The 72,089-nt window shown below is 37.5% G+C and overlaps 2 protein-coding genes across 5 annotated transcripts; one reads left to right on the top strand and one right to left on the bottom strand.

Annotated features, from left to right (window-relative positions):
- Positions 1-37,146: 37,146 nt before the first annotated feature.
- On the top strand, positions 37,147-40,743 carry LOC113297148 (protein-ribulosamine 3-kinase, chloroplastic-like). The gene is made up of 9 exons (XM_026545565.1): positions 37,147-37,393; positions 37,554-37,707; positions 37,938-38,028; positions 38,140-38,214; positions 38,297-38,385; positions 38,968-39,086; positions 39,175-39,315; positions 39,712-39,788; positions 40,422-40,743. Exons 1-9 carry the CDS (start codon positions 37,273-37,275, stop codon positions 40,566-40,568), a joined length of 1,014 nt encoding a protein of 337 aa, XP_026401350.1. The 5' UTR covers positions 37,147-37,272; the 3' UTR covers positions 40,569-40,743.
- Positions 40,744-41,314: 571 nt separating this feature from the next.
- On the bottom strand, positions 41,315-45,712 carry LOC113297147 (COP9 signalosome complex subunit 7-like). 4 transcript variants are annotated; one of them, XM_026545564.1, is made up of 9 exons: positions 45,398-45,712; positions 44,619-44,694; positions 44,405-44,493; positions 43,679-43,768; positions 43,031-43,075; positions 42,838-42,908; positions 42,570-42,708; positions 41,984-42,092; positions 41,315-41,607 (listed from the first exon to the last, which is right to left on the bottom strand). In XM_026545564.1, exons 1-8 carry the CDS (start codon positions 45,554-45,556, stop codon positions 42,018-42,020), a joined length of 744 nt encoding a protein of 247 aa, XP_026401349.1. In that variant the 5' UTR covers positions 45,557-45,712; the 3' UTR covers positions 41,315-41,607; positions 41,984-42,017. The 4 variants fall into 4 exon arrangements, with proteins under 4 accessions (XP_026401349.1, XP_026401346.1, XP_026401348.1 ...); XM_026545561.1 differs by having other exon boundaries at positions 41,984-42,078; XM_026545563.1 differs by having other exon boundaries at positions 41,984-42,095; positions 45,398-45,711.
- Positions 45,713-72,089: the final 26,377 nt, after the last annotated feature.

The raw sequence follows: 72,089 nt of genomic DNA, 5'->3' as shown, positions 1-72,089 counted from the left end.
GAATCAAGAGTTTGTTACTAACCTTTAATGAAGTTCCCAAGATATCTTTGTGTAGTTTCCAATCTCCATTCTTCAAGGATATCTTTGATTCTATACTCTACTAGTCTAGCCCGAAACTGACGTTAGTGACTAAATCAAGAATGTGTTTTGTTATCTAAATTTGACAACTATCTTGACATACCAACGGTAGAAGATTCAACCGAGCAATGCTCTAACAATATCCTTGTCAATTTTAGTGACAAAACCATTTTACACATGTTCTTATTCCACTATGCTTCTTGATTTCTTGAATCTTCAACGTCTACGATTCTGCATGTGTTCATTATGTACCTTGTTGAAGATCTGTTGCATATTAACAACTTATGAAAATACTCAAGAACGAGTACTTAGAGTGAATAATCAATCTTCTCAAGTTGTTATGCCAAAGCATAGTATTTTTACGTTTCTCAAAGTTCAATTGCACCACAATTTTGAAGCAATACTACGGTGATATGTTCTTCCCCTTAGTCAATACTTACATCTTTTGAAAAATAGGTAAAATCTATAGAACATAATCCACACCTCTTAAATAATGCTTGGAAAAGCCATATCTTGTAGTAAGATACTAATTCCCCCCTTTTTGTCAAAAAAATTGGTAAAGGCGTAAAACAAGGATCACAATGAATTAAAAAAAAATAGTGTCAGCCTAAAGAACACATACCAACTTTTAGTTTAGAAAAATTCACCAAGAAACTCGGCGTCTTCATCAAGGAGATTTATAGGTACAAGCATCTCCTACAATTTCACATCCGCTCTCCCCACAAAGATATGACGTTTAAGCACAAATTGAAAAAAGATCTCCCCTATTTGATGTCATTCCTGAAAGAACAACAAAAGCGACCTTTCTCTAAAAGATAAAGATTTTAATATTAGATTTTAGCAATTCCACAAGGCGATAAGAGATAAGAATCAATCATTAAAAGTTTCTCATGAGATCGTGTTACTAAAAAATTTGGAACTAACTCATGGTAATCAAATAATACACAATATGTAATCATGAAGATTTAGTATTATGATCATCTTTGCTAAGATAAAAATTTGTGTGAACAAGATTTGATTTACTCTTAAAAGGAAGAATCAATCTTTTCCGCAAGGATTTACACCAAGAATGGCTACCAAAAGTGTATGAAAAGATATCCTTGAAAAAGAAGAAGATGCACATGTATATATAAATATATAAGTCATTAAGAACCGTGCATCATATGTTCGAAAATGAACCAAGAAAGTTGAAAACATTCAAGCAATAGTGGTGTTCAATGAGACTCAAGACAAAACAAAAATACACAAACACAAAGTGATTTAGTGATCAAAGTTGTCTTAAAAGTGTTTATGAGAGTTGTAGCAATGCCAATCAGTACTGAGAGAGTTGGTGAACTGGGTTCAAGAACTGTCATGTTTCCCAAAATTCATATGTCAACGGTTCGTGAATTGTCCCAATTTGTATTTTACGGCTGGCGAACTGGTTGGCCAACCTTCTTGTATTTACTTCATATATTTATGGTTTGCGAGATGGTTCACCAACCTACCCTGAGCCGAAATTACAACAATTCTGAAAACTCTCTTTAAACAATTTGAAACTTTCCCAGTGGTTATCATTGCTTGGGCAATTTTCAAATGATCAACTTGAAACAAAAATAATTCATGAAAAATAAGTTATTCTTAACCAAGATTTTTAAGGATCTATGAACTCGAAATTTTTTCTTTGCGGTAACAACCAAAAACCAAAAGTCGTCGACTTTATTTGTTCCTTATAACCTATATATTTAAGAACTTCAACACAAACCAAGTTAGGTAAACAAGAATCATTATCATAAGTACCTCATCTTTAATCCATTATCTCTTAACGAATGGTGAATTATGTACACGTTCGGCAATCTGTATGGACTAAACTCCAATATAATTCCGAGAGCACCAACTTAAAAGAGAGCTCAATCAAGAGATATATCAAAGAGCTTTATCTTTATTTCTCAATGCAATCATCAAATAGAATAGATAGAAATCTGTGAGCCTGATTGATATGAGAAATAACTTGAACGGTACCAGAGACCAATGTCCAAGTGTTAATCAATTTATATCCGACAAACAAGGTCGGATTTATCAACTGATTGAACTATGCACAACCTGTGATATTTCAAATATATAAACAAATATAATATGGAAAATAAATAACACAGACACCAGAAATTTTGTTAACGAGGAAACCTCAAATGCAGAAAACCCCGGGACGTAGTCCAGATTTGAACACCACACTATATTAAGCCGCTACAGACACTAGCCTACTACAAGTTAACTTCAGACTGGAATGTAGTTGATCCCTAACCAAGTCTCACGCCGATTAAGGTACAGTCGCGTTCCTTACGGCTCTAGAACCACGCCGGATTCTGCGCACTTGATTCCCTAGATGGTCCCACTCACAACTAAGAGTTTCTACGACCCAAAGTCAAAGACTTATAAACAAATCTGTGTCTCACACAACAGTCGGTCAATAGTGTTGGGCGTCAAATTTTCCACCAGTAGTTTCCCATCAACTTTTAGAAACAGCGCAGCATCATGAACATCAATCTTCCCATCCTTCCAGGTTACATCTTTTGCAAGGAGAAAGTTTGAGAGCTCATTTACAGAAGGTCTCAAATACTCAGGTCGTGGTACTTGAAAGTCACCGACCCGGAAAAAATTTAAAAGCTCAGTAATTACTTGAAGATTCACAACAAGAACTTCATTACGAACAATGGTCTTGAACGTGCAGTTGACAGTGTCCGCTTCATGCAAGTTAGCATAAAATTGGGCAGACATTTATATATGTGTTGTTCCCATGGGATGAAGAATTATACCCCATTTATGGTTTTTGAAGAAAGCAGGAAGACCATCTACACTAAGTTCTGAATGATCATAAATCCTCTCCATAATAGGGCCTCTTTGTACTATATTTTACAAAATAATCACGAGCCTCTACGTCCACGAACCTAGTTTGTAAGCTTGGATCATAATAGTATCACGATTTTGAATACCCGAACCTTCACCATGACTAAGTCTCTTCCTAGAAGCCATTGAAATCAAAGAGAAGCTAAGAACCAGTGAAACACTTACCGAGTACACGAAATATTGATAATGGTGAAGCTCCGGAACTGGAAAGGAAGAAAAATCAAAGACAACCCGTGAAGTAGAATTTTGTTGCGAACCCAACGGTACCAAGAACACTCAAGAAGATTGAAAGAAGAGTTTTTGTGATTATGAGTTCGCAAACCCTTGGGGTTTCCTCTTTCGTTCGTGAACTGTCGAGAAGAGAAGGTGAAAAGAACAAAAATAATTCTTTCTCTCGTTTTATGTGCAAGCGGATTAGAACCCGAACCAGCACGTTTACGAACAAGTTTTTGTCACGAACTGGATTCGAATTAAATGTACGTGAATTGTACGTGTGCAATCAAGGGCTTGTTTGTTTTAAGCTTCATCGAATTTTGATAAGCAACAAACATTTTCTTGAGAAATTCTTTGTATGGACTAGACAAGATAATACAAAGAGAGTTTGCACACCATGACACCAAGAGAGAGTTTCTTTCCAACTACTCTTACATCTCATAGTATTGACAGAAACCCAAAGGTCTGTTTTTTACAAGTTTTTCAAAGAACTTAAAAAGAACACATGAGAATTTGTATTCCTAATTTCTTCATTTACAACTTATAAAAAACATATTATGCAGATAACATTTAGTACTGCATATGGGAACTCTTTTCAAAAAAAAGAGACATCCTGACTTTTTTACAAAAGAATGCAATACCATTATCTTGAGCAAGTGTATCAGGATTTGACAGATGAATTGAATCATGCTTTGAGATGATACAGTCTGAAGATTGAGATTTAAACTCCTCTTGTAATTTGTTACAACCAATTGGATTAACCAGAGGAGAAGCATTGCTCTCACTCATTAGAAAATCAAGATAAAGATCAACCTCAACGTGAACATTATTCATCATAACTTGATTTAGCTTATCATGAGATTCTTGTTCTTTCTGGAGATATAACTCAACATCAAGAGATAATCTTTCAAGTTTCTTTTCAAGCCCTGAAAACACTTCAAGGGATTTTAAACCTGGTGGAGGCTTAAATAGAATTTCTTCTACATATTTTATTAAATCAGTCATTGAAGAGAATTATGGAATCCCTGGATCTGGTGGTGCATTTATTGAGATAACACTTATGTCCATAGAGTCAGATTGCTACAAACACATACTTATGAGGTCTTAAACGTGTTTGCCTGCTTTGATACTAATTGAAAAAGCGGGGGTCTAACAACCACACCCAATATTTTGTTTCGGCAATATGTATGGACTAACTCCAATATACTTCCAAGAGAATCAACTAGACAGTCAAACTCAATCAAGGAAAATACATCCAAAAGTTATATCTTTGTTTCTCAATGTAATCAGCAAATCAAACAAATAGGAATCAGCGAGCCTGATTATTATGAGAAATAACTTGAACGATACCAAAGACCAATGTTCAAGTGTCAATCAATTTCAATCAACAACCAATGGTTGGATTTACCAATTGATTGAACTACGCACAACTTGTGATATTTCAATTATATAGAAAATATAATGCGGAAAGAAATAACACAGACACCAAAAATTTTGTTAACGAGGATACCGCAAATACAGAAAAAGCCCGGGACCTAGTCCAGGTTTGAACACCGCATTGTATTAAGCCGCTACAGACTCTAGCCTACTACAAGTTAACTTCGAACTGGAATGTAGTTGAGCCATAACTAATCTCACACTGATTAAGGTACAGTCGCGTTCCTTACGCCTCTGAATCCCAGCAGGACTCTACGCACTTGATTCCCTTAGCTGATCTCACCCACAACTAAGAGTTGTTGTGACCCAAAGTCAAAGACTTGATAAACAAATCTGTCTCACACAAAAATTTTTATTGAATAGATAAATCTGTCTACCACAGAAATACCTACGAGTTTTGTTTCGGCTTTTGATAAATCAAGGTGAACAGGAACCAATTGATACACCGGATTTATATTCCCGAAGAACAGCCTAGTAATATCAATCACCTCACAATAATCTTAACCATATGGTAGCGAAATAAGATATTGTGGAATCACAAATAATGAGACGAAGAGCTTTGTGATTGCTTTTTATCTTACCTATCGAAGATTAAATCTCGAGCAAATCTTAGAGAAGATAGTACTCAATAAGATAGAACAAAGTAAGATCAGAACGCACAACTACAGAGAAAATAGTTGGGTATGGATTCAGAATCCCAATGAAGTCTTTAAATCGTTAACCTATAATGGTTTTAAAAAAAACCTAGGTTAAAGGAGAATCGACTCTAGTCGCAACTACTATCACACAAGAGGTGTGGGGATTAGGTTTCCCAGTTGCTAGAGTTCCCCCTCATATAGTCTTTAAATCAGGGTATGCAATCAATGTTACCTTGGTAACAAAGCATTCAATATTCACCGTTAGATGAAAACCTGATTAGATTCAAGCTCTTTCAACCGTTAGATTGTCTTAGCTTTTTACACACAAATGAAATGTACCTTCATTTAGATATGGGTAACCGTACCTAAGCGTGTACACTTAGTTGGCTCAACAATAGTTAACCGAAGTTAGCCATATGAACACTTTCATATCAACTTTGTTCATCCCAATTACAACTAGTTCAAATGAATCAAATGAAACTAGTTATAGAGTTGTTCAATTGTTTATATTCTCATATATGTATACAAGACACAATTGAAGCAAAATCGGTTTTGATTCAGTCGAATCAATTCATGAACATTATAGCCTTGGTTTGCAAAGATTGCATTCCTTATTATATAAATGTATTTTTTCATGAGTATGTGAACATACTTAACCGATTTTAGAACTTAACCCACTCAAGTATGCAAACGGGTACGCATACTTAAGTTCCTGGACTTGGTCTTGTTCGCCAGTATCCAAACTGGTACTCATATTGTCGTTCATGACCGAACTCAGTTGAAATCAGTACGCATACGGGTATGCATACTATAGTTCCCGGACTTCAACTGTTGAATCAGTACGCATACGGGTATGCATACTAAATAACCAGACTTGGAATACACATGCAACAGTTAGCATACAAGTAAGCATACTGTGCCATATCCAATCAATGGTTAATTGTTCTAACCTCCCATTTTAATCATTGAAACATTCTTAGAAGACGAGAATAGCTGTCTCACACAAACTATTAGCTTCAAAGCAATTTTCAAGTGATCAAATAATCAATGCAAAACACTCTGAGTCTACATCAAATTACCGTCTCACACAAATCATGTAAGATGTTACCAGGCGATTTTCACAGGATCATCTTTTGACTTTCGTCAAGAATAAAAAGTGAACTTGGTTAAAGCGAAAGCTTACCAACACATATTTCGAGAAATATATAAGCGAGTTAACTCAGCTCGAAATATCAAATTTATATAAAGTAAAGTCTATACAGCTATATGACTTTTTTCTCAATAGGAGTGTTGATGGTGGATTTTTGTTCAAGGCTAAAATTGTAAAAGACGAACTTAATACCCTGACATCCTGCAGAGGATAAAGCTATCTGAGTGATGAATACTTCTTCACTTTACTAATTCACCTAGAATGGAGCATGTGGCAACAATCCCAGTATTCTGTGAATTAAATACACCCAGAACGGAGCATGTAGCAACAATCCCGATATTCTGTGGATTTATAGTATTATTAATTAATGCATGATCAGCCTTGTATTTCCTGTGATGTTCCCGCAGAACTCTCATTATTGGTGCGGCATGACGACTAAGTGTTGCTCTTAGCAGAGTAACACGAATCTCCAAGTGTCAATAGTGAGGCATGCACGAAATACCCGTACATGCTACATATCTCGGTGTGTTATACTATCCCGATTGAGCATCTCTCGGTGTGTTATACTAGCCCAATTGAGCATATTTCCTAAGGGAACTCTGGATTGCCCATGTCAGTCTCAGAAACGATCACGATCACGACCACGCAGGTTGGCCGCATGATTTAACCAGCCTAGACGATCCTCAGCAGGAGCAGGCTATCACCGCAATGACCACCAGCGGTCCCGTTTATGCCCTGGACGGTCGAACACATGTTATGCCCTCAAATAGCCACCAAACGCCAGCCCTGAAGAAGGATGGTCGAGCTGGTATGGAGTGGCTAGTATGCGCAAGACTGTCAAAAACAGTCTCAAAGAAGTCGCGACCGTCCAACTTCGCAAGCCAAGTTGGACGGCTTGGATCGTCTCGTGATTGATCGGAGAAGCGTTCGCATGCACATTGGCGGGCCCACTTTTCACCTACCTGATCGGTTCTCTCACGACCAAGCCGTGGAACAATAAACGATTGCTCAAAACATGGCTAATGTGATGCTTTAAAAGTCGTGGAAGTCCACTAGTGTCTTAAATTGATCACGACCATCCAACTTCGCAAGCATGGTTGGATGGCTTAGATCACACCTAGGACCATGAGGCAGGTACGAACACGTTCACCGTCGGCCCATTGTGGACCCCGCATGATCGGCCTCCCCAAGGGAGGAGCATATCTTTCCAAACCGTTTGGTTGAAGTTGCATGCGCACGACCGATCCAAAACCCTAATTAGGGCTTGCGGCATGTTACATGTGTCGTTAATCGATCACGAGCGTCCATCTTCGCAAGCTTGGATGGAAGGTGTAGATATAGACTTAAAGGTCCCAAGCATGTCAACATGATCACTGTGGGCCCATATACACGCATGACCAATCGGCCTAGGACAACCATCGCCGAACGCCTCGAAATGAGCGCCCAAAGTAGGCATGTCGCGCGGTTTTCAATTCCTTTGCGGCAACGGATTTCTGTCGAAACTGATCTCAACCACTCACCTTTGTCGGTCAAATTGAGTGGCCTAGATCGCACCTTCATGAGATAGTGAGGTACGGACATGTACACCGACAAGCCGTCTACACGCACGCCTGGTCGGTCCCTCCAAAAACGCCTTCCATGCTTGGTTTCGACCAAGATGAAGAGTGATGCTTGCGCACCTCTTCAAAACCCTAAAACTTCATCAACGGTCGCAGATGAGCGTCATATATCATCTCGTCCGTACAACTCTACCAGCTTGGTTAGGCAGCCCAGGCTAGGAGTTAAATGGCCAATAAGGTGTCGTGGTGATTGCTATCCGTCACTCTACCACATCATATGATCGGCCAAGGGAGGGCTTGCCTGTGAAGCTTCCAAACTATCAATCGAAGATAGCTAAGCATGCATCTGTTTTAAGACGCTTAATCCGCGACTTACTCCGTTAAGATTTAAAACAACGACGCTTCATACACATTGATTATATTCTATGCATTACATGCATAGAGTATACACAATATTTCATGAATATCGATTTCCTAAATAACTCAGTTATTTAACCTAGCATCGTATGCTACTCCCTGTGGGTCCCACGATCCACTCATTCGAGACATCAAGCATGTCACAAACTAAGGGATACTTACTGGGGTATTGGTCTGGCGGTTTACAGCGTGCAGCGTGCAACGCTCCCTTACAAGAACGTGGCAGGAAGGCATGAACGGTTAGCGATGATGGGAGAAGTGGGCCAAGACGTGATCGTGCAATCACTCACACACGACCCTACTACTTAATCACTCCATTCCTCCACTTCCTACGAGAGACGAGGTTTGTGCTTTATCACTTGTATAAATAGGTCCATCACTTATTTCCAAACAACACACAGACAGGCACAGCCAGTTCATCTTTCTGATACAAGTCATAAACATCCAACACCTTCACAATCTCAACACCTTCTTCGCTTCCCTCCCTAAGATCAACCCCATCTCCTTCAGTTTGTGACCGAAGCAAGTCTGGAACGACCATTTCTTGGTTTAGGCCAGAATTGTATAGATCAAATATGAGCGGTCCTGTCATGGAGACTCCTACACTGGGGACTGATCCTCACGACGATCCTCCTCAAGTCAATAGTTTCACTATGAACCGGAGGCCGGTGGATCAGGAAGCGACTTCTCTAGTGGAAAGTTTATGCGAACTTTTACACCTCTCGAAGAAACAACGGGCGGAGATGTTTGCTGCAATCAACCAGAGGAAGGTCACAACCGTGCCCTACATGTTACCGCACACATCAAGGATTCAGAGTTCAAGAGATCCCTTATCGACACAGGAGCGTCTTCGAATGTGATTATTCTCAATACTCTCAGGACATCCAAGGTTCGCCCAGGCCAGATCGTACGGAAGCCTACTACGATGACAGACTTCGAGGGAAACCAAACCAACGCGTACGGGTATGTCAACCTGAATTTATCTGTAAGGCCCGTCCAGTCAAAGGTGAAATTCAAAGTCATAGAAAAAGAGCCAGACTACCACATGATATTGGGGAGACCGTGGCTTCATGACAGTAGGATTGTCCCTTCGACATATCACCAGTGCCCGAAGACTATGCTGAATAAAGAAGTCGTTCGTATCCCTGCATCGTTGTCTCCCTATGCACCGGTATGTGGAGTGGAATCGTTTGAACCAAGAGAAGTTCCGCAGGAAGGATCAGACAAAGTTCATTGCATCCCACTCCCCACGTGGGCGTCGATTCAGGAGAAGGACCGACTCGCATCATTGAGGGCTAAGCCCCACGATGCATATTTTCTGACAAGGCGTTCTTCTTCATCCGGTGAAGCCGCAACCCACGCTGATGCTAAGAGGGAACGAACTTTTTTGGAAAGCCGTGACCAGAAAAGGAAAACCGTATACTGATGCCGCTGTAGGAAATGAGCAGGAGAGACTGTTACCAAGTCTCCCCGCCCAACGGAATGCTACAACGACGATCCACATGAAGAGATGCTGGATGCTCCACGACAGTTGCAAGACGGCACCAACTCCACAACTGATGAGCTCGAAATCGTTAACATTGGGAATGAGGAATCTCCTAGGCCTATCTCGACTAGCTCAACCTTATGTACGGATGAACGCATGAAGCTTGTACAACTTCTCAAAGAATACCAGGACATATTCGCTTGGACCTATTTATAAATGCCCGGTCCAGATGAAAAATTGGTCACCCACCATCTACATGTCATACCTGGAGCCAAGCTGATCAAGCAATCCCCGAGGCAATTCAGGCACGAGGCAGAAGAGCAAATCAAGACTGAGATTCAGAAGTTGCTTGCTGCTGGCTTCATTAAGCTCATCCACCATCTGACCTGGTTGGCTAATGTGGTCCCGGTAAAAAGAAAAACGGACAGATCAGGTGCTGCGTGGATTTAAGAGACTTGAACAAATGCTGCCTGATGTATTTTCAAATAGTGATTGTAGTAGTGGTAAAAAGGTTCTTTCAGACTTGTGAAGAAAACAATTTTTAGATTTAAATTAAACTAGACAATTAAATAAAGTTGTTCAAAGTTATAGAGAAAAACACCAAGACTTTGGATTCCACCATTGTCCCATTAAATGATAAATTTTATTCAATATTCATGCAATTTTTTCCTTTTCAAGTGATTCTAATATTTTCCTATAATAAATTTTTCAAGTAATAATTGTAATCACAGAGTATGAAACATCAAAAGTTTTAAAAACCCAGCATGCTTCATCAAAATAATTCACAACTACTCAATAAAAATCAATTTATCTATTTCAATTCCATGCAAATAATCATATAAAAAATATTGCAAATAAATAATAAAAATAGAATTATACCAATTAATATGGGACAATGGCTTCCTCCGTTGCCTCGGCTAATAGGTTTAACTCCTCATCCCAAAAACACACTCACAAGATAAATTCATGGCTAAAATAGGTGTTTTTATTGATGTATATAAGATGAAACAGGAATTAGCAACGCTGTAGAAGTGTTACAGCATCACTGTTACAAAGGGGTAAGTGCTATTGAAGACTGCTGTAAACGATAAGCCTTTACTGCTGTAAAAGAACGACACTGGTATTGTTATTTAAGACTGCTGAAGAACGACTGACTATGTAAGTCTGTTCTTCGTGTTCTTGAAGCTCTTCAATGGCAGCAACAGCAGCACTTTCTTCTCTGTAATCGCTTCTCCTCGGCTCTCCTGGACTCTAAACTCTATCCTAAACTTGCTAACCCTTCTTATGACTCGACCCAACCTTTTTATAACTCAACAGGGTCATCAAATCCCGATGAAATCTCCTATTTCTCTTCTCTGCCAGTTACGGGTTTCTATCTTCCTCTCTCTTATGTACGCGTCTGTTAGCTATCCCATTGCCAGAAAACTCTCTCCTGACTTGAAAAAAACTAGATACATGTATATCCAGCGTGAAAGTCTCCCTAAAATTTCTCACAAAATATTTGAACGTGAACAACAACATAGTGTCCTGTTTGGACTTTGATTGCTTCTCCCGGTCATTCCAGCCCAACTGGTTGGGTTGAAATTGATTGTACCAGGCCTGTTAAGTCAGTTATAGTCCATACGTACCAAATACAGCCATTGGATCTCCTAAAATCTCGTCAGAATTCGATCTCCAAAACTGTTCTTCGCTGCATGCATTTTCCCGCCAAAACTTGTATTTGAATTATGAAGATGACCTCCCCCTTATCCAGTTCGAGAGTCCCTTTAGTACATGCCCTGAAATGGGTTGCCTTTAGCAATTCTTCTGGGATGTTTTCCGCACTTTTTCGGGGTTCCTCCGGGGTATTTCTGGATGTCTCCAACATACTTTTGGGGTGCTTCTTGTAGTTATCAACGGAGGTCCAAATGCCGCATTTTTAGCCAATTTCGCCACAAAGCCTTATTCTTCCAAAAACACCTACAAATAAATAAAATAACCAAATAAGTACGATATCGAGCACTAACAATATATACAAATGAGCTATATTAGACACATAAAATGCGTCTATCAAATACCCCCAAACTTATTATTTGCTAGTCCCGAGCAAATCAAAACTACAAAATAAAATCCTAACTCACTGTCGCAGGCATCGTCGATTGCATTTAGCGTATGCAATAAGCCTTTAAACCCCTAGGTGTCCCTAGTGGCCGAGTTATAGTCTCGGGAGGGCTTACAAGAGATGTACCCACAAAACCTGTACTCCAGACCTTAGCTATCTACGCAGAACCTTGGAAGGCACTAAAGAATCTCCTTGGTTGGCATACTTATTGACTACAGGAAGAAGTACCCTGATGCGAAATTCCAATTGTTGTACACGAGTTTGCACTCAAGCATACTAAAATTCATATAAAGTGACAGAGCTCTACTAAGATAGTCGCACTATGGACATCAATATCCGGAGTCAAAACTAATCACATGGATAGATCAAGAAGATGGATATAGAAAAACATAGATGGTTTTGATGTTACTAAGTGAACGGTGTTTCCCATATCTGTCTGAAGGCCTCTGCCAAGATGAACCTAACCTAAATGACTGAGATACTAGTCTGACTAATATCAACTCACTAGCATACACAAGGGAACCAATGGTCAATAATCCTAACTCTAGGTCAACACAACTGGCATATACAAGGGTTCCAGTGGTCGACTTTATTAAGTTTTATTCTGTTTGGTCTAATGGTCTGGTCTCAATTTCTCTTTCTTTTCTCTTTTTTTTTCATAACTTTTTTTTATTTCTTTCTCTTTTTTTTTTTCTTCAATTTTTTCTTTTTTTTTTCATGGTATCTCAATCACTCTAATTCACCCTAGCATTGTTAACAACTTGAATCGTGAGCCCCACCAAATCACTTAGAAACATATTTAAAAAGAAAACAACATCAAAAAAGAAGTGAAAAGGACTCAACGAGATATGGTGAAACTATCATGTTATTCCTAACAACTGAGCTCTGTGCTTTTATGAATAGACTCTTTAGATGTTGCCATCTAATCAGATTGGTTCCTCAACTCCTACAACCAAAATGCTTCCATCCACTTAGATTAGTTAGTGCAGTCCTCAATAGGCATAAATTTCTAGGTTCTGGAGTTTATTTATTCATACTGCAACTAAAAAGTTTCTCCCATACCCCCAAACTTAAATCTAACATTGTCCTCAATGTTCTAAAGATAAAATTAAAAGCATGAACAAGGAGAAACTGTTACCATTTGAAGCAAAAGAGTTAAGGAAAGATATTACCGTGTTGCATGAGATTGGGTTACCTCCCAAGAAGTGCTAAGTTTAAAGTCTTCAGCCAGACTTAGGAAAGGATTAGTCAACTCGAACAGTATAAAAGTAGTTGGAATAACTGTGGGTCTTTAAAACCAAAAAGAGTTGACAAAAGGAAACTGCAGTGAACCAACGAAATGAACAATACTAGCATGCCCTTACCTATTTTCCTGATAACTATCGCTATTTTCGGTTCAGGTTCAGGTTCAATGAAAGGGTCTAAATAGAATATTTTCCTCGGATGCATTTCCTCATAGGTTGGATCCAAATTATTAGGTCCTAGAGTCTGGAAAAACTCAAATAAGAACTTAGAATCACAAAATAATAACCTAAATAACCGAGGATCCTCTAAGTCAATCAGATTTGACTTACATAATTGACCATAGTGAGAGTAGTGGTCATTCTTAGGAAAATGTGTCGATTCTATTAACCTAAAGTACTTAGGCTTAGTCTCAGAACTTAATATTCGACTCATTTTAAATACAAACGTTCCCACATTTGGAAGAAAACTATTTGGTGGGAAAATAAATTCAAACTTGGTGTTATTGCCTGGGCTAACCACATCTACCATAGGATGGGTTTCTAACGACTGAACTTCTTCTTGGACATTATGAGGTTCGGGAGAGCGAGTATGAAGATAATCTTGTAAGATGCCTGAGGCATTGATGTCAAGTCCCAAGTGAGGGACCTTTCTAAGAGTTAAAGCATATGGAGAATGATAATCACCCCCAAACTTAGAGTTTTCAGTGTCTCTAGTTAGACTAGTCACAATCTCCCTAATTCCTAGGTCATCAGATTCCTGAAAATGGGCAATTGATTCTTCTAAGTCAGGTTCATCCTCATTAATCTCTACGAGTTCATCTAAACCACTATCGGCTTAGTAATCAAAAGGAAATACTACATCGTCTAAAACGGTGGTATTCCTAATCAAATCCTCGTCCTCTTGAATAGGTGGATAATCATAAAAATTATTTGGATTTGAAGTAGAAATAATATAATCACTATAAATCTCAATTGGATTATTAGATTCCTGATCACTATGCCTACATATTTCAGATTCTTCATCACTACTATCCTCATCATTATAATAGTAGGAAGTTGATTGAACCTTATCTAAATAAGTAGTGTTACCAATTATAACCCCGTTATCTTGATTATGTGAAAAACTATCTTCATTCTCAAGGGTATTATTGGATGCACTATATTGGCAATTCAAGTTATTTTGAGCAATACTTTCGTTCGTTTCTAACTCAAGTCTACGTGTCGACTCAGCTATCCTCTCAAGGGTCTCTTCCAAAGAAAGTTCCCTTAGTGTAGGATCTAAGTTTTGAGTTAATCTATTGAGGATATCTTCTACAGATTCAGTTGTTGTTGCAGTTCTTTCGTCCATAACTACGTTATTCACCTCATCTAATTTATACGTCGATTCAGCTAACTGACGTGATGACTCAGCTAAATTCCTGAGAGTCTCTTCTAGAGAAGGAATAGGAACTGAAGGATCATAATAAGGACTACTTTTCAATAGTTTGATTGTATCCTCTAGAGATGAAGAACTAGTACTATAATCTTCTTGCTCGTATGACTGATGCACGTGTGGATAGTAATTGGGCTCACCATGGTATGACCCATAACCTTCAAAAGGTTGGCGTTCCCAACCATTATTCACACTATGGTCATAATAATGTCCATATTGTTCAGTTGGATAATTATATTCATTCTGATGGCTATTATAATACCAGTTTGACATTCTAACTGCAAGGGAATTCTAAACAAGCACAAAGAAGGCTGACTCGACCACGACAAGCCTATTTTATCTAGCAAACAAAAAGCATGATGGCTCCACTTAGATTGTTTCTAGACTTGCTTCTATCTCTCGAAGGGGAATTCGTTACAATTTAAGCAAACCCCTCTGGAATCAATCCGAGTCAAAGTAAGTTGAATTGAGGCGAGGGAATCTCAGTGGAGCTTTGATACCCAAGGCCTTACCGCTATCACAAGGCGGCGCAATCACGCATTCAACTCACAGAAACCATCATGAACTTCGAGGTGTGCTTAAGAAAGTAACCAATATCCTTCGAAAATTTTTCCTGATAAGCGTGATACCCTATCGGTCTCGTTCTAGTCAATTTTTAAGCTTGGGTTCGCGTTAGGTTTCGTTTTCCTAAGGCGGGCAAGAAGGGAGCAGTGATGAAATCCGAACCCTTATCTTGTATTGGCCAGTCCTTTCCCTTTACTAGGAATTTAAAAACAGTCCAAATTTGTCCTCAATCAATGAATCACCTTAACGAATACAGTAAACCCGCTAACAGGGGATTCGCGGGTGTTTCGAAAGCTTACCTCCCGTACCAGACGGGGGATGAACCGTTGAAGTCGACTCGGGCCACGACTCCTATGTCATGTACGAACCCGAGGGGCTGAGACGATATTGTAATCGTCGTCCTTCCCTGCAAACAGTTTATATTTAAAAATTTTTTTATTAATAATAAGACCCTTCCGTAGGGTTAAAAAAATAAAAAAAATGTCCAAAAGTCCAGAATAAAGTCCAAATAAAAAGTCCAAAAATTACAAAAATTATGAAAAATAAAGCCTATTTACAAATTCTAAAAAAAAAAAATAAAAGCTAAATACAAAAAAAAATAAAAAAAATTAAATCCTAAAAAAAAAAATTATGTCTTTTTTTCTTCTCTTTTAGCTTTTACCTTTTATCTTTAAGCTTTAAGCTTTTTGTTCCCAAGTCCTTAGTATTCCACTTCGAACCTGTAAATCAAAGACACAAAAAGAAACGTAAAAAGGAACAAATAAAAATAACAATAAAAAAAATCTAAAAAAAAATGCTACCTAAACACAAATCCGCGTCGGCGGCGCCAAAAACTTGATGTATTTTCAAATAGTGATTGTAGTAGTGGTAAAAAGGTTCTTTTCAGACTTGTGAAGAAAACAATTTTTAGATTTAAATTAAACTAGACAATTAAATAAAGTTGTTCAAAGTTATAGAGAAAAACACCAAGACTCTGGATTCCACCATTGTCCCATTAAATGATAAATTTTATTCAATATTCATGCAATTTTTTCCTTTTCAAGTGATTCTAATATTTGCCTATAATAAATTTTTGAAGTAATAATTGTAATCACAGAGTATGAAACATCAAAAGTTTTAAAAAACCCAGCATGCTTCATCAAAATAATTCACAACTACTCAATAAAAATCAATTTATCTATTTCAATTCCATGCAAATAATCATATAAAAATATTGCAAATAAATAATAAAAATAGAATTATACCAATTAATCTGGGACAATAGCTTCCTCCGTTGCCTCGGCTAATAGGTTTAGCTCCTCATCCCAAAACACACTCACAAGATAAATATAACATTGTCCTCAATGTTCTAAAGATAAAATTAAAAGCATGAACAAGGAGAAACTGTTACCACTTGAAGAAAAAGAGTTAAGGAAAGATATTACCATGTTGCATGAGATTGGGTTACCTCCCAAGAAGTGCTAAGTTTAAAGTCTTCAGCCAGCCTTAGAAAAGGATTGGTCAACTCGAACCATAAAGTAACAGTCGAAATAACTGTGGGTCTTCAAAACCAAAAAGAGCTGACCATAGGAAACTGCAGTGAACCAAGAAAATGGACAAGAAAAGCATGCCCTTACCTAGTTTCCTGAAAACTATCGCTAATTGCGGTTCAGGTTCAGGTTCTATGAAAGGGTCTAAATAGAATATTTTCATTGGCTGCGTTTCTTCATAGGTTGGATCCAAATTATTAGGTCCTAGAGTCTGGAAAAACTCAAATAAGAACTTGGAATCACAAAGTAATAACCTAAATAATTGCGGATCCTCTAAGTCAATCAGATATGACTTACAAAATTGACCACAATGAGAATACTGGTCATTCTTAAGCAAATGTGTCGATTCTAATTTCCTAAGGCATTTAGGTTTAGTCTCACAACTTAATATTCGACACATTTGGAATATAAACGTTCCCACAGTTGGAAGAAAACTATTTGGTGGGAAAACAAAGTCAATCTGGGGATCATAGCCTGGGCAAACCACATCAACCAGAGGATGGGTTTCTAACGACTGAACTTCTTCCTTGATATCATTAGGTTCGGGAAAACGAGTATGAAGGTAATCTTGTAAAATTGTCGAGGCAGAGATATCAAGTCCTAAGTGAAGGGACTTTCTGAGAGTTAAAGGTAAGGCACTATGAAGGTGATAATCACCCCCAAACTTAGAGTTTTTAGTGTCTCTAGATAGACTAGTAACAATCTCCCTAATTTCTGGATCATTAGATTCTTGAAAATGGTCAATTGATTCTTCTAATTTATTATCAGGTAGTGCATCTTTACTCATCTCTACGGGTCTATCTTCTTCTTCCAAGACTATTGTTTATAAGTCGCTAGACTCTAAAACAGTATTTTCGAAATGAACCCGTTCTTTTAAACCACTATCGGCTCCGTAATCAAAAGGAAAAACTACATCGTCTAAAACGGTGGTATCCCTAATCAAATCCTCGTCCTTTTGAATAGATGAATAATCATAAAAATTATTTGGATTTGAACTAGAAATAATATAATCATTATAAAGCTCAATTGGATTAATAGATTCCTGATCACTATGCCTACATATTTTAGATTCTTCATTACTACTATCCTCATCATCATAATAGTACAAAGATGATTGAACCTTATCTAAATAAGTAGTGTCTTTTATTCTAACCTTGTCCTCTAGATTGGGAAAATATTCACTATTGATATCAAGGGTAGAATTGGAAACACTACTTTGGAAATTTAGATTATTTCGAGCAGCATTAGCTAACTGTTCATTTTTTTCCTCTAAACGTGCTTGAATTTCACTGAGCGTAACACTTATACATTCACAAGTCTCATTGAATATCTTAGACCGTTGTGTACTCTCTTCTCTTGAACTAACTGCACGTTCATACTCCCTTCGAATTTGTTGGTAGGTTTCTTCTAGAGATTGAACAGGTTTAGAAATGTCATAATCAGGACTAGTTTTTAAGTAATTTTCCAAAAACGCATGACTAGTACTATGATATTCCTGATTTTCTTGCTCGTAAGACCAATTCGTGTGTGGATAGTAATTGGGCTCACTATGGTATGAACCATAACCTTGAAAAGGTTGGTGTTCCCAACTACTATTCCCACCATGGTCATAAAACTGATGATGTCCATATTCAAATTCAGGTCGATACTCATTGTATTGGCTTCTATCATACCAGTTCGACATTCTTAATTGCAAGGGAATTCTACACAACCACAAACAAGGCCGACTCGACTCCACCAAAACAAACCTAAAGATTTCTAGCAAACAAAAAGCATGATGGCTCCACTTAGATTGTTTCTAGACCAGCTTCCATCTTTCGAAAGGGAATTCGTTGCAATTTGAGCAAACCCCTCTGGAATCAATCCGAGTCAAAGTAAGTTGAATTGAGGCGAGGGAAGCTCAGTGGAGCTTTGATACCCAAGGCCTCACCGCTATCACAAGGAGGCGCAGTCACGCATTCAACTCACAGAAACCATCATGAACTTTGGAGTGTGCTTAAAGAGCAACCAATATTTTTCGAACGAGTTTCCTATTAAGCTCGTTACCCTATCGGTCTCGTTCTATTCCAAATTTTAAAGCTTGGGTTCGCGTTAGGTTTCGTTTTCCTAAGGAGGGCAAGAAGGGAGCGGTGATGAAATCCGAACCCTTATCTTGTTTAGGCCAGGCCTTGCCCTTTACTAGGAAAATAAAGACAGTCTGGTTCGTCCTCAAACAATTATCACCTTAAGGCAGACAGTAACCCGCTTGCAGAAGATTCGCGGGTGTTTCGATTTGACTTACCTCCCGTACCAGATGGGCGATGAACCGTTGTCGTCGACTCGGGCCACGACTCATATGCCGTGTGCGAACCCGAGGGGCCGAGACGATATAGTAATCGTCGTCCTTCCCTGCACACAGTTTATATAATAATTTTTTTTTTTAATAATAATACCCTTCTGTAGGGTAAAAAAAACAAAGTCCAATTGTTTAAAGTCCAAAGTCCAAAATAAATAAATAAAAAAATTACAGTTTTCCTCACACACTCTAAAAAAATTACAAATTAAAAATTAAATCCTAAAATTGTCCTTTTTTTCTTCTCTTTTCGCTTTTCGCTTTAAGATTTTTCCTCTCCAAGTCCTTAGTTTTCACTTTGAACCTGCAAAATAAAGACAAAAAGAAACGTAAAAAGGAACAAACAATTCTAAAAAAATAAAATAATAAACCTAAAAAAAATAAATCAATCTATATACAAGTCCGCGTCGGCGGCGCCATTTTGTTATAGTTTTGAAAGTGGTAGTAAAAGTTCGTTGCTCGGACTTGTAAAGATAATGGATTTTTAGATTTAAAAATATATATACAAAAATATTAACAATGGGTGCTAGAGGTAACCAAGACACTAGATTCCGCAATTACGCAAAATTGATTGATAAATATTTCAAAACTCTTTTCTATTCTTAAGTCCTCTTTTATCTTTAATTCACTATCAATCATACAAATTCTCAAATTTTATTTGTAAACCTTAAGCATAGATTATCAAGAGATTAAACCAAGCATAACCTATCAAACTGAATAACAAATAATTAAAACAATCATTCAAACAATTTAAAACTCTGCAAAAGCAGTGATTAGGTGAATTATATAATTAAATGAAATAGTTACCCATTTATGTTGCGTGGATAGCTTCCTCCATTGCCTTGGTTATGAGGGAATTAGTCGCTCATCATATTGGAAAACCTCTTAAAGAATTTCATTGATGCTCAAAAGTGTTTTACAATGAAGAGAAAGATAAGTAAATAGTATAAAACAGGATTCTGCGACCCACAGAAGGCGTCCAGAATCAACGACACAGATATAGTGATGTTGGTACAACGACTCAGTCGCGGAAAGGAGTGGAAAAGTGTCGCAATAAAGCGACAGTTTTTAACGACTTTCCTGCCTCGTACAATGTTCTTCGTGTTCTTCAGTTCCAGCAGCAGCAGGAACTTCTTCACGGCGTCTGGTTCTTTGATTTTTACGTCTCTAACTCTCTCCCAACTCTCGACAGACATTCTATTCAACCCCATAGACATATTTATACTCAAAAGCACCGAGATAATCCGATTTAAATGCAAATAATTCTCCCTTAATGATTTTTATTTTCACGGGAATATTTTCTTTCCCTGTTCACCTTTCACGCGTCTTCTGTTAGCTACTTTCTTGTTCTCTTCTCACACGTTTGTTCTGAGCTGGATTTCCTTGTTTATCCTGGCTTGATTGGTCGAATCTTGTTGAATAAAGAAGAAAATATTCTCCCATGCAGTTACGTATCATCCAATATCCCGTGATAATCTCTCTTCCCTGTTTAACCAAGACTCGATGTTCTAGCCCAACTGGATCGAATCCATTAACCATACAATCCCTGTTTAGCCCAAGCAGGTCAATCAAAACAAAATCCAGTGATTGAATCTCGCTCAAAGCCCACACAAGATCGAACCAAAATTTCTTCCGTGAACTACATGAACTTTCCCGCCATTTTGAATTTTCAAATCGTGAAGAAGGGTGTCCCCCTAACCGTCTGTGGAGTGAAAATAGCAAATGCCCAACTGAGGGCCCCTTTGTAATTGGGTTGCCCCTTAACCAAAATGAGAGTCCGAATAAAAAATTTCCACCGGGGATGCTCCGCATAATTTTTCGAGCCGATTTTTCCAAAATTATTTATCTCCAAAAAATACCTACAAACACGCAAAATACCATAATAAGGACGAAAACAAGTACTAACAATACAGAGAATTGAGAACAAAATAGACACATATATGCGTCTATCAAGGCTTTTCGAAAACATATTCATCATGGCTTCGTAAAATATGAATCGTTGCATGCCTGAAAGCCGTGTCAAAAACATGCCTCATGATTTTACGGTTTTGCCCTTTGTTGAAAATCCACCATCTACATTAAGTCCCCTGCTTAGTTGGGAACATTCATGTTCCGCAGTATGCATAAAATGGTGATTTTCAGTCGACGAGGTCTGTGATTGAACTCAGTCTACAAAGGTAGTGTCAGAATCCTCGATTTACCCCAATGGTGTCACGTACGAGCCAATGCACGGATGAGGACTCTGATAGTAAGGTCGAGTGTCATCTCGTAAGCGTGGAGAGATGAGGCACTGCTGATTTGGGAATTTGGAAGCCTAGTCATGGTCGGTTTAGCGTTTACGGGCTCGACCCAAAAAGGAAATCCTTGTATTTAAGAACAGAGGTTCGTTCATTAGTTTAAGACACGAACCAAATAGACATGAGTCTAATGATACAAAATTTTGTCTATGAGCTTTCATGAAAACCAAAATTTTATTTTTAAAAATATGTGAGATTTCACAAAGTGAATAAACCTTCGTTTCAAAAGGGGATGCTCATGAGAGGGAGCAAAAATATATACATATATTTTCAAAGTTATGTGAGCTTCACGTTATATATTTTTGTAAAATCAATGTTTTGATTTTGAACAACTGGTGAAGTAATATCTGTATGTGAGTTTTTGCAATTGTAGAATGGACGTATGTCCAATTTTTTGAAAAAACAGTGGATGTTCACTCAGTAAAAATTTACGTGGGTTGTTCACGGTTTTATAAAAATCAATTTATGATTTTGAGAAATTGTTGGAAGCAAACAATTATATACGTGATGAAATAATGTATGTACGAGTTTGGCGATTTTATAGTGTATGCACATATGTATAAAATCAGCGAATGTTCACATGAAAGGTTATGTGAATTATTCATAGTTTTATGAAAAGTTAGGTGTTGACTTTAAATAATGAATTTTTCTCGCCTTGGCAAGTTTGAAGAGGTTTTTACGTTATTATCACTAAGTTCGTGAAACCGTAAATAGGTAAGAGTTGAGGATTACCATTTTTGTAGACGTTGTTGTGAGAATCTTTATTCCATGATTCATCGTTCTGTCGAATCCTGCGCTATGTATGCACGACGTGCTGAAGTAGCCACTTTGCAAGAATGACTGACTCCCATGATGACACTTCCAAAGATGGTGTTTCCAGAGATAACATCTCTACGAACGAAACTTTAAGAAATAATACTTCTGAGACCTCTGAGTGATGGTGAGAGATTCTTCATACTGAGTTGTACTCTTGGTTATTTCATTAGCTTTACCATATGATGATCGTGTAGTGAGATCCCGGATCAATGTAGACTCCACGGAAATGGAAGAAATTCTACGGGAGCGGAGAATCCAGAAGTAAGGACTGCAGTATGTTAGCAAATGACGTGCAATCCCAAGCCGTTTCTTTGGTGAGTTGTTAGCGCTCCTTGTGTCATGATTTTGTCCGTGAAATTAGGATCACGAGACCAAGGTTTGTTATTTCTTTTTAGACTTTTTCTCACCATCGATTGACGGTCTTCAACTTGTTCCCGAGCAAACAATTCATGAATCCAGCACTGATGGAGAAGTCGATGTAAGTATCTTTTTCGTGCAGGTGATTGTGACATCTCCTTGAATAATAATAATTGTTGTTGATGAATCCAGGAAGAAATCATTGTAGAAGAGAATCATTTTGATGAAGCGTGCTCTTCTTTGGGATATGGGAATATGAAGAATTCCTGAAATCCCGAACCAGATGGAGATAGCGGCGTTGCCAATGGAGATTCTGGCATTGCTGAGCCTTCAAATGGTTTAGAGACTCCCATAGTAAGCATATCTCCTGTAATCTCTTCATAGAAGTATGAAATTTCTGATTTGTGAATGAATGAATGAGAACCCATATGAATATATGAATAATTTTATCGAAATACGTCATCAGAAAATTTCAGACTTCAGCTTTTAATAGAAACACCGTAAAATCTTCGTTTGGAGTCGAATTTTCAATGTACGCATATGTATCCAGGAAATTTCCAAGCTTTTTAAAAGAATCTTTTTGAATTTTGAGCATGTTTATGGCTTGAAAAAAGCAAAACAGTAAACTTCCAGGAGATTTTCAGAACTTTTCCAGATTGCATGTTGTCCAATGTTTTGGCTACATCTCCTTGCTCGTTCATCCAATTGTTATGAAATTTTGACACGTTAGAACTTCCATACGAAAAGAATGGTATATAACCAGGATCTAGATTCCCCTCCAATTCCTCCCAGCTCGTCATTGAGCACAGGGAAGTGTAAATTTCTTCAGCTGAGCTTGCTTGGAAACGTGTTTCACAACTTTTGCAGCATTTGTGTATATTTTAGATGCATAAAAAGGAACTTAGATGATGTTAGTTCACTTACTTTCTTGATTTTATGGTTGTACTGGGTTTTCACACTTGAATTCTTCTAATCCCATGTAATCTTCGCATTAGGTGCCAAATGTCGAATTTGAGAATAATGGACCTGATAGTGACGGTTTGGGAAATCTTGGTGATGTTGATGATGAAGCCTCCATCCCTGCGCCTCAAGGTCATGAAGTGATAGTTGTCGATGTCGTAGAGGTGGCGGAAACTATAATTATGCCTGAGACAGTGGAACCCGAACCAAGAATGGCAGAAACTGCTTCGTCTGAAGTCTCCCCTATGATTGTTGATGCTGCTCCAGTGATTGAGAAGCGTATAATAGTGCATGAATATCCCAATGCAGGGATTGCTTTTGATCCTCCATTCGGTGAGACACTCCCAAATCACATGTTAGTTGGTGGATTCAGCGTCCCCTCTGGGTACGTTGCTATGTATGAGAAGTTTTGGGAGATGTATGGCCACTTTGTTGTTACGAAGGATCCAGAGCATAGCTATTTCTTGACAAGGCAAGTAGAGATCATATTTCGTGTTATAGATGATATTCATACCAGGTCCAGAAATACTGTGACTCGAGATGTACTCTTTGACTGGGAGTACAACTTGAAGAATTCTGAGAGACTTGGCTTTAACTTGAAGTGGCTTCGTCAGAAGATCAATACCATCAAGGATGCAGTGGTGGAGAACATCCCTTATACTAGTGAAGCCGTGATGAAGAAGATGATTGAAGTTGCTGAACTGACCAAAAAGCTGGAGTTGGAGAAAGCGGCTCTACAGGTCTTGGAGAATGCTGAGAAGAAAAAATCATTCTTTGACGGCTTTCTTTAGTTTCCTTTCCATAATCTCATAAACACATGTGAGATTTTATTTGGGTTTTGATTTTTAATAGGTTTTGAATTCGATTGAGGATTTTCTTTTGGATTTTGGATTTGATAGAGATTTTTCTTAAATAAAGAACTTTGATAGATTGCTGAATTTTCAAATATTGAGCGCAAGTATGCACACGTTTTGGAGGAATTGAAAATACAATGAAAGAAAATCCTAAATGCCAAATTCAGATGTTTTGGACGTTCATGTCCTGAACTCCAGTACCTCAAATGTCCCTTTCTTAGGCTTCAAAAGCTTTGAGCCATTTCTCACGAATCACCGGTACAATGGCTTTATCATCCATGTCGATCAAATTGTAGTACCCACCGACCACGGATTTGGTGATCATGAAAGGCCCTTCCCAGTTAGGCTTCCTCCTTGAACGCTCTTTGAGTTTAAATGCTTTGAGAACTAAATCTCCTTCATGAATTTTGTTGGGTTGGATTGCTCGTGCCTTGAATATCTTCTGCTGGTTAGGGATCCCTCGTGGAATCCATGTTGGTGGAGCTTTCCAATTCTGCGGCATATGTGGACACTCGTGCAAAGGAGAATACTTAGGATATTGATTGTGAAACTCAGTCATATCCTAGCAACGACCGTGTTAGTAAGATGATGGATTTGGAGGGGTTCTGCATCTAACCATTTGGTGAAGTATTGCCGAGGCGAGACTAACCACTCATAGCGTTTGGTGATAGCTAGGTTTTGAGCGAGCTCCCGGACTAGGGTAGCATATTTGAAAGTTGGTAACACATATGCATCATGAGGAATAAGACTTTCCTGAGTGCGAAACCTCCTGAAGAATTCGTGGGTGTTCTCCCCAGGTTTTTGCGTGAGTTCCATTAAGGCTTCGACTTTTCCCAAATGCTCGAAAGGTTGAGAGTCATAACTTCCTTCGACCGAGAATTGTGCAACCGAAGATGAAGATACCGCAACAACGTTTCCACCATGAATCCATGCATGCTCGCCCCAGAACCATGTCATATCCCGGATCCTCTTTAATTATGAAGAATTTAGTTTCGGTCCAGGTTGACTCATTTCTTATGTTGAGAATAATGTAGCCATAAGCATCCCCGAAGATTCCTTCGTGATCTCTGATTGAGATAGGAGCATGAGTTGCTTCTTGACGAGTGATACCAGCAGCTCCGAGGGTTTTCAAAGGGATGATGTTAACAACAGTGCCAACGTCGACCAACGCTCGCTTAAATTCATTTCCTTTGAGATGGACCATGGTGAGAAGTCCCCAGTCGTACATCTCTTTGTCCGTCACGGGCGGTTCAGGGAGTGTCTCCTGAATTGTCAGTCGTTTTCCTGACACAATATGGTTCAGTGCAGCAAACATATCATCTCTTTGAGCCTTTGACAAGTACAGCAACTCGCAGACGTGCTCAATTAAGGATTGAACTGCTTCCTTGACCGGCTGCTTGGAGGGTGAGAATGCTCTGATTAGGAGAGGATTTTTTTCACTCCCTCGGTCCTTAGTTTCCCTGAGTCGGCCTTCTTCTTGAAAATGTGCTTCAAATTTCTGCAATCACTTGTTGGATGGCTAACATACCTATGGAAATGGCAGTAGCGTGCATTTTCCATCTGTTCTGCAGTTGGTTCCCTTTTGACATGAGGTAGTTTGATTGCACCATCTTGGATCCAGACTTCTAGTAGTTAGATCACTTCTTCAATGGGAAAAGGGAAGTCAGGCGCTTTCTGATCGTCTTGTTGATGCTGACTGGTGGTTGTGCGTTTCTAGTCTGGTTTTCCTTTATTGGCACTTTTTTAGGATGGGACGTTGGAGGAGCATTCTTATATTGTTGCGCCCAAGCTTTCCTTTTGCCTCCTTCAGCAACATTCATGGAAGGTTGAACATTGTATTGTTTATTGACTAGGCGCCTGATGTTGCTTCGAGTGTCTCGCGTCTCATCGATTTTGACAGTTTTTGTTCTTTCTACTAAGGCTGGAGCAGTAGTCGTTGATCGCTTAGCCGCTTCATGGAGTTTTGAGAAAGTTTGGAACCGGAGATTTTCCAGCAAGGCTCGGTAAACAGGAATCATCTCGTTGATGCACAAGTCCACCAATTGTTGCTCAGTAACATTAGGATCATGACAATCCAAGGCTTGAATTCTGAACCTCTTCACATATTCGTTCGGATGCTCGGTGTTTTTTTGATCCATTCTCCCTAAGTCAGAAAGAGTAATATGTTCTGAAACAAAAAAAGTATTTCAGGTAGAAGGCATTAACCATTTCTCCCCAATTAGCGATGCTCCTTGGTGCGATGTTGTTGTACCAAGTATATGCTCGGTCGGGCAGAGACTTTGAGAACTCCTTCAGTCGGACGACATCATTGTGTTCATGTTCTCCTAATGCTTCCAGGAATCGAGAAACATGCTCTCGGGCGTTCCCCGTTCCATCGTAAAGTGTGAACGTTGGAGAAGTATAGCCCTTCGGGAGAGAAATCCTCTATACAACAGAGGAATAGGGAGGTTGATGGCGATGGACAAATGGTGCCTTGCCCTTTCTTCGATCCTCCATAAAATGTTCCAGGTCTTCACGGGTGATGAATCCGGCAGGTTCAGGTTCTTCAGCTTTGCGGGTTTCATCGTCATCAGGAATTGAAATAACTTCGGGATCTGTAGTAGGAGATGTTTCCTTGTCTTTTCCATTTTCTTGAGTTTTATCTGACATCTTTTCAGTGAGAGTTTTGAGGTGGTTACATAGCTACTTCTGAGTAGCAACCATATCAGTTTGATTCTTGGCGAGAACTTCCTGAACTTTCATGAGATCGCTTATGTTAGGCGGATTTTCTCTGATTCCTTCTGGATGCCGCCCGAAGAGAGGATGATTTTCGACATTGGTGTGAGGAGGAGTAACGTCACCACCATCATTAGAAGCAAGAATGGTTTTCGGAGTACCACCACTGTTGTTGCTGGTGCTAGCATTGTTGGTGTTGGGATTTGTAACTGAACCTGACCTAAGACCAACCATTTTGCGAAAATGAGAGATTGCAACCGAGAGATTAATCTCCCATTGTGGTCGCCAATTTTTGGATGGGGTGTGTCGCCGGTTTTTCGGGAAAGTGGAGAGTTGAGCGTGCTATCGAGACTCCTCAACCGGGAAAAATGTTAATCCTCACACAGATGCACCGCTGCAAATTGGGTGCTTAGACTCGGGAAATCAATCTGTATGACTCCGACCTAAACCAAGACAATAGTCGTTCCAGAATCAATTTGGTCGCAAAGAGGGAGATGGGTTGATCTGTAGGAGGGAAGCTTAGAATTGTGTGGGATCAGTGATGATCGAAGATTGTGGGTGTGTTGAAGGTTTCTGCAGTATTGGTGAACTGTTGAGCTCTAATAAGTTCTGATGGATTGATGAGTTCTTGAGAATGATTACTCGTAGAATTCTTGCTAGACGTGTATTCGAGTGTTCGAATGTTGTCAATGTTGTTTTTCAATCATGTATTCAGAGACTTATTTATACTGTCAAAATAGTAACACCACTGATCCTTGTAAGTATGACGATTTCTTGAGTGAAAGAGTGGGAAAGTGAGAGATCGTGATAAAGTTAGTTCCATGTCGTGTGGAGACTTGACTAATCGTGCACCCACTAATTTTTTGACTCCTTCAACCGTTTACACGACTTACGCACATTTATCGTTGTGGATGAATCCACGTGCCGTAGACCGCCAGACCAAAACCCTAAGTGATATCCCCCCATTTGTGACGTGATTGATGTCTCACAAATCGTGGAGTCTGCAGCGCAGACGTGTTTTGATTAGTCAATTGTTGACTGAAGACAATGAGTCTAAGTTTTGGTGAATCGAGCATGAATGGTGAATGCTCAGTGATTCGTAAGTTGAACATGTAGTTCTCTGAGGGATGTCAGTACGATGGATTACCGACTAGTTGAGCGATTGAGCAAGTATTGCTCAATTATGCGAAATGCTGAATATTGAGGATTTGATGAGCAACTGAGCAAATATTTCTCAATTCACCAAATTAAGGATTTGATGAGCAGCTGAGCAAGTATTGTTACATTCACCAAATTAAGGATTTGATGAGCAACTGAGCAAGTATTGCTCAATTCACCAAATTAATGATTTTTGGTAATCTGACGTGCAATTGAGCAAAATTATTATGAATTGCTGAATATTGGTCAATATTCGGGCAATTGAGCAAGTATTGCTCGATTCGACGAATTATTTACTGGTGACGTGACCCAATAAAATATCAATTAAAATATTGGTAGATTATCGAATATTGCATAATTAATTTAGATGTTGGTTGCTGGATCAACATAATTTTATTAGTGTTTGAAGGGTGCTCAGAATGATGGTTTCACAGAGCGTTTGTTCAAAACCCTAATTTTTGGTCAATCCTCCATCCATCCATTGGGGAATTGCTGAAAATTGGCCATGAGTGATGAGGGACCGACCACATGGGATGATGAGCGCCCGTGTGATGCCCAGTGCTCAAGTGAGCACGCACCAGGATTCTCAGTTTGAGAGTTGGTGAAAAATCATGAATAAATGGTGGATTCACCATTTACTGAAAATATTGCTGGGTTCGGCATTAGGTGTAAAACCTAGGTATGAGAGATGGGACCGACCAAGGGGGCGTGGGACCGTCCCTTGGTGGTCACGTGACCAATTGTTGGTCGTTTGGGGGATTCGCCAGTTGGTTGGAGAGAGTTCGGGCCCAGTATGAGCAATTGAGCAAATTAGGTCAGAATTGCGAAAACGTGTGGGACCGGCTTCGTGCAAGCCCTAGGAACGACCTGGTCGGTCATGGAGGCATGCACGTGTTGCCATGATGTCCGTGTCTCCATACTGAGAGTTCCAGTATTTTCTGATGCGCGGTTGAGCAATATCGTGAATTTTCGGAAGAGTTTCATCTTGATCGAGAATTCTCGATTTTTTGGTGGAATGAGCATGTATGCTCAATTCATCAATATTTGGAAAATATTAAAATAAAAATATTTTAATATTTAAAATTTTCGAGAGGCTAACCGGCCTTGTAACCATGTTGGCTTTTGGTTTTTCGTGATTCGAGCAATATTTGAGAAAATATGGAGAAATCACGAATTTTTCCCAAATCTGGGAGTTTCACGAGTTGAGAAAAATAACAATTATGAAAGATTAGGAATTGCAAGGCGTGGAACGACCACGGCTAGGGCATGGCCGGCCAGTCATGTTGCCCGGTCCCGCACACCTTTCCCTATTTTATAATACTCTTTTTCGTGGATCCTTGAAGTTATGGAGAGTCCTTGAAGATATGGAGAATCCATGATTTTTTGTTGAAACAATGAGTTTCACCAGATTAGGGAATAATAATTATAAAAAGCTAAGGATTGTGAAGTGTGGGCTTTGGCATGGCCGGCCGGCTAGGTTGCCCGGTCCCACACTCTCTCCTTATTTTATAATTTTATTTGGTGAACCCACGAAGTTGTGGAGAATTCACGAGTTTTGCACAAATAAGGAATTAAGATGGAGAAGTCTTCATGAGTTTATGAAAACTACAAAAATAAGGGAAAAAAATAATGGAGGAAGCATGGGACCGGTCGCGGCTAGGGCACGGCCGGCCGGCCGGTGGGACCGGCTCATGGGCGCTTCCCCATTATTTTATTATTATTATTTTCTCTATCATGTTTTGTGAAGGATTCCCCATTGTTTCACATTTTTGGATGCTCGTTCGTGTATCTGGGTGCTTAGTCGTGCATCATTGTCGAGTACACTTACACCATTTTTGTGGGGATTACTCAGTGATGGTCCAGATGCCCAGTTGTTGAATATTTATTACTAATTCATGGAATTCAGTGGAGAATAATTCATGAAACTGAGTATTAAATGAGTAGTTTTTATTATCAATTCATAGGATCAGCCGTGGATTCGACCATGAATTCAGAATAATAAAATAGGTATTACCATTTCACGGGATTGTAGATACGACCATGAAATCGGAGTAATAAAACAAGTGGTGATATTACCATTTCATAAGACCAGCCGTGGGTTCGACCATGAAATCGGAGTAATATCTATTACCATTTCATGAGATCAGCCGTGGATTCGATCATATGAAATCGGAGTAATACATTTATCTATTACCATTTCGATCATGAAATAGGAGTAATAAGATAAGATAGATTATTTTCTAGGAATTATGTGGCGAATATGACATAGAAATTAATCTCTTGCGTATATTCAGTGAATCAGCGAGTGTTGCCAATGTCCTGAAGACGTTTTTCTCTCTTAACATTTCATGTATGGAGGACCGCCTGAGTCTATACACGGACACTCTACATAGTCAGGGAACAGTGAGTGTCACCGGCCTCCTGAAGGCGTTATTACTCTCAATCTTACGGAGAACCGCCCAATCATTCTTCTATGTAGAGGTGAATTCCTCTATGTAGTCAGGGAACAGTGAGTGTCACCGACATCCTGAAGGCGTTAAGCTCTCAATCTTACGGAGAACCGCCCAATTACATTATTCTACATGGAGGCCATGATGAAATGTCAGTGATCGAACGCTCAGCTAGTGGAGGCTTTTCGAAAACATATTCATCATGGCTTCGTAAAATATGAATCGTTGCACGCTTGAAAGCCGTGTCAAAAACATGCCTCATGATTTTACGGTTTTTCCCTTTGTTGAAAATCCACCATCTACAATAACGTTTCCAGAAAACACCAGAACTGATAGCTTTCATTATTGCAAGCCAGTTCATCTTTCTGATACAAGTCATAAACATCCAACACCTTCACAATCTCAACACCTTCTTCGCTTCCCTTCCTAAGATCAACCCCATCTCCTTCACTTTGTGACCGAAGCAAGTCTGGAACGACCATTTCTTGGTTTAGGCCAGAATTGTATCGATTGATATCTCGAATCAGAAAGCACTCCCGTGCAGTGCATTTTGTTTAGGGTTTAGATTCGTTTCTCATCCACACACCCAAATTTACCAAAAATCGCAGAAACAATTTTCACCCATAAAAAAGGAGATAGAATAGAAATAGACTTCTGAGTGATAGATGAGTTCAAGTCTCCACATACCTTTTGTTGATGAAGTTCCACAAGCTCCCCTTAGTAGTTCTTAGTCTTCAATCGATGAACGTCGTGAATTTTAAAGCTCAACTACACATTTTATCCTAATCCGAGACATAGTTATAAGTGGAGCAGAAATCAAGACTTATAGTTTTGACAACTAAACTTGATAAACAAGCTTGAGATAGCAATGCTTGCGGGTTCGACAGAGCAGTGCTCTAACAACTTGATAAGAACAACTCCAATGGTCAATACCTAATTTGATTGTTTGCCAGGCCATGTGGATAGACAAACTTAATTTCGTGCAATGTGAGAAAGGTTTTTTTGAAGTGAAATAAGCCGTCCGAATTTCCAATGGCTATTTTACCCCCTACAAATATTCAACTCATACCAAAATCCAATCTTCTCTTGAATTTTTTCCAATGTAAATCTTTCTCTTCAAATGTCTCATAAGGTAATTTCTCTTTTTTGTGAAGCCAAACTTGAGGCTGCTGTAAATAAGATATGTGGTAATTTAGAAAAAAATAGTAGAAAAGAAAGAGTTGTGCAAGTTTTAGAAGTTAATCCAGGAAAATATTTTGCTAAACGACAAAGAAAAAGATCCAGTTTTGAAAGTTAACAACCGAAGTTTCAAAAACAATAGAAGAAACAATCCACGAGCGAGTTGAATGGAAGTTACATCAAATTAAGAAAACCAAGAGGCCAAAAATTGTACTAGATTTTTGTTGATGTAATTATTTAAGTTCTTATTATTGTTTAAGTTTATATCTTGTAAAAGAAGTGACAGTAATATTAATTAATGAAAATATTAGACCTTATATTAGACTTCCATTTTATATTAAGCGATACTTGTTACATTTAGACTTACATATATGGTAACTTGATTTCATAACGACAACAATAACATCAATCATTCAAAATGCTTAAACTCTCTTCTGTTTTCTTCAATAAACTGCGCTTGAGCCATGGTTTTCTGAAAAAATAATAAACAACAAGTTCAGTTAATATGATTTTAATTAAAGTATGATGCAGTTGCTCAATGAGGACAAAGGTATTAAGATACTTACTAGTTCTTCATTGGAAAATCCAGAATTATCACGGTGAACCATCTATAAAACTTCTGTATAACGTTTGACATCCTTATCGATGAATGAAAATCTTAGTTCTAGGCTCTTGTTGTTTCTTAAATATTCATTTTGTAACGCTACAAACCTTTGCAACACTCTTTCCAGAAATAGTCACTGGTCATAGTTCTCGATACAATATGTATCCATCATCGGATAAGAGTAACATCTTCTTCCATAGTAAAGACAGTGAGAGCCCTTCGGGTGCAGTAAAGATGATTGAGATTGACCAGATCTAAGGATGTTGAAACAAGATTCGTAAAGAAAGGTTTGTCGTGAGTTTCCAGCCATTCATCTAGATATATTTGGATCACTTCATTTTCAGTTACATCGTTAAATTTTTGCAATCAATTTCCCTTACCCGATCAAGGAATCGTGTGACCTCTCGATTAATTGATTGAAAACAATCATACAAACCACCAGCATATCTGTTTCCGGGGTTCCCCGTTTCTAAAACGAACATTGTGAAAATGTTCTGCCAAAATGACGTGTCTGAACATGTCTTGATAGCGCATAACATTTTGTACCTTATGTAAATGTACGCTTTGCATATAGTTAAATCCGATTCTTCAGTAAATTTAAGACCACGAATTCTAGCAGACATTTTTTTGAGAATTTTTGGTACAAAAGTTTGAGAATGAAAGGTTAAGATAGATAAGGTGCGGTTTTGGAGTTGAAATCGTATAAATTTTATTGGGAGTGGAATATGAGTCGTTGGATTAGACTAGCCGTTGTCGGCTCAACCAAGGCCGATCGGCTCAACGTGAGACAAGATAACGACCTTATTATGACAGTCGTATTTTTTATTATATAAATGATGCATTGTAACGAATATTTTTTCCAACACAACGAAAAACATTCTCAACCAACAACACCATGTTATCTAAAAGCAAAGGAATACAAATACTATGTGTGAAAGCAAAAAAGGTTTGTCCATTATGTTCCATGGATGACCATAGCCTGCTGAAATGTCCTTGTATGTATTCGAAGTGTCCACAAGTTGGTTGTTGAGCTAACATAATGGCCATTGAATCACAACCAGAAAAGCTCAGGTATTTGTAATGTCAAAACCCTGACTTTCGTGAAGAACTACAAATATTAACTGATGTTATGAATGAGCAAGAAGATGAAAAGGTAGCAGAATTGTGGAAACTTGAAACTTAAATCCAGGTTAAAGAAGTCACAGCACGACCACAGCGGAGAAGCAATATCGTGGAAAAACTTGAAACTTAAAAGTCAAGTTGAAGAAGCCACAACCCGACTACTACGGAGAAGTAAAGTTTACAAAATAGATGATTAGTGAATGCTCAAGCCCTGATTGTAAATTTTTTATGCATTTGCATTAGGGCTGCCAACGGGTACCCGATTACCCAGAACCGATCCGGAACCTGGTTAATCGGGTCCAGTTCCGGGTCCCAATAACGGACCCATTAACCAATATAGTACCCGGCGGGTAAGACCCGTTTGGAACCGATAATATTCGGGTCCTTATCAGTTCTATCCGATGGGTACCCGTTGGGCATCGGGTACCCGGCTCAATTCAGCATAAATCCGTAAAATGGAACTGTGTGTTATAAATTTATAACAAGGAGACGAATTGTTCTCTACTGCCTATGAATTTTAATGTTTTTGTAGCCGAAAATGCATTGATTAAGCTGCTTATATCGCTAGGAACGTGTGATTATTTGATTGTGAAGTAAGTAATTAGAAAATAAGAAATCATTTCACTCACTTTACTGACTTACATAGTCAATTCATTTCCTGCATAGAAAATTATTTGTTCTCATTCTTTTTCAGTTTTATAATGTTCATGTAAATGTTAATTAGTTTACGAGTTCCAGAATCCAGATGATAGAATTTACTCCCGATAATATTATGCAAGTACACATACATGATACATATATTTATTAGGGAATGATCCCCGGTGTTGCTTGTTTCACTTTCACTGCGTCTACGTTATTGTACGACCGTTGAACCAATTCAATGTACCGATGTCATTCGACTGGATACTGGAATATGCATTATTAGGTTTGACGAGACAAGTGTTTACGAGTGTTGGTATTATGGAATTTTTTTCTTTCCACCAAGTATGAGAACTTTTAAGTCAGAGAGAAGATATTTGGTCGCTGGGCAAATTTACATTGATTTATGGAAGTTGCAGATTCACACTTGATAAGATAACCGTTAACTACCCGGACCCGATAATTACACGTCGTTTTTACCGGGTCCGATTCCGGGTCCATATAATTGAGAACCGGACCCGGAACCGTTAGGACCCAAAACCGTTAGGATTCAGGTCCGGTTCTGGGAAGGGTACTACCCGGACCCGATAGGACTCGTTGACACCCCTAATTTGCATACTTATACAGAAGAAGACACATGTGGAAAATACTTCTGGGAATGTCTTTCCTATCTTAAGTTGGAGTGGATTTATTAAGTGTATGAACTGATTCCACCATCGTTATGTTGTCATTAGCTTAATTAATGGAAATGTCTTTCTATTTGCACAACTCATATGTTTATATCAAACAATATTAGATTCCATTAAACGATACACTAGTCTCACATTAAGATTTCACTAAGCATTACATTAGACTTAATTACTACTAAATCATAGAAACAAGGTAATAAAACATCGTCATTCATGGAACGGTTGGTGGAGCGGCAGGTGGAGCGACTTGTGGAGCGGCAGGTGGAGCGACTTGTGGAGCGGCTGGTGGAGCATCTAGAAGGCAGAAGGGGTTGAACCTGTGAAGTTCTCTAATTAAGAATGTTGAAACAAGCTAAAAAGGCTAAAAGGTCTCTCGTTAGTTTGTTGCCATATCGTTGCAGCTCTTTGGATCACTTCAGCTTCAGACTTACCGTTAAATCTATTTCGGTTAATTTGCATTAGCATACCAAGAAATTGGTTGACAGCATGCCTAATTGATTGAAAACGATGCGACACTCCAGAACATCACGGTTTCTCAGATTTCCCATTTCTGCGGTGAACTTTTCAAAAACTTGTTGCCAGAAAGTCGTTTGCGAGAAATTCACAACACTATGGATATTATCTCTTGTTTGAAAAATATAAGTTATGGAAATTGCTAAATCTTCTTTTAGAGAAAACCTAGGAGCAGAACTCTGATAGCCTTTTTTTTTGAGAATGAAAGATGAAGTTTGAAGTGGAATTATGAAGAATTTGTAAGTGTAGAAGGTGAAGAAGGTGCGGTTTTGGAGTTGAAATCAATTCAATTTATAGGGAGGGAATTAGTAGTCGTTGGATAGACTAGTCGTTGTCGGCTCAGTGTGCACCGGTCGGGTCAACATGGAACGATCATCATCTCTGCTTGAATCGAGGCTTGGTTCAATATGAACCGATCGGTCCTTGTTGATCCGGTCGTCTCAGGTTGACTCGTTTGACTCAACCTGAGACGCGATGGACAAACCCTTTCATTTGAGGATTTGTCCATCCTTTTTAATCGTTTGTCCATCCCATTGTAGAAATTGCTCTGATAACTCAATTTTGACTTTTATAAACCCCAATTTAGCTATAGGTAAATTGTACTTCCTCCGTATCTATTATATAGGCGGAATTTTGAATTTTGCTTGTTCCATTAGATAGGCGGATTACTATTTCCAAGATGAATATTTCCACACATACCCTTATTAATTGCGTTATCAATAGGACAATGGATAAAAACATGAAAAAACATAAGGTTTTATCTATTTCCAATCCCTATTTTTCCTAAATCACATCCTAACTAACACATTAATTTTTGTTTAACTTTTTATAAAGGAGGTAAACAAAACTTACTCAATTAAACTGATAACTTTCACTTCATCTTACTCGCCCACCATCTTCCTTCTTCCTCTCTCCAAATCAGATCTCGTCCATAAAAAAAAAAATCTAATCTAATCTAATCCTAATAATTTACACTACTCACTTGTATAATCATGCCACCACCTAGCCACTGATATATTATCATCGCGATACTCCTTGAACTATACAGGGAGATAACTAACAATGGTTTTGGACCCAAAAATTATAAGAACCAGCACGATCAGAGAATTGCTAATTAACTTTTTTTTTTTATTGAACTTTTATGTTTTGTATTTACGAACCAGCACTATACCGATTACCAAGAGAACAACTAGTTTTTGATTGTATTTGATTGTTAATCATTTTTAAGCTTCACAATTTCAATTAGGTTCTGACTATATCCCGAGTTCAACAATTTCTTATTACTGGATTGTTTTACTTTTATTACTTATATTACGTAGTTAATAGATTGTACAGTTGTTTTTTACGTAGTTAATAAAATTATGTTTTGCAATTTCAAATCTGATTAAGATGGAAATTAAGAATTAATTTCAAACCTGATCTGGCATTGGTGGTAGAGAGTTTACAATCCAAGTTATTAATGGAAAATAATAAAGTGAGTTACATTTACCCATTTTTACGAGGGTTTTGTAAAATATGATTTATGAGGTTGGGATGGGATTTAGGAAAAATAGAAATGGGAAATAGGGAAAACCAAACATAAAAAAAAATTACAAACTCAATGTACTAATCTTAATCCAAGGGAATAAAAATTAAGAATCCAATGTATTTTTCTAAATCTAACAGAATTGTCTCTTTCCACCTATATATGTGGTGCAGAGGGAGTAACTTTCCACAAAATTGGAACTTTCAATTTTATAGATAATATAAAAGTATAAACAGAAACAATTGGAGTGGTGGCTCTTGGTAAGTTTGTGTTCCAGCTTATTGCTTGAGGTTGAGGGAGAGAGAGAGAGAGTATCAGAGACACAGAGAGAATGATGGCAGCAGACCTTAGAGTTGGAACATTTTCTTCCTCGTACTCTCTTTTCCCTTCTCCTCCTCGTCTCCTGCCTATCAAACTCAAGAGCTACTCTAAAGGATCCACACCATCTACAAGTAAGTGATTACTCCATCAGTTCTTCAACTAAATTTACAAATAATTATGCTGACAACTGCCAGTGAAGGAATTGATTGTTGCTGGGTCAAAAGAACAACTTTTTAGAGTTGATTTTGATTGAATTGGGTTGTTGTTTTTGCTATATTTTGTTTGTTACAGCGGCATCTATGAGTGAGGACCCAATTACAAAATGGATAACCCAGGAAGGAAAGGCAACAAAGATTACTAGAATTTCTCCTGTTGGTGGTGGTTGCATCAATTTTGCATATCGATATGACACCGATGCTGGCTCCTTCTTTGTAAAGACAAACAGGCATTCTCATTTGTTCTTCGACGAATTGAAACCACTTGTCTAGCTAAAGCATGTTTCTAAAAAAGACCACTTAATTCAGTTCGTAATAACCTTTTTTTAGTTTGTGAACTTGATACTAATTCCATTGCCAATAATCTGTCCACCTGATTCTTTTTACCACTATGATCTTTTTGACTTTTCATGTGAAACAGAAATTGAATTCCATGTATTTTATGTCGATTTTGAATTAGGAGGATAGGAGTATCGATGTTTGAAGGAGAAGCTCTTGGTTTAACTGCCATGTATGACACCAAATCAGTTCGTGTGCCCAAACTGCTAAAGGTGAGCACATTTCGTGTTCACGGGCCTAATTTGGTACTTACTCATTTACACTAGCTATTCATGTACAATGATGATTGTAGACATACATGGATTTGGTTTTAACTCCTCTAGGTAGGATCATTACCTTCGGGAGGTTCCTTCATTATTATGGAGTATATTGAGTTTGGTTCATCTAGAGGTGATCAGGTGAGCCATTTTATTATTTCCTTTATCCACCTATATGCTAAAGTATCAGAGGCAATGATTTATAATCAACATATATCTTCAGTCAGTTTTAGGGAAGAAACTAGCAGAAATGCATAAGGCGGGGAAGTCCAACAAAGGCTTTGGTTTTGACGTCGATAATACTATTGGCAGGTGAAGTTTTTTCCAATCATTCTCCGTTCCTTACTTTCTTCTCCGGGAACCAAAATACAGATCACTTATACATTAGATTGACTATGTATCACAGGATTTGTAGTTGTTGTTGGCTTATCCTCTCTACTGCATTGTTGAAATTTCATAATCTAGCGTGCACAACAACTTTATACACGACATGCTTTCCAGGCCTCCACCCAAAATTTGAAGTCTTATTTAGTGTATTACGTCTTGGTGTTTCACCTCCCACTTATGCATAAGTAAATTGAATCAAGCTTCCGAGTTAATGAAATATTGTTATTCCTTATTTCTATATTTTGTTTCTTGTCGTTCTTAGTGGTGCACTCCATTATTGCTTTTGACGGAGCAAGTCCTGTTGGATCAATGATTGAGGTTTTGTACAACAGCACCTGTAAATCACACTCAAAAAGGTCGGCTAAGATTAGAGTAACAATCGGATAGGTTTCAGGCTGGGATCATAATGTCCCGATAAGGCACATATTGTCAGATCAACCACAACATGGATACTGAGGTGTTATTATCTATCATTGTTCTAAGAAGTTCTTGTTCATTCCTCTGTAGTACACCACAAATTAATACATGGACATCAGACTGGGTTGATTTTTTCGCGGAACATAGATTGGGTTATCAGTTACAGTTAGCACGGGAAGAGCATGGTGATTCCGCCATTTATGAAAAAGGTGATTAAATACTGGTATATTCAGAGTAACTCCCAGATTTTTTTTGTATAAATGCATTGGTTGACCTATTTGATTTGTTATCTTACAGGTCAAAGACTGGTCAAGAGTATGGGACGCCTTTTTGAGAATGTTACAATTGAACCATGCTTGCTACATGGAGACCTATGGAGTGGGAATATCAGCTCTGATAAGAATGGTGAACCTGTTATATTGGATCCTGCATGTTACTGTAAGTAGAAATCATTAAATATATGGAGAATAAGCTCTGTTTACTTTGTTCTGGTATTCAAGATCTATGCAACTAATCATCATCAAAAGAAATTCTTTGTAAAGAAGAAGTAAAAAAGGAGAAATGTAGTAAGCCTAATGTTTGCGCCACCTGCAAAGGAGGTTGATTAAGGAGAAATCCAAAAGCTGTAACTCCAATATGTTTTGTTTTAACGTTACCTACCTATTAAGGCCTTTCTGTAAGATTTCCTCGGCTGGGGTTGCACACTTAATGGTGCAGTCTGTTTTGTATATAAATTGAAAGTCATTAACTTTTGCAACTTCTATGATGATTTCCAAGGACTAGTCGATTTTGCAGCTGTTTAATTATCTTCTTCTTTTTTCTTTGGTTTGTAAGATGGTCATAATGAAGCAGAATTTGGAATGTCATGGTGTGCTGGATTTGGTGGACCATTTTACAGCTCATATTTTGAGGTATGCATTATATTATTCTCAGAGGTTTGTTTGATAAAGACATGCACGCGCGCGCGCACACACACACATATATATATATATATTTATTTATTCTCGGAGGTTTGTTTATTCAAGTGAGCCATTTCTTTAGCTTGGCTCTTTTCTACTCTGCATTCTTAATGTGGTCAAGCAAACCCACAATTTCTACTGGTTATTCTGAATGTACTAGCGCCTCTAAACAACTGACAAAATAAGCAGTTTCATACCAATATCAATAGTGGCTGAACAAATCAATTCCGTATGTGCCTAGTCTGGTCTTTCTTCAAATGCTTATTTACAGGCGTGGTACTTGTTTGCGTCATTGTTTTCGTATTCATTAGGACGGAAGTTCTCTGGGGGGAAGAATATGGCGGGTAAATAGTTAGACATGTCTGTATATCATCATAAATCTGTGACCCTGATGACTCGGCCGCATCTTGTTGCATCAAATGCTCTGACTGCGTTCATGCTGAACCACCAATTTTGTGCAAACATCTCAGAAGTTTTTGGTTCCTAAAAGTTCCATATAGAAATAATCCATATGCATTTTGATTTGAGCTTACTTTTGTCGTTTTTGTTTCTGATTAATTATGATTCATATAATATATGCTACAGGTGATGCCCAAACAACAAGGATTTGAGAGAAGGAGGGATCTTTACATGTTGTATCATTACTTGAACCACTATAATTTATTTGGTTCGGGTTACAGATCATCTGCCATGTCTATAATAGATGATTATATTAGAATGTTAAATGCATAGTTTCTCATAAGCCGGCATATAGTTAGGATGAACGAGTTTGTGGTTGTAAATCGACCTTATGCAGTGTGCAAGCTATTCTGTATTGTCTGTTTTTTTCTTTTATTTTTTTGATCACAGTTTTGTATTGTTGATTATCTGCAAATTTTAGCTATTACTATTGTTGATTATCTGCAAATTTTAGCTATTACTCTACGAACGAATGATTCAAGAAGCAGATACATACTAAACGTTAAAACCATACTTAATGAACAACATTGAACAAAAAACCCTGGACTATAATCCATGGTGAGTAGCAGTGATTCTAGACACGGGAGAGACAGTCCCAGCCTCCCAGGTACCCCGTGCGAGCATCATGCGGCTAAGAGGGAAAGGGAGCATCATGCGGCTAAGAGGGAAAGGGAAGGGTCTGAACATAGGGATGGGAAATGACTGAAGTGGGGCCCACCACTCTCACTCAGCTCCCGTGACTCTCCTATGATATACTCCCGCCGTCCAACTTTACTTCCTAAATCGTGTTTTTTTTAACAAATTTGTACCAAAAAAATTGGTATATTTCTGTATATTGAACAATTTGTATAAAGCATTTTCGACCCTAGAGAATGCGTTTTGGTGGTTCCACACAGTTGACTCTCCCGGTTGCATCTTTATTGAAAGAACACCACGAGCTCAAACAAATGACGCATATGTACACATCTCAAGTCGATGACTTTTTTAGGCTGCACCGAGCAAAATAAAATGTGGCTGTATGACTTCTAAAAATGAGCAAATCAAAATTATAAGAACATGTACTTTCTGCCTAACTAAGCAAATCTGAATTTGATCTCCGATTAATTCAGGAAACATAAATGTAGAAAAATTATCAAACATAACATTCTACATTCAGGTTATATTTTGTGCCGACTCTATGTAGATGAGCCAAGTCCAATTTGTTAAAAGGAGACAATTTAAAGTATGTTCAATTGCCAAAACCATAAGCTGGATAATTCAACAAATCCCAGCTGACCTTCCTCTATTTGTCTATGAAACCGGTGGCCTTCTCCTGCAAAGATAAAGTAGCAGCATCAATATCACCCTGACACAATTTCACTGTCTAGGGTACTACAACCACTCAAAGACTTAATCTATAACATCTTCATACACTATTGTTTATATTGGATCTTCCTAAAACCTATAAAACCTAAAAGATGAAACACTAGCAAGCTCGTCCACCAAATGCATGACATGGTTGTCCTGCATGACTAAGGAAATACAAACTTGCATGTCTAGCCCCGCTTTGACAAATAGATGACATCCATGTACTTATGAGGGGCTAAATCCTACACAAGTCGTGGTGTATGGGGTTTGTAGTTACAATGACCTACAGATTCACGCTGCAGTAACATTTGAATATCAAAAAGTACTTTCGTTATCTATACCTCTTAGGTCGGCTTCTATCTTCCTCGTAGTCCATCACTCCACCTGGTTCAGCATAGCAGATCTCCTCGTGACCTCGAAACTCTGGGTCTGCCTGCTTAAAGTTGGTAACTTCTGCCACCACGTAAGTAAGACACATCGACCAGCATATCCAAATAATAAGAATACATATCTAAAATTTTGACATTCATTAACCCCCTGACAATTTGTACAGCCTACAAATATTTCTAAGACCAAAACTCGTAGATGGTGGTCAACTAGATTAACACAGTTTTTCAGATGGTTAAAGTCTCAAAAGAGCATAGAGAGAAAATTGCAGAGCATAATACTCGTGGCTGGTCTGGGTCAGGGTCAGGGTCAGATTAACTTTGTAATGGAATAAAAACAAAATTTCAAGAAGAATTTTTGTAAGGTGCAACATACAAAGCAGCACCAAGATAGAATTTTTCATGCTTGACAGAAACTTCACAATGAAGGGGAACGAAATAAGGTAAAATATCAAAATAGACTACAACCGATAGCCCAATCAATTAGTAGTGGGGTCTCCAAAATGACAGATACATAAAATTTAGGAGGCATTCAACTGACCTTGAGGTTGAGGGTCTTCTTTACTTCCTCGACCCTGTCCTCAATTTCCTTCTGATGTTTCTTGTCTAACTCACTCCTAGTATCAGCCCATTTGATCTTATCTTGAATTGAAACAAGCAGATTGTCCGAAGTACTTAACCTAAAAAATAATACAACCATGACAATGATCAAACCATCAAGATGGCACCCAACCAATGAAACAGAACACTTAACAATCTTAACCAAACAAACCAATCCTTAGCTGCTTCTATTTGAACAAATAATTTACCAGGCTGACAATGTCTGTATCATGCTCCCCAGTTGCCCAGGTCTCAGGTCCCTACCTGCAGCAAATTGCACCTGCATTTCATATGAGCACGTATTAAAGGAATGAATTCGATAACAAAATTTGCAATGAAGTCTTCAAGCACTTGATAGAAAAAAAAAAGCCAACTTTGAAATGACAAGAATGTATTTCAGACCTCAAAGCATCTTCGCAACTGATCCAGCTTCCCACGAACTATGCCCTACAAGAAGACAAAGGTAAGGGTTTAATTACCTTAGGATTTTTTAAGAGAAGCCTCTATATACATTCGAGTTGAAAGAAATAACTGTTAACTATGGTAACCTATGTGAGTAAAATTATTAAATAATACGAATTTGGCAAGGCCACGGGATGATAAAGAATGGCTCAAAGATGCCATTGTTGATGGTCTGGGTTATTGAAAGCAACTTAATTCACTCGTGCACTTCATACAGCTAATGAGATCCACAAAGATGACTATTTAGACAGTATGGATGACAAGGGGTGGTGGGAACACTGACATAGATTGGTACTAAATTGGTAACTAACAAGATTGAAATGACTCAAGGAAAAATATGGCCTCTTCACAGTTGAAATCTCATAGAGAGAAGCTTCATATTCGACAACCATGGTAGAATACCAACATTACCTAGTGACCTGCCTTTCTAATGAGCATTAACTGAGTATATGAATTTTGAAGGTAGATCATACTTCTCTAACACTACTTTGAACAATCTTTATCACCACTGTCACCTTTACTCTTTTGCAGAAACAAAAAGATGTTAACATGTAAAAAAAAAAAGGAGCGCCGAGCAGGGTGACTTACAGAATACATGCACTCATTGATTAGAAAGTCTTCAAGTTCACGGACGTTAGAAACATCGAGCTCCACCATTAGCAGGTCATAAGGGAGTACCTGTGGAAATCCTCAAATCATTGGAGGTCAAAGTTTATAAAACTGAGATTTCCATAAGAAACTACACTAATAAACATCATATAATCAATATGGCAGACGAAACGAGTGTCTCAAAATGTATATTGAGGATTGAAAAAAATACATATTTATGATGTAGTTCTAACTCAAAACAAGATTTGGACTTGGCAGAACGCCAACTCTTCTCTATACCAAACTTTCACGTGAGTCAACCACATCGACTACAAAAACATCAACTACAAAAATCGCTTTATACACTTAATATAGAGTGGAGCATTTCATTTTTTTTCAGAATAACTAAAACTACTGTAGTTTACGATGCCCTTCGCTAAGAAATTTCCCTGATTTGAAGAGTGGTGGACTGCTTTAATCCTAGAAAAATCAGGTGCCCAAGTTATGCTTCGTAGACACAACTCAAATTTGGTGCATCTCAGTCCCAACCAGAGATAGTGATATGATAGAAAATTAATCGTCAGAAAGATAGCTCCTAAATCCTTGATTCAGACTAGTGGTAGGGACTTTTTTTTTTTGCCTATTTAAACAAGACCTCAAACAAGTTTCTGGAAACCGATGAAAAACGCAAGAGACTTCAGAGTTATGTAGTAAGCTACACCATACCTTGTCTACCTCAGCCAGAGTGAGCAGACTAAGTTGCTTAAGTTTGCGAACTTGACTGGGTACCAGAGGTGGAAGAGAGCCAGCATTACCTGTTAAGTCGTGAAAGTCAGGGTCAAACGCCATAATTCTCTTCCATACATGCATATCTAAACTCGATTGACCTCCAATGGGTTAAAATAAGGAACCCTAAATAAACAGAAATTTCAGGACTTACTCTTATAATCACTCCATGTGCCATGAGCAAACAAACGGAGTACATCAATATATACAGAAAACTCTGTGCCCTGAAGCTGCATTCAATCAGAAACAAGAAAAGTCAAAACATAAGCCCGTCATATCTGCAAATAATAACATGAACTTACAAGACAACAGCACACATTGCAAAACCTACATCAAAAATAGCCCAGTAGGTGTTTCATGAGAATGTACTCTACCTAGTGGCCTGGACTCATGCTTAACACATGAGTATTTTCACCTAACTCCATGTTCATTGATTGATATTCAACAGAATTTACAACTCCACCCCACTAACTACTATCCCTTTTACTTTCTGATAGGGCTATATGACCAAACACTCGTTAAATCATCAATTTCAGATTTGTAAGTGATCGTTCAAAAGGTGATCATATTAGGCAAATACAGAATGTCCACCCTACTAAAATTACACCCGAACCGACTTACCGTGACATTCCCATTCATCTATCAAAAGAAAACTTTAACTTCTGGTTCCACCAGATAATAACCCGAACAAACTCAAGTTGGAAAATCTTGCAAAATATCTCAACTACTAGCTAACCGACCTTGAAAAGAAAACCCTAATTAGCATGTCTTCAGAACATAAATCTACTCTTCCTTTCGAACTACTAAACCATAATTATCAGATCATAATTTGAATAATAGGAAAACATGTACCCTAACATGACTAGGAACAACTCAACATATTCAACAAAATAAAATAGCGAAAAAGAAAAGTTTAGGGTAAAGAAAACAGACCTGAATGATACTAGGAACAGAAAGAATCTCAGAGAAAGCGAACAAAGAAGGATGAGAAGTAGCTTCAACGATTACATTAACAAGAGATGATCCCTTTTGATTCTCTGCTTGTTTTACAAAATAATCGATAAACTCCGCTTGTTTCTGCTCGATATCCATCACATTAACACCAACTATTACGGGAAAAAGAGAGTAGAGGAGTGAGTTAGGGTTCTGAGATTTTTTTCTAGGAAATGAAAATCTTCAAACCCGTAAACTAGTTGGGAAGGATTTGTTCTGTAGGTTTTTTATTTCAAGTAAAAAAAGGGAAATAGGCTTTTTGGGGAAGAATTAAAAAAATATATAAATTGGTATATATTGAATGACTAATCTATCCCAGGATATTTAAGTGCCGAACTGTTCGCATCCCGGTTTTTGTCTGGACGGTGAACCGACTGCAATTTGGGTACAAGAAAAGTTTTTGTTTTTTCCTTTTTTTTTTTCACGAAGAAGGAAACAATTCCATGGAATCAGTTTCCTGGCTAAGACAGGGAAAGACTTTCCACGAAATTTTATGGAATTAAGTTTAAAGTTTAAAACATAGGAATACTTAAAATTTACAATTTTTTAGAAACAAATTTTTGATAAAACGAAGGAAAACAAGTTATTTCCATCGAACAATAACTAATTTTATGGAGTTAACTCCTATCAAACACAACCTAAGAAAAATTTAAATTAAAAATTTAATAAACAAACATCGATTGGCTAACTGTAGATGAGAAAGCCTTACAAGGAATGGAAGTTAAGAGTTCAAACGGAAACAATGAGCGACTAAACCATCGATATACCTCAAGGATAAGATATGATACGATGCCGGATACGCATGTGTTGGCTCACTAAAACCTTGGCAAGGAAAATTCATGGGAAACATGTGTTGCCTCATTAAAACCTTGGCAAGAAAAATCCCATGGGAATAAAACCTTGACAAGAAAAAAAAGAGTACAACGCGATAAGTCCGAAAATAAAAACATACTCACAAAAATGTCGGCATAAACTAAGCAAAGGTATATCTTCAATGAACGAGAAATGGGGGTGTACTGTATATCATTCCTTTGTACATCAAACATAAAAAAAATCCTGGAAGCATAACGCTTTCCCACTATAAACCACATAATTTGGGTTCTTTTTTCCTGCAAACCATAATTATCAACTTCTCACCATGAATCGTCTTCCTCTTTATATCTAAAACCTAACCACCGACCCTAACAAGATGTAGTCTGATAAGCATTCTTGGGTGTTCATCAAATATCAATCGATTTTGGTTTAATCCATACTGCGGGTATTCTCGATATCAAATAAGGATTTTCTATTCAATCCTTGAATCTCAGAAAAAAAAAGTAGTGTGATGGTTGGCATGTTCCCTCCCACTGTGGAGGTAGGGGTTCGAACCCCGTAATTGTCAGAAATAACTCATTAAGAAATTAAGGATGTAGTCCAAAACCATTGTTCCAAACCATCAAAAAAAAGGATAAAAGTTATGGGGTGTAACCCTAATTTAACCTATGATTTGAAGATGGGACACATTTTTGTGTGATACAATCATTTGATGTAGGCTTGGAATGTTTCGATAATGATTATTTCAATATGGCTTTGATGCTAATAGTGTGTGAAAACGGCTATTGTCATTATAGAAGAATGTTTCAATGATTGAAATAAAGAGTTGATGATGTAACCATCTTTGGATATAAGCATATATAGTGTGTTCGCACATTAGTGTATAAATCCATAAACCGGGAACCAAGAGTATGCATATGTGTATATACAGAATTGGTGAAGGAGACAAGATAAGTATGCGTACCCATACGCATACTGGCGGAAGTTTTTGAACCGAAAATATCTGCTGAGTTTGGGAATTACAAACTCCTACACTAGTCACCTTAAGTATGCGTACCCTTACACATACTGGCAGAAGTTTTCGAACCGAAAATTTCTGCTGGGTTTGGAAACTTAACAAACTCAAAATCCGGTTGTTTAAGTACGCATACCCGTACGCATACTTAAGCTGGTTACTTTTTCAAATCGGTCAGTTCATGGACTTAAACATTTAAATCATAAGGAATGCATTCTTTGCAAATCTTGGCTATAATGTTCATGATTGATTCAAGTGAATCAAACCGATTTGGTTTCGATTGTGTTTTCTATGCAATTGAACAACTCATTAACTAGTTTCATTTGAGTCATTTGAACTAGTTATGGTTAAGATGAATAAGGTTGATATGAGAGTAATCATATGGTTAACCTCGGTTAACTATTTGTGAACCAACCTGGTTTACACGTTTAGGTACGGTTACATAAACCTAAATGAGGGTACATTTCATTTGTGTGTAACAAGCTAAGTTCGATCTAAAGGTTGAAAGATATTAGCTTGGTTGAATCAGGTTTTTCATCTAACGGTGAATATTGAATGCTTTGTTACCAAGGTAACTTGGATTGCAAACCCTGATTTGAAATCTATATAAAGGAGAACTCTAGCAACTGGGAAACCTAATCCCCACACCTCCTGTGTGTTACTAGTTGTATAACTAGAGTCGATTCTCCTTTAACCTTAGGTTTCTTCTCGAGACCCTGTAGGTTAACGACTTGAAGACTTTATTGGGATTGTGAAGCCAGACCCAACTATTATCTTTGCAGTTGTGTGATCTGATCTTGTTGTTTCTATCGTGTTGAGTGCAATTGAAATAATTGGCTCGAGATTTTATATCTCCGATAGGCAAGATAGAAAAGTAATCACAAACACTTCGTCTCATCGTTTGTGATTCCACAATAACTTGTTTCGCTAGTCGATTAAGTTTATTGTGAGGTGATTGATAATTCTAGGTTGTTCTTCGGGAATATAAGTCTGGGTTATCAATTGGTTCATGTTCACCTTAGTTTATCAAAATACGGAACAATAGCTCTTGGGTATTTCTGTGGGAGACAGATTTATTCAATCCTATAGACTTTTCTGTGTGAGACAGATTTGTCTATCAAGTCTTCGACTTTGGGTCATATCAACTTTTGGTTGTGGGTGAGATCAACTAAGGGAATCAAGTGTGTAGTATCCTGCTGGGATCAGAGACGTAAGGAGCGCAACTGTACCTTGAATCAGTATGAGATTGATTAAGGTTCAACTACAGTCCAGTCCAAAGTTAATTGGTAGTAGGATAGTGTCTGTAGCGGCTTAATATAGTGTGGTGTTCAATCTGGACTAGGTCCCCGGTTTTTTTTTCATTTGCGATTTCCTCGTTAACAAAATTCTAGTGTCTGTGTTATTTCTTTTCCACATTATATTTTGTTATATAATTGAAATATCACATTGATTGACACTTGAACATTGGTCTTTGGTATTGTTCAAGTTACTCCTCTGATTCAATCGGACTCGCAGATTTCTATTTGCTGATTGCGGATTGAATTAAAAGTTATAGAGATATTAAACTCTTTGATATACTCTATTCTAGATTGAGTCTGACTGCCTAGTTGATTCTCTAAAAAGTGTATTGGAGTAAGTCCTCTCAGATTTCCAAACAATTGTTGGGTGTGGTTGTTAGACCCCCTCATTTTCAATTAGTATCAGAGCAGGCAAACACATTAAAGACCTTATAAGTTTGTGTTTGTAGTGATCTGAGGATGGACGATATAGTCTCTGATAAACGCATCACCAGAAATAAAAGTTTTGTTTCTATAAAGTCTATTAAAAAGAAAGATTTGTCAATCTCGAATATAGATGAACCTTGTGTTCCAATGAAACAGACGTACGTTGACAAGTGTTTCTCTGACCACCTTACTGACGAGTCTTTATCTGAAGTTGAAAGGAATGCAGCCAAAGAGAGTTCAACGATTCTAAAACTCTTTAGGATCCAGGCTGATAATGTCAATCGTTTGAAACACAAAGTCAATGTCCTAGTAGGTATAGTAAGTGAGCGTGACTCTCGTTTAAAGACTCTTCAAGAGGAAATTTTCAAAAAGGATGCTTTGAAAATTGAACATCTCTTAAGTAAACTCTCCATTCAAGAGTGTTCAAATGAGTCCACCATACCAATTGTGTCTGATAAAATTGTAAAAGTCTCTGTCTCAGAAGCAAAACAGAAATCCCTTCCTGTTGGAAATAATGTGGTCATATCTTCCTCTATTCAAGGAGTGTCCACATCACTTGAAAGGAAGAACTCTCCCAACAATAGTGTTGAGTCTGTTCATTCTAATCACTCATGTGATCAGAAAGGATGTTTCTTTTGTGATTCAAAAGGTCATGGTGAACAAAAGAAGAAATCTAGGTTGAATGACAATTCTTTCAGTCGTCTTCAATGCACCTTAGACTTAATTCTCAAAGGTGTAACTGACATTCATATGTCTAAACCAATTGGCTTTAGTACTTACCCTGTGTATTCTACCAGGAAAGTCAGTTCGAAGTGTTCTTCAAATGTTCAAGAATTTAACAGACTCCCCAATGCTGATCGATCAAGAAGAACTCATGGTTTTTCTTCTTTCAAAAAGGGAGATTACGTTGTTCATAACGTGAGAAAGGTGCCAGAAGAAGAAAGCAAAAGTGGAGGTATGGAAGACAAATTAAAAAGGATAATTGAAGGATATAAAGAAATTATCAACAGGCTGTCTATTCCCTCTGGCCAAAGTTCTTCAAGTAAGAATCAAAACTATGTGTCATACCTTGATGATAGTACGTTTTATGATAACTTTTCACATCATAACGGTTTTCCTCAAAGATCAGGAGAAAGAGTTTTAACCGTAAACAACGGTCATTTGATGAGCTCAAGGCTCATACTTGTGCTAATTAATCACAAGTTTGAAATCTCACTCACAAAAAATCCTGGTTGAGTGAGATATAGTCAGGTATACTTGATGGCGAAGTGTTTTTGTGACTCTCTAGCTATTTTCTTATCGTTCTTAGCTGGATTATCAATCACAAACATTTTTGCATAAGTATTTGTGTTTGTCGTGTCAAGATTTTGATTTCTTAATGTTAGAGCATTGATCGGTTGAACCCACTAGCGTTGGTATGTCAAATTAGTTGTCAATTTTAGTTGCCAAAATACATTCTTGATTTAGTATACTAAAGATAGTGTCGGACTAGATTAGGTCTAAGAAAAACTACTCTTAAGGATGAAGACTAAAGATTACAAGAAGACATCAACAAGGACTTTATCAACAAAAGTATGTGGTAATTGATTTCATTTGGATTCTTGTTCAATTATACCTTTCTAATCTATCCAAACAAATGCTCACTCTATGGAACAATTCCTATGACTGTAAATGTACATTTATGTATATATACCCGAGGTTATTTGAGCCACGACTTTTGTGACAATAACCTTTATCCCTGGAAAGGTTCTCATGTTATAGTGAATGAGCTTACGAATTCAACGAGCCAAGAATCACTCAATTCCGAGTTATAACGATGAAGTTATAAGTGATTTATTAAAGTAACAATTATAAGTGTTGTTGTAATTGTTACAGTTCGTTAGTAGGAAACAATCCATTGACTGCTTGTAACAGTTCACGGACTTGGGCCCAATTACGTGACTAGAATTCTTTTTTAGTAAAATTGGTGATGTTTCCTTATCTAGGCAAGATGTCTATTAATCCAAACATATTTGATTACCATATTAAAGTGTTTGTGATAACTCTTAATTCCTGCCTAAGTTAAAATGTGATTTATTCACATAAATACAATATTTGCTAATTATTATTTATTTAATTATTTTGGCAAGAGTTGTAACTTAGGAAAGACTCGCAAAATTAGGAGAGTCTTGAAAAAGGAAATAGCTTTCCTTAGCTTTCAAGCTACCTTTCACTATAAATAAAGGGTTCGTGAGTGCTACACGTTTTTTATCCCCTTTGGAAAATTGGTGTAAGCTCATAAGGTTGTTTTCCATGTCTTCTGTTCTTCGTGAACAAGAGTGAGATAAAAGTCTTTCTATTGGGGATCATAAAGCTCAGTTGGGTTTAATCTTCATGATTGATTATACAACTTGTATTCTAGGTTTTTCACCTCTTGTTTATTCTAAGATTTTCTCTTCTGATATAAAACCATTCAGGAGTTGTTGATCATAAACTCTAAGTTTTGATAGATTTTAGTTTCGGATCTTATACCAACACTTGTTAGTCGAAATCGGAAGCTAGAAAGAAAACTTCGATTAAGGTATCTCGTAAAAAACCTTAAGAAGTTTTAAACAAGATATCTCTAGATTTATTCTAGTTGTTCTTGTTGTAGAATCATTAGGTTTCTCTTCCTTTATTAAAGAGTATAATACTCCCTAGTCTACAAGTTTGTTTTGATATTACTTTTAACTAGTAATTGTTTTTATCAAAATAAACACAAGATTTCCAAAACCTTGATTTACATCTAAAAGGAAATCAAGTCGGTGTTTTGTGCAAATAAAAGATCGAATTGCATCAATCGTGTTGATGTATCTTCTAAAGAGAGCCTTGGGTTCTGCTAGAAGATTTACGAGAAGAATTCCTAAAGACAATCGGTGTTGTGCTAGGAGTTTTATTAGTGCTGAAACAAGTATTACATCTGGTCCGAATAGGTAGTAGGAAATTGGCGTAACATCTTATAATCAGTGTGTGTTTATTCTGGACTAGGTCCCGGGGTTTTTCTGCATTTGCAGTTTCCTCGTTAACAAAATTTCTGATTTCTGTGTTATTTCTTTTTCCGGATTATATTGTTTATCTTTATAATTGAAATATCACATGTTGTGCGTAAATTCAATCAATTGGGAATCCAACCTTGGTTATTGATTAAATTGATTGACACTTGGATATTGGTTTTTGGTACCGCCCAAGTTATTTCTTAAATTCAATCGGGCTCGCAAATTCCTATTTGTTTGATTGCAGATTGAATTGAGAAATAAAGATATAACTCTTTGATATACTTTTCTCAAGATTGAGTCTGACTATCTAGTTGATTCTCTTGAAAGTATATTAGAGTAAGTCCTCTCAGATTGCCAAACAAATTTGTTGGGTGTGGTTATTGTACACCCGCATTTTCAATTGGTATCAGAGTAGGCAACCACGCTAAGACCTCATAAGTCTGTGTTTGTAGCAATCTGATTCTATGGACATAAGTGATATCTCTATACACGTACCACCGGTCTTCGATGGCACGAACTATTTACGGTGGAAAATTGCTATGCGTGATTTTATACAAGCGCGAGATTTTCAATCATGGGTTCGTATTGTTAATGGTTATGATCCTCCATTAGTTACAGTAGACGGTGTAACTGTTGCAAAGGATATTGGTGATTATGATAAACTTGAGATTCTTGCTGCAAAGGAAAATTCCGACGGATTAAACTCTATCATCCATGCCATTACCCCAAATCTTCAGCACCACGTTACATGTAATAAGTCTAAAGATGCTTGGGATATCTTAGAAACTGTATTCGAAGGGAATGTCGCAGAGAAAGAAGCAAGGCTTCAAAATCTAGCTTCTGACTGGGAAAACCTTCGCATGTCTGATGATGAAACCTTTGAAGAGTTTAACCAAAGATTTTCTCAAATAGTTAACTCCTCATATTCATTAGGAAGAACTATTCCGGAGAAATTTATTGTGTGCAAAATTCTCAGGTCTCTACCATCAAGATACGATTCTAAGAAACATGCCATTGAAGAAGCAAACAATCTTTATACACTCTCCGGAAATACTCTTGTTGGAAAGTTAAAGATCTTTGATAATGAACACGCATCTAGAAAAGAGGTGATTTCTCTTAAAGCTGCAAACAATTCTGAATCCTCTAAGGATAAATCTGGTTCGCCAGATACTAAGGATGTTACTCCACGACAATTTAGAAAACTCTTGAGAGACAGGAAAAAGAGTTTTTCTAAAGTTATAACATTGATAAACGCATTTATGTGTCTAATTTGTCCTCAATGTTCCGTATTGTTAGTACTCGATTTCGTACTTATTATGGTGTTTTATGTGTTTGTAGGTATTTTTGGAAAATTCGGCTCGAAAAGTTGCTCGGGCACCCCCGGAAAAGTACTAAAGGCACCGACAGATTGGATAAGGGCACCCCCAGACGCCTCAGCAGTTAAAGGCGCCCATATTTTGGATCAGGGCACTTCATCTTCTTCATTTTGAATTTCTATTTTTGGCGGGAAAATATTGCGACACACGACCATATTTAGGGTTCGATTTTTGGACATCTTATGAAGAGAATCAATGGCTGATATTTGCTGGGATGACGTGACTAGTCTTAACAGGCTTGGTATGGTTGATTTCGTCGGATAAATTTGGCTAGATTCTCGGTGAGAAGCAAACAGAGGAGCATGTGCACCGGAGAAGATATTCACAAGATTCCGCGAGAAGCAGAGGAGTTTGCACGTGTTTGGAAGGCCCTAACAACTATTTGGTGTACGAAGGAGTTAAATATGGCAATTTGGAAGCTTCAGAACGCGTGTAGAGATCAAAAATATGAATTATTTCCTAAACTGGGCGTGAAGAATAATGTCGAGTAATGGATAATTATATGAAGTTATTACGTGAGATTTTGTTGTTGCTGGATTATAAATAGGTGCTGGGATATCAGTGAGGGGGGACGGAGAGTTTGGGATCGTTTAGAGCATCAACATAGTGAGAATCGAGAGTTGCAGAGAATACTTTTCTACCGCTGCTGGGAAGAACACGAAGAACTTAAGACCACAACAAACCGTCATGCTACAGTGACAACAACAAAAGCCTGTGGGTCATATCTCTACAGTGGCAGCAACAATTTATATTTATCGTTCTTTGTAATAACCGAGTTTCTAACAAATATAAGTGTTACAAATCCGGTTTAATCATTATTTTCTCCCATTTCATCATTTGTGAACACCATTTGAGCAATGAAATCAACTTTTGAGCGTGTTTCCGTCAAGATGAGCTAAACCCAATCCTCCGGGGCAATGGAGGAAGCCATTCTTCCAAAAGTTATGTGGTAAAATTTATTTAAATTTATTTATGCAATTCTTTTATGATTATTTGCACCAAATGAAAATTGAGTAAATGATTTTTATTAATTAGTTGTGTTTTCTCTTGATGAAGTATGCTTAGTTTAGGGCTTTTGACACTTCATGCTTGCGATTAAAAATTGATGTTTTGAAAATCTAATTTAGGCAATGATTAGAATCACAATTTCTTTTGATTGGAGTTATATTGTCTAGAATGGCATGATAAAAATTAACATTAAATCACATGAATTTTGGTGAATGGTGGAATCCTAGCCCCGGTCTCTCCATAATTTTTACAACACTTTTTAATTGAGTTTGTTATTTTTGCTTTAAAAATTAAGTCTAAGAATCTGCTTTCACAAGTCTCAACGAACCTATTACTACAACAATGTAAAAATACCATCAATTTTTGGCGCCGCCGACGCGAACTTGTCTTTAGGCTAGAGTTTTTAGATTTTTTTTTCTTTTTTTTTTTCTTTTTTTTTCTTTTTTAGGTTTTTATTTGTTTTATTTTATTTGTTCTTCTTTACGTTTTTGGGTTTTTGTCCTTTCCTAACAGAATTTGGAATTTGGAGCGAAAGAATATTTTGCTAAAGCTTTTGGTGAATACTTAAAGACTTGGAGTAAAAGGCAAAGCGAAAGGAGCGAAAGAAGAAGATTTTTTTTATTTTATAAAAAAAAATAGAGAAAAAAAAAGAGAGACATTTTTATTTTTTAGATGTTCCTTTTCTTTTGCACTTTATTTTTGGACTTTGGACTTTAAACTTTAGGACATTATTTTTAAACCCTACGGAAGGGTAGTATTAAATATTAAACTGTTTGCAGAGAAGGACGGCGATTACGATATCGCCTCGGCCCCTCGGGTTCGTACATGACATTGGAGTCGTGGCCCGAGTCGACTACAACGGTTCATCCCCAGTTTGGAACGGGAGGTAAGTTTGTCGAAACACTCGCGAATCCCCTGTCAGCGAGTTACTGTATTCCTTCGTTTGCATATATACTGAGGAATTGAAAACGACTGCTTTAATTTCCTAGTAAAGCGCAAGCACTGGCCATACAAGATAAGGGTTCGGATTTCATCACCATTCTCTTCTTGCCCGCCTTAGGAAAACGAAACCAAAGCGAACCTAAGCCTAAAATTTTGACTAGAACGAGACCTATAGGGTAACGAGCTTAATAGGAAAGTCGTTTGAAAAATATTGGTTACTCTTTTGAGCATACTTTAAAGTTCATGATGGTTTCTGTGAGTTGAATAAGCCGCCTTGTAACGCCGGTGAGGCCTTGGGTATTAAAGCTCCACGCAGCTTCCCTCGTCTCTATTCAACTTACTTTCACTCGGATTGATTCCAGAGAGGTTTGATCAGATTGTAACGAGTTCCTTTTAGAAAGAATAGAAGCTGGTTTAGAAACAATCTAAGTGGATCCATCATGCTTTTTGTTTGCTAGAAATCTTTAGGTTTGTTTTGGTGGAGTCAGCCTGCTGTGTGTTTGTTAGAACTTCCCTTCCTGTTATGATTTTTTTATTCTTTTTGTTTTTCTAGTGTATGCCCGAGGTTATTAGAGAGCGGGCTTGGAAAAGAGACAATCTAGGTCGATTGATTAGTGAAAAACCTAGTAATTCTTCTTGTGGAAGCGGGGAGCTCGAATACTCTTCTTTTGAGAGCCCCTTTTTTTGAAACTTCAGTTTTGAGAATCTGTCTCTTCGTGAGGAAAGTACCCCTAGTACTTCAGCTGTGCCAGCGATGGCAACTTTGAAATATTACATGTTCCCAACTAGGACTAACCGAGCTTCGTGCATTAAATTGCCAGCCAATACGGCTAATTTCGAGATAAAACCTAGTATTCTTCAGATGACCCCTATATTCTTAGGAAAAGATGATGAGAACCCTTATTTTCATATTAGGGACTTTGAGGAAATTTGTGGGACAGTTAGAATAAAAGACCTTACTGACGAAGTTTTGAAACTTAAGATGTTCCCATTTTCCTTGAAAGATAAAGCCAATACCTGGCTAAACAACCTACCATCTGAATCCATTGAAACATGGCAGGAACTTATTGCTGCTTTCTATATGAAATTCTACCCTAAGCATAAAACTGCAGCTGTTAGGCAGAAAATTAGTGCTAGTGTGCAACAAGAGGGAGAGTCTCTTTATAGGTTTTTAGAGAGATTCAATAATCTCTTATCCCAGTGTCCTCACCATGGATTTGATAAGATGAAACTTGTAGAAATTATTTATGAGGATTTAGACTATTCGACCAAAGCCATGGTCGAGTCTATGCGCGCTGGTGAGTTCACTAGTAAAAATGCTGATGATGCTTTTACCTTCTTAGGAGCTGTCGCTGAAAAATCCCAACAGTGGGAGTCTTGTGTTGAACCCCCTAAAAGACTCTTGTTAATAGAAGTAGCGCCAGTATGGTAGATACAAGTTTTGCGTCAGATGCTAAGTTTGTTGCTTTGTCTAGAAGGTTAAAATCTTTAGAAATGGATCAGTCTAGAAATAGGTCCCTTGTTGAACCTAATAGAGCCTCTCAAGTCTCTAGTTGTGGAATAGAGCCCGATAACTCATTTTGGGAAGGTCGGGTTAGTGAAGAGCAAGCTCGTGCTGTCTATAACAATGCTAGGATTGAGAACCGTCAGAAGTTTGACCCATACTCAGAGACCTACAAACCTGGTTGGAGAAACCATCCTAATTTTTCTTGGTCTAAGGGCCAGAATCAAGGTCAGTCTAGTAATTCTCAGCCTCCCCCAGGTTTTGGTTATACTCAGAACCCTTCAGGTCAAACCCAGTTTCAGAACACTTCTGAGAAAAAGATCTCTACCTTAGAAGAAGCTCTTACTATGTTAGTAAAGAACCATGATATGTTATCAGCTAACCACCTTAGCTTTCAACAAGAAACCAGGCAGAACCATAAGGATAATTCCCAGACTCTTGCTAAATTAGAACTTCAAGTCGGCCAAATAGCTAAGTATTTAAGTGGGAGAGAAGAAGGTAAGTTTCCTAGTCAACTCAAGCCAATCCTAGGGGGGTCCATCAAATATATTTAGTTGGTGAGGAATCATCAAACCATGTTAACTCGATAAAAACCCTTAGGAGTGGTAAAACCGTAGACAATAAGGTATCCATGCCTAGTGAACATACTGTAGTTCCACCTTCTACTTCCCAAGAGGAACCCGTAACTGAGGAAACTGAAACAATCCCTAAGGAATCCCAAGAAATTCCTGATATGACTACCTTTGTGCCTAGATCCCCATATCCGCAGTTGTTAGCCCCAACAAAGAAGGATTCGACATTCAACGAGATGATGAAAACATTTAAACAGGTGGACATCAATATTTCGTTGTTAGAAGCAATTAGGCAGATGCCTGCTTATGCCAAGTTCCTTAAAGATCTTTGTACACGAAAGCGTAAGCTTAATGTCCAAAAGAAAGCCTTTTTAGCTGGTCAAGTAAGTTCCATTCTTCTGAACCAAACACCCCCTAAGTATAAGGACCCTGGGTGCCCCACCATATCTTGTACAATTGGTAATCACATGGTCGATAAAGCTTTACTTGACTTAGGAGCTAGCGTTAACTTACTCCCGTATCATGTATACACCCAGTTAGGTCTTGCTAAGTCGAAACCGACGAAAATGACACTACAATTAGCTGATAGGTCTGTCAAAGTCCCTCGTGGTGTCATAGAGGATGTTCTGATTGAGGTTGATAAGTTTATTTATCCAGTGGATTTTGTTGTTTTAGACACCCAGCCAGTTCAGGACCCAAGTGCTCAAATCCCGGTGATTTTAGGTCTCCCATTTTTAGCCACAACTAACGTTGTCATCAACTGTAGGACCGGACTTATGAACATATCTTTTGGTAATATGACCACTGAACTAAATGTCTTTAATGTTACTAGAAAACCTTCTGAGAATGATGAATTAGAAGAAGTGAATATGATTAGCACTTTAGTTCAGGATTTAGTTCAGGATAATTGGAATGATACTCTATTGGGAGATTCTTTAGATGAATTTGAGGTAACCATTCTCTTAGACCAGATGGGTGATCAATATTTACAAGAAGCCCTTGAGTATTTTAAAGACTCTACGGACCCTGAAATTCAGGCAATAGTGTTAGGTCTTTCTGAGAGTAATGATAACCCTAAGTTTGGGGGTGGAGAATTGGAAGAATCTCTTGAGTATTTTAAGGACTCTGAAGACCCGGAAATTCAAGCAATAGTTAGAGGTTTGTCTGTGAGTAGTGAAAATCCTAAGTTTGGGGGTAGTGATGGTTCTTGTGATTGTCACGTATCCCTAATTAGAGTCCCTAACTTGGGACTCGAGCTTTGTGCATCTGAGATATCACTTGAGTCTATTCAGACTCCGCAACCCGATCCGCCTGATACTGTCCAAGAGATAACTCAGGTATTAGAGACCCGTTTTTCCGATGAATCTATTTATCAAGATACACATAAGAAGCTCAATTATGCTACCCAGATAAACCCAGTTGTCTTGACAGAAACCTTAGACGAGGATGTGCTCCTTCTTTTCATTTTTCTGAACCAGTGCAGTTGTCTCATATTTGTGTTAGCTTTACTTGGTCTTGTTGACCCACAATTGTTTCGACTATTGGTATACGACTTTGGAAGGTGACAATCCTTTTTTAGGTATTTGATGTCTAGTTAGAGACTTTAAAATTAGTATTTACTGGGAGGCACCCGCGCTCATGCGACACGGTAATATCCTTCCTTGTTTATTTTCCTCAAGTGGTAACAGTTTCTCCTTGTTCATGCTTTTAATTTCATCTTTAGAACATTGAGGACAATGTTAGATTTCAGTTTGGGGGTGGGGAAGAAACTTTTTGTTAGCTGCAATAAATAAACTCCAGAGCCTAGAAATTTATGTTTATTAAGGATGGCACTAAACAATCTAAGTCGATGGAAGCATTTTGGTTGTAGGAGTTGAGGAACCAATCTGATTAGATGGAAACATCTAGAAGAGTCTATTCATAAAAGCACAGAGCTTTTCAGGTGTTAGAAAAAAAAAAGAAAACATGGTAGTTTCGCCATATCCTCATGATGGAAACATCGAAAGAATCCTGATCACTTCTTTTTTTTTTTCTTTTTACCATTGCTAGGGTGAAATAGAGTGACTGAGATAAAAAATAAAAATAAATTGAGACCAGACCACCAGACCAACCGGAATAAATACAATAAAGTTGACCATTGGTACCCTTGTATATGCCAGCTGACTTGACCTAGAGTTAGGATTATCGAGCACCGGTTCCCTTGTATATGCCAGTGTGTTGATATTAGTCCAGACCAGTATCTCAGTCCATTAGGATAGGTTCACCTTAGTCAACATCATCCACGTTTTTCTCTACATCCATCTTCTTAATCTATTCATGTGATTGGTTGACTCCGGTTTATGATGTCAAGAAACTATCTGAATAGAGCTCTATCACTTTATATGAATTTTAGTATGCTTGAGTGCAAACTCGTGTACATCAATTGGAATTTCGCATCAGGGTATTTCCTCCTGTAGTCAATAAGTATGCCAATCAAGGAGATTCTTTAGTGCCTTCTAAGGTTCTGCGTAAATAGCTAGGATCTGGAGTAATGGTTTTGTGGGTACACCTCTGGTAAACCCTCCCGAGATTAACTCGGTTTTATTTTTTATTAGTTTTGCTCGAGGACTAGCAAATAATAAGTTTGGGGGTATTTGATAGACGCATTATGTGTCTAATTTGTCCTAAATGTTCCGTATTGTTAGTACTCGATTTCGTACTTATTATGGTGTTTTATGTGTTTGTAGGTATTTTGGGAAATAATCATTTTTGGAAAACTCGTCTCGAAAAGTTACTCGGGCACCCCCGGAAAAGTACTAAAGGCACCTTAAGATTGGATAAGGGCACCCCCAGGCGCCTCAGCTGTTAAAGGCGCCCATATTTTAGATCAGGGCACTTCATCTTCTTCATTTTGAATTTCTATTTTTGGCGAGAAAATATTGCAGCACACGACCAGATTTAGGGTTCGATTTTTGGACATCTTATGAAGAGATTCAATGGCTGATATTTGCTGGGATGACGTGACTAGTCTTAACAGGCTTGGTATGGTTGATTTCGTCGGATAAATTTGGCTAGATTCTAGGTGAGAAGCAAACAGAGGAGCATGTGCACCAGAGGAGATATTCACAAGATTTTGCGAGAAGCAGAGGAGTTTGCACGTGTTTGGAAGGCCCTAACAACTATTTGGAGTACGAAGGAGTTAAATATGCAATTTGGAAGCTTCAGAACACGTGTAGAGATCAAAAATCTGAATTATTTCCTAAACTGGGCGTGAAGAATAATGCCGAGTAATGGAGAATTATATGAAGTTATTACGTGAGATTTTGCTGCTGCTGGGTTATAAATAGGTGTTGGGATATCAGTGAGGGGGGACAGAGAGTTTGGGATCGTTTAGAGCATAAACATAGTGAGAATCGAGAGTTGCAGAGAATACTTTTCTGTTGCTGCTGGGAAGAACACGAAGAACTTAAGACCACAACAAACCGTTGTTCATACTACAGTGACAACGACAAAAGCCTGTGGGTCATATCTCTACAGTGGCAGCAACAGTTTATATTTATCGTTCTTTGTAACAGCCGAGTTTGTAACAAGTATAATTGTTACAAATCCGGTTTAATCATTATTTTCTCCCATTTCATCATTTGTTAACACCATTTGAGCAATGAAATCAACTTTTGAGCGTGTTTCCGTCAAGATGAGCTAAACCCAATCCTCTGGGGCAATGGAGGAAGCCATTCTTCCAAAAGTTATGTGGTAAAATTTATTTATGCAATTCTTTTATGATTATTTGCACCGAATGAAAATTGAGTAAATGATTTTTATTAATTAGTTGTGTTTTCTCTTGATGAAGTATGCTTAGTTTAAGACTTTTGATACTTCATGCTTGCGATTAACAATTGATGTTTTGAAAATCTAATTTAGGCAATGATTAGAATCACAATTTCTTTTGATTGGAGTTATATTGTCTAGAATGGCATGATAAAAATTAACATTAAATCACATGAATTTTGGTGAATGGTGGAATCCTAGCCCCGGTCTCTCCATAATTTTTACAACACTTTTTAATTGAGTTTGTTATTTTTGCTTTAAAAATTAAGTCTAAGAATCTGCTTTCACAAGTCTCAACGAACCTATTACTACAACACTGTAAAAATACCATCAAACATCTCTTAATGATGATGTCCTAGCTGGAGCCGTAGAGAATCGGGAACATGCAGCATCTTTGCCTACTCGGTGAGAAAGTTAAATATGACAGACTTCGTTGCCAAAATAAAGACTTGCAAGACCAACTTGATTCTATTGGTGCAAGAGATTATCTCAACGAAATACGAATGCTTAAATAAGAAATTGTCGGAAGTCGAGATCAGAAAATATTCTTCAAGCAAAGCTAGATAACTTGGAGAACATTGAGATGAACTTGTTATTTGATTCAGAACGATAAGATCTCAAAGTTCAATGTGAATCATCCAATAACGATCTGGTTATTGCGCTCGAAAGGGTCAAAAGGTTGGAAGAAGAAAACTCGAACTTAAAAGAGAGTTTGTATAGAAATAGCAGCTCAGAAAAATTAACCTCGATATTGGGAGCATGTAGAATTCATCGTGATACACGAGGATTGGGCTATGAAGGAATAGACACTCCTAGTATTAGCAAAGAGGTAAAATTTTTCAGAGCTAAAGATTCTTCTAAACCAAAATCTTCCACGGTTGACAAAAGTGAAGGATCTCTACCAACTGCCAATGACAAAAAGAGGAAATTCTGTCAAACTCCAAAGGAAGCACATACACATTCAGGTAACACTAAACATAACTTTTTCCATTCTACTAAACATTCTTTTTATTGTGGAAAACCAGGTCACTTGCAAAGGAATTGCAGATATCTTAAACGAGATAAAACCAGATCTAATTTTGTTAAGATGACAAGATTTGATGTTCCAAACTGGAGAAAAATTGAGAATCATAATTTCAGTTCTTCTAGTATTCCCTCCAAGAAGTTTCATAATTATATTGGGTAGAAAAAGAAATGCGTTCCTCCCAAAGCTACTCAGAAATGGGTACCAAAGAAGATCAGTAATGCAACGAGTACTATCAAGAAGGATCTCCCATACAAGAGTTCGACAAGGGATAACATCTTAAAAAGGTATGGAACAGTTATTGAAAGTTTCAAGGAAGTTGTTAAATTCCTAGAGTCCATGCATGATTTTATTTCAAATACCTGTGGTGAGAAAGATTTTGTTCACCTCAACACAACCTGATTGTGTTGGAAGTGCATCCTGAAAAAGCGGGGGTCTAACAACCACTCCCAATATTTCGATTAGCAATCAATATGGACTAACTCCAATATACTTTCTAGAGAATCAACTAGACAGTCAGACTTAATATAGAGAAAAGTATATCGAGGAGTTAATATCTCTCTTTTGATTTGATTTTACTCAAGCAAATAGAAATCTGCGAGTCTTTATCAAATACAAGGATAATAAACTTGGATGGTACCAAAGACCAATATCCAAGGATCAATCAATTTCCAATCAAAAATCAAAGGTTGGATTTCACAATTGATCGATGCAAACGCACAACCTGTGATATTTCAATTATATAACAAAATATAATTTGGAATAGAAATAACACAGACACCAGAAATTTTGTTAACGAGGAAACCGCAAATGCAGAAAAACCCCGGGACCTAGTCCAGATTGAACACCACACTGTATTAAGCCGCTACTAGCCTACTACAAACTAACTTCGGTCTGGACTGTAGTTGAACCCTAATCAATATCACACTGATTCAAGGTACAGTTGCGCTCCTTACGTCTCTGATCCCAACAGGATACTACGCACTTGATTCCCTTAGCTGATCTCACCCACAACCAAGAGTTGCTACGAACCAAAGTCGAAGACTTTAATAAACAAATCTGTACCACATAGAAAAGTCTACGATGATAGATAAATCTGTCTCCCACAGACAAACCTAAAAGTTTTGTTCCGTCTTTTGATAAAATCAAGGTGAACATGAACCAATCGATAACCCGGACTTATATTCCCGAAGAACATCCTAGAATTATCAATCACCTCATAATAATCTAAATCGTATGGTAGGGAAACTAGATATTGCGGAATCACAAACGATGAGACGAAGATGTTTGTGATTTATTTTTATTTTGCCCTATCGGAGATATAATTTCAAGCCAATCTTACAATTGAACTCGTACGATAGAAAATGGCAAGATCAGATCGCTCAACTACAAGAGAAGTAGTTTCGTCTGGCTTCACAATCCCAATGAATTATTCAAGTCGTTAACCGAGAGGGTCTCGAGAAGAAACCTACGGTTAAAGGAGAATCAACTCTAGCAAACCAACTAGTATCACACAGAAGGTGTGGGGATTAGTTTTTCCAATTGCTAGATGTCTCCTTTATATAGTTTTCAAATCAGGGTTTGCAATCCAAGTTACCTTTGTAAAAAAGCATTCCATATTCACCGTTAGATGAAAAACCTGATTTAACCAAGCTAATATCTTTCAACTGTTAGATCGAAACTTAGCTTGTCACGCACAAATGAAATGTATTTCATTTAGGTTTGAGTAACCGTACCTAAACGTATACACTTAGTTGGTTCAGAAATAGTTAACCAATGGTTAGCCATATGAGCACTTCCATATTAACTGTATTCATGTTCTTCACATAACTAGTTCAAATGAAACATAAGAACTAGTTGAAGAGTTGTTCAATTGCTTAGGTCTTTATGAATAGACATAATTGAAACAAAATCGGTTTGATTCACTTGAATGAATTCATGAAAAATATAGCCACGGTTTGCAAAGATTGTATTCCTTATTGATTTATTGTTTAAGTTCATGAAACTACCGATTTGAGAAATATAACCAGCATGGGTACGCGTACGGGTATGCGTACCTTAGCTACCGGATTTGAGTTGGATTTTGGTTTCCAAACTCAGCAGAATTTTTCAGGTAGAAAGGTTCCGCCAGTACGCGTACCTAAGGTGACTGGTTCATGAGTTCGTAAACTCCAAACTCAGCAGAATTTTCCTGGAGGAAAAGTTCCGCCAGTATGCGTACGGGTACACGTACCTAACCCGTCTCCTTCACCGATATCATATGCACACATATGCACACACTTGGTTTCCGGTACATGGATTTATACACTAATGTTCGAACACACTATATATGCTTATATCTGTAGTTGGTTACGTAATCTCAACTCTACATTTCAATCATTGAAACATTCTTCTATAATGTTATAATAGTCGTTAGACATAAAGAATCGACTATCGTCATCAAAGCTATTTTCAAGATTGAAACATCATCATGACTTTCGTCACGGGTAAAGATGAAAATGGTTAAAGAAAAAGCTTACCAACACTTATTTCGAGAAAAAGATAGGCGAGTAAACTCGGCTCGAAATAGCAAATGTGTATGTATGAAAACTATCATACTTATACGACTTTTGTCTCAAGAGTAGGAGATAGAGTAGATAGACTTTTGAGTGACAAATAAGTTCAAGTCTCCACATACCTTTTGGTCGGATGAAGTTCTACTGGTTCCTTGAGTAGTTCTTCGTCTTTGTAAGATAATCGTCATGGAGTCTGGAGCTCAACTATTCCTAACTATCCTAGACCGAGACTTAGTCATAAGTATACTAGAAATCAAGACATATAGTTTTGATCACTAACATTGACAAACATGCTTGAGATAGCAACACATGCGAGTTTGACCGAGCAATGCTCTAACAATCTCCCCCTTTATCAATTTTAGTGACAAAACTATCAATACATATGGATTATGAAATAGATAAAAACTTTGTAGCTTCTCGTCCACATGCTTGATCTCCTTGGTGCTTCAACATTACTCGAAAACTTCGTTTTTTCCAAATACTCTCATGATTCCATAGATGTTCAATTCAGCATCATAGTTGTTGAAGTTCCGTAGCCATAACAATGAGAAAACAAAAGCTCTCGATCATTGTTATACAATGTCATAATATTATTACACAACATCAAAGTTCTTATATCATAACTTCGACAACAATACTATGGTGATATGTATAACTCCCCCTTAGTCAATACTTTCGTTTCAACATGAAAACCACTCCCCCTTGCATAATGACCCGTAAAACACGTAAATCATCTGTATTTGTAGTGTGACTACATATTAATTCTCCCCCTTTTTGTCAATAAAATTGGCAAAGGTACGAAAACGGGATCCTAATGAAATTTCCACGAAGACGCTTCAAGACCAAAGAAAAGTACATATTAACTTATTTAGATGCAATCATAAATCCGAAGCTAAATGCATTCATCAAGGAGTTTATAAAGATACAAGATAACCCCTAAATAATTCCACAGCCGCACTCCCTACAAAGATATGAAAATTAAACGCAAGTTCAAAAGAACTCTCCCCCATTTGATGTCATTCCCGAAAGAACAACAAGAGCGAACAAGAAAATAAGGTTTTTATTGGACGCCAAAAACCATAATGAAATGATTTTCTACATCCAAAACTCTCAATTAAACTAACCACAAGTAAACCCATGATCAATTTAATCGGAATACACAATCAAATTAAACACAAAAGTGATCAATTTAATTGAACATGCTCGACATAAGAGAACTTACGGAGCTACGACTATGTTAACCATAAAAGAATGATTAACTCAATCGTTTTATGCTCAACACAAGAAAACCTTATGGAGCATTGCAGTATACACATAAATATGGATCAGGGAAAGATCAATACTACTGCAAATACAAAGATTCATTCTATTTTCATCACTATTTGCATAATGACATATAATAGACATAATCTTTGTAAACAAAAGATTTTAACCTATCTTCCATCAAAGAATTGACATAATAGGCTTAACTTTTGTTTGTCAAAAGTTCATCGATCTTGTATCAATACTTGCATATCGACATATAAAAGAGATAACTTTTGACAAGGTTTATCTGTACTTCTCATGGAACTATCATATGTATCAATTTTAATTGAAAGATAAAATCATTCAAGGCTAAACATAAGAGTTATTACAAACATAGAAACAACAATAGTTCGACATAAGAAGTTTAACAGATAACAACAAATCAAAGATGCTAGATATCATTCACTCCACCCGTAATGATCTCTACCAATTTCAAAGAATTTTCAGTCAGATATGGATTTTCTTCTTCAGGATATTCCAAATGCTCTTTCATGCAGTCGACTTCAGGCGAGCAATTTCAGCGTTAGTGGAAGCAGAGGTACCAGCTGGAGTGATGGTTGAAGATTGTAACATCTTCTTGATGCTGGCCTTACTCAAAACTTTCGGACCCCCACTTTCAGTTCCAAAAGGAGTAATATTGAAGTGACTGCAGATCCTTGAGATAAGACAAGGAAACCCTAGAGTTTTCTTCGGAGTCTGTTTCACACTTATCATATGATTAACAATAAGTCCACAGAAATCAATATCTTTCTCTTCAACAATATAACAAATAAATTCAGTAAGAGACCTAGACCAAAGATTGTTATCCATAGTGCTTGGAATCATGTTATCTACAATAAGTTTTGCAGCAACCTTGAGAAACAAATCGGCCCCTCCAACAAACATCTTACCATCTCTCCGAGAGACATCTATATCAAAGAGACGACTTGACATCACTTGTGGAGTCAATCTTTCATTCTCAGAAGGAGGAAACCGAACATTTCCCATACGAGATATATCCAGCAGGTAAGCAATAACATATCAATCCACAGTAAAAATAGTACCACCTACCATAGTTTTGAACATGTAATTGGCAGGGTCTGGATCATGGATATTGGCATAAAATTAAGCAGTCATCTCAACACGGGAAGTTCCTATAGGTTTATGAATAATACCCCAACAATGTTTTTTGAAAAAATCAGATAAAACAGGTACCTCAATTTCTGACTGATCATAATATCTTTCAAAGATTGGTGTCTTAATCTTATACTCCAAATAGAGTACTCGAGCCGCAGGGTTAACAAACCTCGCACCAATACTGGGATCGAGGAAAGACTCATCCCTCGTATGACCACTGGAACTCCCGGCATGACTAACTCTTCTACGTGCCATAATTGATGATAAGGTACAAAGCAAGAGTATGGAAACTTACTTGGTTTTCGAACTGTTCTTAATGGTAGCTCACTACTTGATTATCACACGCAAAAAATGTTCTTGACCCGGCGTACACGAGCTTCCCCAGAAATCAACGTGACAAACCAATTTTGATTTGGTTCGAAAACGAGAAGTTGATGAAGCAAGGTTATGAGAACTGTTTGGGTTTCTCATGCATTTATGAACTGAGAAGAAGAAGAAGAGAAGGTAGATAGAGCCGAAGAGAATCTCTTCCTTTTGATGTGTTATAGGAACCAACTTGACACGTTTGGAAGAGAGATTCGTTCGTGAAGCGGTTTTTTGGGTTTTCCATATGCGAACCACACATGTGCAGTAAGGACTAGTTTGGTACAAACAAAGAGCACTAGCTCAACAATTTTTGTTCCGAGTGTCTAAATCTTGCACATCATAACACCAAGAGAGAGTTTCTTTCCAACAACTCTTATACCTTGCAGTATTGGAGAAACCCCAAAGAAATGTTTCTCTAGGTTTTTCAAAGAACATACAAAAGGCACAATAGGTGTTGTGTTTCTGATTTCTTATTTTCAATCTTATGAGAACCAATTTTTGCGGATGATATTTGGTATTGCAAAGGGAAACTCTTTTGAAAACAAGAGGCATCCTTGCTTTATAAATAGTACCATTATCCGGAGAAAAGGTATCAGGATTTGAACAGTGAATAAATTCAAAACATTTGAGATGACGTGCTCAGATAGCTGAGATTTAAACTTCTCTCGTGAATCCCAGTTTGTTAAAACTAGTAGGATTACACAGAGAGGGAGTATTACACTCACTGATTAGTGAATCGATTTCAACCTCAACATGAGTATTATTCATCATAACTCGATTTAGTTTGATAAGAGACTCTTGTCCATTCTGGAGAAATAAATCAACATCAGAAGATAGACTATCAAGTTTATTTTCACATCCTGAATATATTTCAAGGGATTTTAACCCTGGTGGAGGTTTAGACAACATTTCTTCTATAGACATGAACAAATCAGTCATGAAAGAAAATTTTGCAATCCCTAGATCTGGTGGCGCATTTATTGAGATAACACTACTGTCCATAGAGTCATATTGCTACAAACACAGACTGATAAGGTCTTTAACGTGTTTTCCTGCTCTGGTACCAATTGAAAAGGCGGGGGTCTAACAACCACACCCAATATTTCGATTAACAATCTGTATGGACTAACTCCAATATACTTTCTAGAGAATCAACTAGACAGTCAGACTCAATCTAGAGAAAAGTATATCGAGGAGTTAATATCTCTCTCTTGATTTGATTTTATTCAAGCAAATAGAAATCTGCGAGTCTTTATCAAATACAAGGATAATAAACTTGGATGGTACCAAAGACCAATATCCAAGGATCAATCAATTTCCAATCAACAACCAAAGGTTAGATTTGACAATTGATCGATGCAAACGCACAACCTGTGATATTTCAATTACATAACAAAATATAATGCGAAATAGAAATAACACAGACACCAGAAATTTTGTTAACGAGAAAACTGCAAATGCAGAAAAACCCCGGGACCTAGTCCAGATTGAACACCACACTGTATTAAGCCGCTACAGACACTATCCTACTACAAACTAACTTCGGTCTGGACTGTAGTTGAACCCTAATCAATATCACACTGATTCAAGGTACAGTTGCGCTCCTTATGTCTCTGATCCCAGCAGGATACTACGTACTTGATTCCCTTAGCTGATCTCACCCACAACCAAGAGTTGCTACGAACCAAAGTCGAAGACTTTAATAAACAAATCTGTATCACACGGAAAAGTCTACGATGATAGATAAATCTGTCTCCTACAGATAAACCTAAAAGTTTTGTTCCGTTTTTTGATAAAATCAAAGTGAACATGAACCAATCGATAATCCGAACTTATATTCCAGAAGAACAGCCTAGAATTATAAATCACCTCACAATAATCTAAATCGTATGGTAGCGAAACTAGATATTGCGGAATCACAAACGATGAGACGAAGATGTTTGTGATTTCTTTTTATCTTGCCCTATCGGAGATATAATCTCAAGCCAATCTTACAATTGAACTCGTACGATAGAAAATGTAAAGATCAGATCGCTCAACTACAAGAGAAGTAGTTTCGTCTGGCTTCACAATCCCAATGAAGTCTTCAATTCGTTAACCGACAGGGTCTCGAGAAGAAACCTACGGTTAAAGGAGAATCGACTTTATCAAACCAACTAGTATCACACAGGAGGTGTGGGGATTAGTTTTTCCAATTGCTAGATGTCTCCTTTATATAGTTTTCAAATCAGGGTTTGCAATCCAAGTTACCTTGGTAACAAAGCATTCAATATTCACTTTTAGATGAAAAACCTGATTTATCCAAGCTAATATCTTTAAACCACTAGATCGAAACTTAGCTTGTCACAAAAAAATGAAATGTATTCATTTAGGTTTGAGTAACCGTACCTAAACGTGAACACTTAGTTGGTTCACAAATAGTTAACCAATGGTTAGCCATATGAGCACTTTCATATTAACCGTATTCATCTTTATCATAACTAGTTCAAATGACTCATAAGAACTAGTTCAAGAGTTGTTCAATTGCTTAGATCTTTATACATAGACATAATTGAAACAAAATCGGTTTAATTCACTTGAATCAATTCATGAACAATATAGTCACGGTTTGCAAAGATTGCGTTCCTTATTGATTTATTGTTTAAGTTCATGAAGAAGCCCTAGTAAATGCGGTGAGGATTGCAAAAGAATTGGGGCGCACATATTTGTTGGGTAATTTTTGAATATGTGGAACAATTTATTGTTTCGAGCTGAGTCTAACTCGCTTACATATTTCTCAAAATATGTGTTGGTAAGCTTTCGGTTCGACCAAGTTCATCTTATATCATGAGAAAATTGTTGAGTAACATCTTACATGGTTTGTGTGATACAATAATTTGATGTAGGCTTGGAATGTTTCGATAATGATTATTTCAATATCTTGAAAATTGCTTTGATGCTAATATTGTGTGAAAACGGCTATTGTCATTATAGAAGAATGTTTCAATGATTGAAATAAAGAGTTGAGAATGTAACCATGTTTGGATATAAGCATATATAGTGATTTCGCACATTAGTGTATAAATCCACAAACCGGGAACCAAGTTTATGCATATGTGTGTATACCAAATTGGTGAAGGAGATAAGATAAGTATGCGTACCCGTACGCATACTGGCGGAAGTTTTCGAACCGAAAATATGTGCTGAGTTTGGGAATTAAAAACTCCTAAACTAGTCACGTACGCATACTGGCGGAAGTTTTCCAACCGAAAATTTCTGCTGAGTTTGGAAACTTAACAAACTCAAATCTGGTTGCTTAAGTACGCATACCCCTTCGCATACTTAAGCTGGTTACTTTGTCAAATCGATCAGTTCATGGACTTAAACATTTAAATCATAAGGAATGCAATCTTTGCAAACCGTGGCTATAATGTTCATGATTGATTCAAGTGAATCAAAACGATTTGGTTTCAATTGTGTTTTCTATAACAATTGAACAACTCATTAACTAGTTTCATTTGAGTCATTTGAACTAGTTATGGTTAAGATGAATATGGTTAAATACCACGCGTATGATTCTTAATTACCAAACTTGATTTGTTATTAAAATTCTTAAGCATAACAGGTTAGAAGCAAGAATGAAAACCATTGGATGTTGGTTTTTACTGTTAAAGAATTTTTTTCATACACTTAGGGTAACCATTCTTGGTGTAAATCCTTGTGAAAAAGGTTATTCTTCCTTCTAAGCATATCAATTCTTGTTTATACAAGTTTGTATCTGTAGGATCAGAATCTCGCAACAACAGTATGAATGCGAAACTATTAGCAACATATTGCGAAAGCGTCGCAGAATGATCTCAGAAACGACATAACAGATAATGTCATCTTCAAATTAAGAAAGGTATGACGATTTTGCGAAGATTAGAAGACTTGTGAAATCAACATTTGTAAACTCGCGAAAGTGTCGCAAGACAAATCCGAAAATAAAGGATGGATTAGTTGTCATCCACTATGAAAAAATTTATATAAAGAGCCGATCAGCTGTAAGGAAGGGGGAAATCTTTTTAGAGAGAGGAATAAAAAAACAATTAGGAGAGAGAAAATCAAGAGTGGTTGTTGTTCTTAATCCCTTTATCTTTTCTTGTAAGTTTGTTCAAAGATTCGTCAATAAAATTAAGATTGTTAATCCAAAAATGAGTTGAATGTTAATGAAATCTTGTGAGGGGTGTAGTGTAGGATTTCCTGCAACTACATAATGACGCTAGAAACAGGGAATGAAGGTTGAAAGTTTAAGATTGTTGTTGAGATTGTTCAAATCAAGAAAGTGATTAAACAAATCAGTGAACCAGTTAAAAGAAAAATGATTAGAGTCAATGAAGATGACAAAAGATTGGAATGTAATATGCTAACAAAAACAATGGTTAATGATTCCATGAAAACATCAAAGGAAGGATACATAAACGAGATTTTGAAGGAAGGAAGGTTATGGACATCACCCTTGAAAGATTGGGA

This window comes from Papaver somniferum, chromosome 7 (genome assembly GCF_003573695.1).
Source record: "Papaver somniferum cultivar HN1 chromosome 7, ASM357369v1, whole genome shotgun sequence".
NCBI lineage: Eukaryota > Viridiplantae > Streptophyta > Magnoliopsida > Ranunculales > Papaveraceae > Papaver > Papaver somniferum.
The sequence above is the reverse complement of the archived record's forward strand: the minus strand, read 5'-3'. Positions and strand labels throughout refer to the sequence as shown.

Bases quoted from the DNA above. Each gene is read 5' to 3' on its own strand.
- LOC113297147 (XM_026545561.1), bottom strand. From the start codon at position 45,556: ATGGATATCGAGCAGAAACAAGCGGAGTTTATCGATTATTTTGTAAAA. The intron at 44,695-45,397 runs GTCTGTTTTCTT...GATTGAATGCAG, and splicing joins CTGTTCCTAGTATCATTCAG to CTTCAGGGCACAGAGTTTTC. The intron at 42,709-42,837 runs GTAAATTATTTG...ATTATTTTTTAG, and splicing joins ATACAGACATTGTCAGCCTG to GTTAAGTACTTCGGACAATC.
- LOC113297148 (XM_026545565.1), top strand. From the start codon at position 37,273: ATGATGGCAGCAGACCTTAGAGTTGGAACATTTTCTTCCTCGTACTCT. The intron at 37,394-37,553 runs GTAAGTGATTAC...TGTTTGTTACAG, and splicing joins AGGATCCACACCATCTACAA to CGGCATCTATGAGTGAGGAC. The intron at 39,316-39,711 runs GTAAGTAGAAAT...TTGGTTTGTAAG, and splicing joins ATTGGATCCTGCATGTTACT to ATGGTCATAATGAAGCAGAA.